This window comes from Channa argus, chromosome 5 (genome assembly GCF_033026475.1).
Source record: "Channa argus isolate prfri chromosome 5, Channa argus male v1.0, whole genome shotgun sequence".
NCBI classification, from domain to species: Eukaryota; Metazoa; Chordata; class Actinopteri; order Anabantiformes; family Channidae; genus Channa; species Channa argus.
The window spans coordinates 15,150,551-15,211,240 of NC_090201.1; the positions used below are offsets into that span (position 1 = coordinate 15,150,551).

At 38.6% G+C, this 60,690-nt stretch overlaps 4 protein-coding genes across 10 annotated transcripts; 2 read left to right on the forward strand and 2 right to left on the reverse strand.

The window, feature by feature from the left end:
- Positions 1–1,255: 1,255 nt before the first annotated feature.
- On the forward strand, positions 1,256–11,535 carry tmcc1b (transmembrane and coiled-coil domain family 1b). Of its 6 annotated transcripts, none has more exons than XR_010914452.1 (9): positions 1,256–1,350; positions 4,334–4,502; positions 5,928–5,968; positions 6,771–7,542; positions 8,418–8,837; positions 9,460–9,944; positions 10,038–10,173; positions 10,246–10,714; positions 11,151–11,535. XR_010914452.1 is itself a non-coding variant. In XM_067505039.1 (9 exons), the coding sequence occupies exons 5-9, from the start codon at positions 6,940–6,942 to the stop codon at positions 10,558–10,560; spliced, it is 1,959 nt and encodes a 652-aa protein (XP_067361140.1). In that variant the 5' UTR covers positions 1,290–1,350; positions 2,773–2,889; positions 4,334–4,502; positions 5,928–5,968; positions 6,771–6,939; the 3' UTR covers positions 10,561–11,535. The 6 variants fall into 6 exon arrangements, 5 of the variants coding, with proteins under 5 accessions (XP_067361139.1, XP_067361142.1, XP_067361143.1 ...); XM_067505039.1 differs by adding an exon at positions 2,773–2,889 and having other exon boundaries at positions 1,290–1,350; positions 10,246–11,535; XM_067505038.1 differs by having other exon boundaries at positions 10,246–11,535.
- Positions 11,536–11,676: 141 nt separating this feature from the next.
- h1m (linker histone H1M) lies at positions 11,677–16,549 on the reverse strand. Its single transcript, XM_067505044.1, has 5 exons — positions 14,064–16,549; positions 13,690–13,946; positions 13,504–13,609; positions 13,377–13,423; positions 11,677–13,219 (listed from the first exon to the last, which is right to left on the reverse strand). The coding sequence occupies exons 1-5, from the start codon at positions 14,155–14,157 to the stop codon at positions 13,013–13,015; spliced, it is 711 nt and encodes a 236-aa protein (XP_067361145.1). The 5' UTR covers positions 14,158–16,549; the 3' UTR covers positions 11,677–13,012.
- A 3,242-nt stretch (positions 16,550–19,791) lies between these two features.
- Positions 19,792–26,573, forward strand: LOC137128281 (uncharacterized). 2 transcript variants are annotated; one of them, XM_067506148.1, is made up of 16 exons: positions 19,792–20,643; positions 20,833–20,859; positions 21,005–21,301; positions 21,420–21,701; positions 21,906–22,199; positions 23,072–23,362; positions 23,772–23,822; positions 24,031–24,129; positions 24,216–24,266; positions 24,775–24,885; positions 25,413–25,431; positions 25,622–25,641; positions 25,760–25,800; positions 25,910–25,976; positions 26,252–26,292; positions 26,391–26,573. In XM_067506148.1, exons 1-16 carry the CDS (start codon positions 20,610–20,612, stop codon positions 26,481–26,483), a joined length of 1,818 nt encoding a protein of 605 aa, XP_067362249.1. In that variant the 5' UTR covers positions 19,792–20,609; the 3' UTR covers positions 26,484–26,573. The 2 variants fall into 2 exon arrangements, with proteins under 2 accessions (XP_067362249.1, XP_067362250.1); XM_067506149.1 differs by lacking the exons at positions 19,792–20,643; positions 20,833–20,859 and having other exon boundaries at positions 21,188–21,301; positions 21,465–21,701; positions 26,391–26,572.
- A 1,422-nt stretch (positions 26,574–27,995) lies between these two features.
- On the reverse strand, positions 27,996–57,447 carry LOC137128185 (voltage-dependent calcium channel subunit alpha-2/delta-3-like). The gene is made up of 39 exons (XM_067505986.1): positions 57,227–57,447; positions 56,029–56,110; positions 54,007–54,234; positions 52,458–52,574; positions 50,513–50,572; positions 46,678–46,840; positions 45,974–46,105; positions 44,925–44,985; positions 44,653–44,803; positions 44,383–44,457; positions 44,182–44,271; positions 42,060–42,173; positions 40,955–41,033; positions 40,077–40,210; positions 39,716–39,733; positions 38,051–38,122; positions 37,878–37,958; positions 37,705–37,779; positions 36,771–36,854; positions 36,452–36,523; positions 36,298–36,359; positions 36,134–36,201; positions 35,969–36,014; positions 35,758–35,855; positions 35,521–35,614; positions 34,258–34,353; positions 34,014–34,135; positions 33,277–33,354; positions 32,987–33,048; positions 32,856–32,900; positions 32,695–32,757; positions 31,547–31,617; positions 31,367–31,442; positions 31,215–31,255; positions 31,065–31,120; positions 30,796–30,913; positions 30,529–30,642; positions 30,223–30,304; positions 27,996–29,582 (listed from the first exon to the last, which is right to left on the reverse strand). Exons 1-39 carry the CDS (start codon positions 57,349–57,351, stop codon positions 29,490–29,492), a joined length of 3,498 nt encoding a protein of 1,165 aa, XP_067362087.1. The 5' UTR covers positions 57,352–57,447; the 3' UTR covers positions 27,996–29,489.
- Positions 57,448–60,690: the final 3,243 nt, after the last annotated feature.

A 60,690-nucleotide genomic window follows, 5' to 3' on the forward strand; every position in this document is an offset into this window, starting at 1 on the left:
GAATCAATATTTTCTTTTCAGTTCTTTGGATTTGTATGTATTCTAGTGAAGGTTTTTCACACTTTCTGTTTCCACTACCTCTGTGTCTGTTTATTTTTCCACTACCCCAACATGCCTTATAGAATTTCCCAAGCCTAATGTGGTTTTCTCAACGTGCTTTTGTCTTACCAACTGTCTATAAATTAAAAGATAAAAACATTCCATCATAGAAGGCCATGAAAACCAGGAGATATTTTTATCTGAGCACTGAAGCAGTGATGTCTTGAAATATTTGCTAAAAAAACAAAAAAATCCACCTTTTAACTTTTTGTAAAAGCCATTAATTGATTGATCATTTTCCTCAATATGTTTGATAGCCTCTTTCATAGTTGTTGCCCTTAAAACAGTGCTATTTAAATACACTGAACTGGCAAATTATTACACCAAGCTTAAGGCAATGTCTAACACGACAGGGCTGTGATAATACCTCCCTTGTGAAGGTGATAATGTTCGGTACTGATATGGTTTGTGTGATGTACTAGGCAACCATGACTAATTTGGATTTTGTAGATTTGTAGTGTGGTTGAGTTTTATTGTGTTCTGACAGGTGAAGCTAGTGTATGGTAATCACATTTATATAAATAAATGATACTGTGCTAAAACCAGATTTTACATAGTACGCTGCATTCCACACTTCCCTCATTTAATACACTTCAAGATCTTCAAGATAATTACATCATATAAAATTAAAGGCGGTAAACAAAATTAAAAGCGGTAGTATAATGATTCTTTGTTTACCGCCTTTAATTTTATATGATGTAATTATTGGCTACAAATTTTACATTTTCGTTTCATTTACATAGGCTTTATATGTCTTCCTTATATCTCATGCTATAAAAATAGTTAACCTGTAGATTATTTTGCATAGCAAATTATGTTTAATTGTAAATTTTCTTAATCTGTGTATTTATTTTGTTCTGTTTTTTGCCGAAACAAATTCTTTGTATGCTTACAGACTCAGGCCAAATAATAAATATATGTAAAATGCAGTACAGTTCAGCATGGAATACAGCCTCTAGTCTTTATAAAATATCAAGTGTCTGTAGTATGTCAGTTTATGGTTAAATTACATCTTGTAAATCGCTAGAAAGTTCGCAGACAGTATGTAGAGCACATGACCTCAGTGTCCTAAAATGGAGTTACAGCCTTTATCTATAGTAATAAAAGTGTAACGGTGATTTTGGTGCGCTGCACTTTGGCTCTCTGCTGCTCAGCTGTTCTGACGTCGAGCACGCTATTTGACGTCACCGTGGGAGTGTTCCACCATCCGGAGAAATGAACGGTCATCAACACAATCCTCTCAGCGCCCATGTAAGTTCACGAAGGCAAAACACAGGTTTTACGAAACGGTCTATGAATGAAATGTGTTTCTATATGTTGTTATCTGACCCTTACAAGATTCAGGATTAATTACCGCGTTTATTCTATTGTCGCTGCCGCTTGGCGGTGTACCCTGTGTGCCTGTAGAAGAAGCGATGTTGTTAGCTTAGCCAGCCTGCTAAACTGACAGGCTGAGTGCCCAGGCGGCCAGTGAGCGCCTGTTTTGTCACCCAGGGCAGTCTGGGTGGGCGACAGTAAATGTATTTACGTTTGCTTTGGGGGGGGGGTGATTACGAGAAGCGATTACATTTCTGTACTAAAGAGGTGTTTTTAAATGTTTAACTTTGAGGACAACACCAATGCCTGATTTTGTGACATTTTCACAGCAAACAGATCAGAATGTAGTAAATTAATTTGACTGTCGTTTTATTCATCTGCCTGAACAATTATGATTTTCAGTTTAAACACTGATAATACCAAACTCACTGGAAACTTCTAGCTAATGCAAACTTACACTGAAACAACTGTAGCACTATGCCACCATGAAATACAAGACACCAAGGTGTGATTAAGAAAGCCTATAATAGGTGTATGTGACAGATGGCCACCCAATACCGCCAATCCAAACTAACCCTGTGTGTTTGTGCATTTCCAATCAGGGGGGACAGTATTACTCCAGTTATGGAAAATAATAGAAATAGACTTTTAATGGTTGATTAAAAGTTGTTTCAAGTAGAGCGGGTTAACAAAAAACACTGGTGCAATGTTTATGACTCACTATTTCTTAAATAGTGTTAATAGTTATAAGTTGAAATTCAATTCAAGGTTTGTGAAATTTAAGATATGTACACGTAGGGATTAATTATGTTGTAATAGTTTCAATCAATAATAAGGACATAACCACATATGCAATTAAAGATTTTCCAATGATGTTTATATGGTTGTATTCCAGTTTTTATTCCAGTTTACAGCCATCTTCTTGATGGCACTGTAATACTTGTCACACGTGTATCACGATACATTCGGATACCATCCACACCACCATGCTTTTCAGGGCAAAATGTTGGGCTGCCCAGTGACTTTCCTTTAAAAAGACCAAAGCAGCAGCTTTAGCAGCGATGGGAGATTATTTCAGATGCAGGTGTAGTCTCATTTCTTTAGCCTAGCTGCATGCCTAATTTGTGAAGCCTAGAGAGGGGAAAGTTTTAGTGTAACGATACAGAAAAGGTCTCACCAGCTTGGTGTTATCAGGTTTTCAGGGGAGCTCCCTTTATCTTGAGGGTGGGTTCGCTGTAGGTTTGCGCTTATTATGAAAAATGCAGACGTTAGACATGGTCAACGTCTTGCGAGTGTGTAGTCCCAATTATACGGTATTAAAATAACATAACACTGTGACCTCGCCCCTTACTACAGTTCCGGTGTATCTGGTGAAGTAAAACGAACGCCCTGCGGTGCACCACGTTAGCTTGGCTGCTAGCTGCTAGAGGAGAAGACAGGCCATGAAAACCAGGGAAATGATATTTTCAGACTGTATGTATCCTTACGGTTCCCAACACCCTTGAAGAAATTTATAAACCACATATGTGTTTTTATTAGATTGAAGTTATTCTTGTGAGTTTGAAAGACTTGGCTTAAGGACGTTGGCAAGTGAGCTGCTAATTTCATCCTCTTCTTACATCGAGCTAATGGTAATTCGCTGGTTTCTGAGTCTTTGCAATAATTTGATAACATTACACACGGGCTAATATATATATGTAGATTATTTACTTAAATACGCTTTCACGTTTTTTTCATTCCATTTTGAAGCATAGTGGTTAACTACTACACGTACATCAGTAACTTACATGTAATGATACCGAACGCACCTGTAACCCATGAGTAATCTAAGTTAATTAACTAACCGTAGCTGTAACTTTATACTGATGGTAAGCTCCCCAACACCAGTATGTGTTAATGTTTATTACCGGTAGGATCGTAATCTTATTAGAAGGAAACTGTTTCCTCCCCAGATGTTATTAGTGAAGGAGTGGCGATGATCTCATCGGATCAGTAATACACGTATGACTTAAGAGAACAGGTTTTCTGCAGTCACTGCGCTTAATGTACCATTCAACATTTTATTGTCATGCTGGATTATTTTATCTAAGATGAGACTTTAAGAGCCGCAAATGGATTGAGTCCTGCAGATATCCTGCAGATATTCCGAAGCGGTTAGGTTGCAATATTAATTAACATTACACAATTAATTAAGATAAAAGGCTTTGGAAAGTCTGTTGCTTGATTAATTTGACAGCAGGAGAGAAATGTTGTTATATAAATACACTCAAATTGTGGTGAAACCTTAAGCCTAATTATAAACACTGATTTGGTTCTACACAACCAGTAGATATAAAAAAGCTGTTTTTACTAATATAACACCAATCTGTTTTGATTGGTTTTTGTGTTCACAAGACTGAAAGTCCAATATCGAGACTCCTTTTAGCTCATTACTAACTCTTAATGGGTTTTAGTTTCCAAGATGATTCACTGTGTTCACTACTAACATTTTGGCTAACTTTGTTGACTGTTTACTTCTTAAATTGACTGCCTTCTAACAGACACAGGGTTGATGATAGGAATTTGTAAGATCTTGTAGAATAATGTATCTTTCATCAAAATGACAGCTCTACCTCCTGCACCAAAGTTGCCCACTTTAATATCTTTAATATCTAAAGTGCTAATATAACATTTTTGCAGAACAGCTGTTTTATTTTAGATAAAAATTATGAAAACTCAGTTTGTTAAATCCATCTGTGATTTGTTAGTATAAAACATGTCTTTTTTGCGGAACAGCTGTTTTATTTTAGATAAAAATTATGAAAACTCAGTTTGTTAAATCCATCTTTGATTTGTTAGTATAAAACATGTCAGCATTTCCTTCTTGTTGTTGTCTTAGGTTTTTTATGTTGTATTGCTTCTTTGGTTTACTTTGCAGCATCGGATTTTTCTAAATGTCCTTGGACACAGCTGACTAAAGTTGATAGCCTTTCTACTCAATTTCATGTGGAATATTTAACAAGAGAGGCTGGTGGTGGAAATTAGCTTGGAAGTGTTTTTCTTTGTTAATAAATCTTCAAATCATCTGCCGATGACCACATCTAAAGGTATGTTGCTTTCTTTTTACGTCAATTTTTCTATGCAATTTTTGTACAATCACAACCAAATGAGAGCTGCCTTTGACTGATATGCAAAGATGTGGACATGCTAGAATAATGCATCTAGGCCATTTTTGTAACAGTATGTCATACAACACACAAGACAAATAAAAGCTTACATACTCCTATTTATGCTCAGCATTTAGTGGATAGCATGACCTTGGAGCACTGCTTCTATATTGAGTGATAGGCAAATATTGGCTGACCTACTTCCAAAAGAACACTTTGCCCTAAGCGAGGAGATGTCAGGTGCCATTATATTTTTTTGTAGATGAAGGGTATAGTTTCATGTTTGTGTGGAACATTTGTCCCTTTGTCTTGTCTTGATGTTTGAGCTTAAAAGCCTACTGCCATGCACTGCACTCAATGACTGAGTGTCCATGTGTCTCTAAGCAGCAGTGATTCAGGAGATGTGGCTACTATAAGAATTTTAGATTAAGTGAGGGATGCTTCATGCCATTAACATATTGATTCTTTCATTTATTTTTAACTGAGTAAAATGAGTGATTGCAGTAAGTGAACAATCAATAAGTACAGTTAAAATATGATTGTTCAAACATGTTGAAAGACACTTTTCATGACTACACTATTCCTACCACCTACCTTAAAGTGCAGATCTAAAAGCAGCACCAGCACTGAGTCACTATATCACTAATAGTGAATTTCATAGTGTTTTTGGTGCCCTGTCATATTACTGGCTTGTTAAGTGATGCTTAGTTGCTTATCTGACTTAGGAATCATTGTTGGGAATCGTGCTTGGCAGTGTTTTGGTTTGTATAAAGAGGAATCGCAGGGCTTGTGAAATATAATATATTGGCATGATAAATGAAGCAATGTGTCGTTTACAAATTGCATGATGCACGAATACTGTAGAAATTCATACATTTGGTCGTGAGAAATAAAATAGTGTACACATTTGTCCGGTCATTGGTTCTAGAAGAAAAGCAGGGCAGGAGAAGTTTCTCAGGTCAGCGTTCCCCTACCCCGCTTGTATAAGTTACAGATGAGTTGAGCTGTCAACACTGCTTAGAGCAGTGTTCATACATGTTTTAAGGGTTATTTTCTGTGTACAACTAGTTTTATTACTCTTGTCTGGTGTTGATGCCATGTAACTGTTGTCATATAATATGAATGCCATGTTTGCTGCTATGTGTAATAATTTCCTAGGCTCTTTATGCATTAGCCTTTTGCTGGCTCTTATTATTTAGGTTTCTCATAGTTTGTCATGGCTGGGGCGTTGGAAGCTTTAAAGTCTCTCATCTGGTGTAGCTTAGTTAAAGGTGCACTTACTGTATTTCTGTGTTGTACTACAGTATGCCTGTTTCTGAGCCTTTTTAATTATTTATTGTATAATTGTATTTCTGCTTCTTTTAGCCAGTCCTGAGTGGTGAGTCAGAAGAGGAGCTGGGCTGATGGTAAGTTCTCTGTCACACTCACCACCTCTCTTGTTTTGTTTCATTACATGTTGGTAAACCTAAAAGGTTTTATATAAGCTGTCCACTGACGGTCAGAAATTTGGAATGGTCCTTTACGTTACAGGATTTAACCGTGTTATAAAGTGAGATGCAAAGAGTAGTCAGTTGTGCATTGCTGAACATCTTAGCTCAGAATTACATGACAGTCAATCTCCATTTAGAATTTTATTTACATTTTTCATACAATTACTGTTTTTGTTGTTATCATCTAAGCACTCTTTTGTTAATTACTAACTTCTATAATGAATGCTTTCTGAAATGCAATTATTTAACAGTAATCAGAGCTTTTGTTCACTTAAACTTGAATACCCAGTAATAAATAATGGAAAGTGATTTCACATTTAGCCAAAAGCATTAACCTTCAACATGGATAGATCCATGTTTGACATTTCAGAAACTATTCTCAAAAGCTTTGTTTATTTTGTAGACCTTGTGTTTTTTGCATTACCAGGCTGCCACTGGCAGAAATGCCACCTACTGTTTAGCTGAATCTACTGTTTTCCTTTAGTAGGAATACAATATTTAGCCTTTTAATCATTAATTGTTTGCAAAAAAGATTACTTTTTTTGATAGAATTAACAAATCAATTATTGAGATGAAAATGAAAAATGTGGTCATGTCTGTATCAGCCTGGTTTATGTTGCTTAGTACGCTGCTAGTATGCTGCTTATTATGTTTTCCACACACTGCTGCATGTTGTAATTTTTTATTTTCATTTTATTTTCCTTTCGTGGTGGACAAGCATGACATTGAGCCAAGTCACAGATGCATGCCCACTTTAAAGGTCCAACTGAGTGCCTTCCCCCCTCCTTTCTGGCTTTCAACCAGCCTCTCGGGGGGGGGTGTTGACAGGGCATAGTTAGTCTCCTGCACCCCCAAGTAGAACCTCTGTGTGAAACTGGAGGTCTCTGATGGATCAGAGTAGTAGCGAACAGAGTCCAGAGGAGCCGGACACAGGAGGCCGAGCTGAGCTGGAGGTCGGCAGGAGGGCATCAGAGTCAGAACATGGCTTGTCCAAAATCACCCATAATGCCCTTGAGAACATGGGAGCGTTAGGCCATGGCCTGAAGCAGTTCTTCCAGCCACAGCGCCGACGCTCCTCCGTTTCCCCACATGACTCCGCCTCGTCCTACACAGGTGCCCCTCCCTCCGAACCCACTGATGTAGGGTCAGAAGTAGGGGACGCTCCCGGCTCCTTGGCCCTCCCTTTGGATTCTGACATCCCTGCTGCTTCCGCCCCTCCTGCAGCTTTGAGCCGTGTACTGCAGCAGATTCGAGGTGCTCCACCAATAATGAAGCGAGGCACCAGCCTGCAGAGTCGCCGCAGTAAGGCGGGAGGCACTGGGGATCCTCCTCAGAAAGGTAGTCCCCAGATTCACCGACGCAGCACCCATGAGGCTCTGCTGCAAGCTGGACGCCCACGCTCCTCCTCGACCACAGATACACCCAGCAGCCCAGCCCTAGCTGACATGCTGCTGACCTCTGGGTACCAATCTACTGAGGAGCCTGACAAGGTGAGTGTGTCAGTCCTGTCAGGGCGTCCACGGTGAAGAATACACCATGAAAAAGTACGTACTTCACAGAGTAAGAAGCCCTGTCTTGACAAAGAGAATCATTAGATCATAACGTTTATACCTCTCAAATAATAATACATAGTCCCAATACACACACCTGGAATTAGACTTTGCAGCAACCGTAGTGTTCCTGGTTTACATCAGATAAATTCCTATAAATTTGCTCACACATCACTGAAAAGAAAGAAGCTTCTTATAACTTAATTCCTGCATATTTCACCTTTAGTTTTGCTCAATATAATTTATAAAAAAAAAATTCTATTTGCATATATTTTTACATTGTTTTTGAGTAACAATCAACTCATTTTGACATGTTTGTCTGTTTAGGAAAAGTTTTGGACAAGACAAGACAAAACATTTTTTTTATCTATACAATCTTCATAAAACATTACATTACATACAATTACATTTAGTTACATTTACCTTTACATTACATTTACAGTTACATTTAGTTACATTTTGCTGCACTGTCATTTATAAGTCAATTGAGAAAAAGTAACCACCAAATTCAAAATGAGCTAATATTTTCCATGAAATGGTAAAATATCTCAGTTTCAATATATCTTGTTTATGTTATATTTTGAATAAAATATGGGTTGATGAGATTTGCAAATCATTGCATTCTGTTTTTATTTATGTTTTACACATCATCCCAACCTTTTTTGAACTAGGGTTGTAGATGTAAAGTCACTTACATAACCCAATGCTTGCACAACATTGCATAATTATATAATGCAAAAAATGAGAGAGAGACAAAGCTTTCTTACTTTGAACTTAAGCAATTATTTACATATTCTATATTACTCTTTCCAAAGCTTGATCGTTATGATGGTCTGGGCCCCGCTGTGTCACCCAATGCCCTCCCCTATGGTGCAGACGGATATGATGTAGTTGACAGTACCCCTGACCCACAGAGAACTAAGCAGGCCATTGCTCAACTACAGCAAAAGATCCTCAAACTCACAGAACAAATCAAGATTGAACAAACTGCACGTGACGACAATGTGGCTGAATACCTAAAACTTGCTAATAACGCAGACAAACAGCAGAGTGCACGCATCAAACAGGTGTTTGAGAAGAAAAACCAAAAGTCTGCTCAGACTATCCAGCAACTGCAGAGGAAGTTGGAGCATTACCACCGGAAGCTTCGTGAGGTAGAGCACAACGGCATCCCTCGGCAGCCCAAAGATGTTTTACGAGATATGCACCAGGGGTTGAAAGATGTAGGAGCCAAGGTTGGTTATTTGTTGCCAAAGTCCACTCTGTTAGCTTTGTTAAAAGGATCTGTTATTTTATTGGCAAAATATCTCATGTCTAATATCAGTTTTTCCAATGATATTTCTTAAATAGTAGATTTAGATAATGTGAAGGAAGAAAAAAACAGTAAAGACTTATCATTTTCCTAACACAGATGTAAATAGTAAAATTGGTACAGTACCGGAAAGGGAACAGAATGAAAATGTCTAGTTGTACCTGTATTGCCCTCACTTAAAAGCATCAGCTTGAATTATTTCCAGGGACAGTTTTCCGAGAATTTTCCCAAAACAGTCAAAGTGAGAAGCCTTTTTTTAGGGCCTGAAGCATTCAAAAATTTGGGGTTGGTCAATTTTATTTGTTAATATTGATTTTGGATAAAGAGGCTTTTGAAAAGAGAATATTTGAGCTGTAGCTAATGATAATGAGCTGAATAATAAAATGAGCTGTATAGGCCTATTGTTTACTAGCATTGGTGCAGTAAAGCATGATGTCTGCCTATAATCAGCCTATTGCATTTACAGATAATCATAGCCTTAGTTTTTCACATTGTAATGGCAACTTGACACACCCCAAGGACTGACCTGATCTTGCTCATTACAGGTGACAGGTGGCTTCTCCAGCTTCTCTCAGGCCACTCACTCTGCAGCTGGAGCTGTTGTGTCCAAGCCGAGAGAAATCGCTTCCCTCTTGCGCAACAAGTTTGGCAGCGCAGATAACATAGCAGCCCTGAAAGATTCTATGGATGAAACCCAGGGAGATGATGGTGTTGGCCCTGGAGGAACAAGGACCCTAGGGACAGGGCAGCTGCAGTCCAGCCCAAAGTACGGCAGTGATGATGACTGTTCTAGTGCTACTTCAGGCTCTGCAGGAGCCAACAGCACCACTGGAGCCCCAGGAGGCCCCCCTAGCTCCAAGGGCAATACCCTTGATCAGACACAGGCTTCAGGCTTTGACGCCGTAATACATGAGATCCACGAGCTCCGGGAAAACCAAAGTCGGCTTGAGGAGTCCTTTGAAAACCTAAAAGCCCACTATCAACGGGATTACACAATGATCATGGAGGCACTGCAAGAAGAACGATATAGGTATTCTTCATATCCAATGCGCTATAGTAAAGTATGTCTGTACAAGCAGAAAGAAATGGTTTCTGATGTACTGGTGTTCTTACTATTTTGTAGGTGTGAGCGTTTAGAAGAACAACTCAATGACTTGACGGAACTGCACCAAAATGAAATTCTAAACTTGAAACAGGAACTAGCCAGCATGGAGGAGAAGATTGCTTACCAGTCTTATGAAAGAGCGAGGGACATTCAGGTAAACCATGCAGAAAATACACAATGTTTGTTTTGTGATCATTTCACTGATAGTTTTGTCTCTCGCCTGTAGGAGGCGCTGGAAGCATGCCAGACACGCATCTCCAAGATGGAGCTGCAACAGCAGCAACAGCAGGTGGTACAGCTGGAGGGTTTGGAGAATGCCACAGCACGGACTCTACTTGGGAAACTGATAAATGTGCTGTTAGCTGTCATGGCGGTCCTTTTGGTCTTTGTGTCTACTGTGGCTAACTGTGTGGTCCCATTAATGAAAACACGCAGCCGCACGCTTTCTACGCTGCTCCTTGTAATTGTCCTGGCCTTCCTTTGGAGGCACTGGGATGCTATTTCAGAGTACCTACATCACTTTCTCCTGCACCCCAGATGACCAGCTTGGAGGGGCTTAGTTAAATTATGAAGGGACATAGGGTTTAATGTGTAAAGGGAGGACATTAACCCATATGGGGAGTTTAATCTTAATCGTCCGACCTTTTTGTCTTCTTCAGCAGCTTCTCCAAACACTTAGGAGAATTGCATCAGAGGTTTGTCACTTTATCACTTTCTGAAACGTGTTTTGAGAAGAATAAAACAGATTAAGGGGGAAAAAAAGGTTTTTTAGGGTTGACTCACTGTTTTTGGTGCAATTGTTGCACAAGCACAAATTGTAAAGCTTAGAGGGGCATAGTTGGAGGAGGGGCTAAAAGAACTGCACACTTGATTTGTTTCTTCTGAGAGAATTTGTTTACATGTGGAGAACTTGGCATTGTTTCCCTACAGAGAAATTGTAATTTGTGTTTTTATTACTTTTGAGCTGACTTAAGTGGTATTTTTTTGAAGTCATTGCTATTTTTATTACAACTGATTAATGGCTTTTTATTTTAATTTCAACTGTTCTCTTTTTGTGAGGTCTCTCTCTTAACCTTGCCATTCTGGGTATTCATTCTGCTCTTTCTTGCCCCTTTATATTTCAAATTTCAGCTTCTGTGACCAACTCTTCCTCTTCCTGCTCACTACACTGAAGAATGGGGTACTTGCACGTTGTCTACTGGAATCAGACTTATGACTGGTAGTGGGTTCTCCACTTGTTTCTGTTACATGTGTGAAGTCAAACACTGGTTTATCACTACAACCAGGATATAGGAACATTTATTGGGAATTGTGACCCTTTGCTCTGGGCCAACTGGATCCTGCTATCCTGGTGGTTTTTCCACTGCGAATAATCTATGAACTGAATAAACATACTTGAAGAGCAGCTAAAATGCTCAGAGACTCAGTGCTTCCGTACTGTTTCTATTAGTGACATTGAAATAGTAATGCATTTTAGTTTTTGTTTTTTAATAAATTCGCTGTTTTTGAAATGTGACATTTAAGTCTAAATTGTATTTTTGTCTCTGTCAAGAGCTTAAGGGCATTAGGGTGAAGCATAAATAGCAGTTATTTGTAGCAACTGTTACATTGGCCTTCAGATGTCACTTTTTGTGCTTGTTGGAAAAGTGTAAAAAAGTCACTATAATGTGACAAAAAAAGTCACTGAGTTGCCAGTTTAGTCGATGGTCCTACAGCTTGCCTACACAGTTAAATCAAGTAACAGTCCTGTGCTATATATTACCAGTCAAAATGTTACTTTGTAGAAAATGCTTTAGACATGTTCTCTAGCTTCTCTCAAGCCACTCTGCCACTATGCAGCTGTGTTGTCCAGGCCCTAACAAATATCCTCACTCATTTACAAGTTTGGCAGTGCTGAATTACTTAACCCAGGAAAACATCTGTTATCCCTGTGGGAAAAGGAAACCTTGAGACAGGTACATCACAGACCAGTTTGGCACCTGCTTTTCATCCTGATTTTGCAGGAGCCACTGGAGAACCCTCTACCTTCAGGTATGCAACCATTGGCATCCACATGCTCAGGCTTTGATGCTTTACTCTATCAGATTCCAAATCTGTGGCAAAAACACGGTCACCCTAGTAATAATGGGTTACAGTATTAACTGGGCCAAGTAGGCAACTTCAAACAATATTTGTATTAATGTGACACTAAATATATGTACAGTAGTTGAGGAATAAATGTAACAGCTCATGAGAGAGGGCCTTAATATGGGTCCCACCTGATTACAAATCTTCACACCCAGAGGATTGCAATAAAGACCTGATATTTTGAAGAGATACAGAAGTCCAGTTTACAGCTAACAAAATAAAATACAGTGGCCAGCAATTTAAAAAAAAAGCCAAGCTGCAAATGCTTACTTCCTTAGCTGAAAGATTAAAACCCCTGATAGCTTTGTCTGACCTTTAGAAGCTGTGGGATTGTCAGGCTCTTTAACAGATGGAGCAGCATCAGCCAGTGGTACAATTGGTAAGTTTTGCAGAATTGCAAGTAGAGCCTATGCCGTGGCAATCACTATACTTCTGGCTGCCTTTGGAATCCCCCACCATTTCCATGGTGGCCATTTCAGTCCCCATAATAACTGATTATGGCCTCCACTGCTTATTGTAGCCATCCCATCCTGGCTCTGGGGTAGTGTTTGAGTACCATCATCACACCCCTTTCTGCACTGCACAGCTAGAATAGTGAGAACACAAGTTTGACTTCAGTATCACCTTCAAGGTCCAAGATAGTTTATGCCCTGAGCACAAGCTTCAATTGCTGCTAGTTTTAGCATCTTAGATTGGACTTATGAACTGAAAAGCAGACCTCCCAACTACAGTGGTGGTGGTTGTGTAGTCATCAAGTTCTATCTGAGCAGTCATTTTTCTTCTTTTGAAAAGCACCAAAGCAGAGTAAAAACAATGTTTAAAAAAAAAGATTTTATTAAGACAAAAGTTAACATAAAATTGCAAATTTATGCAGTCTTCTTCCCTTGCTTCCCAGTTGCTTTAGAAGCAGCTTTAGCGGTTTTTGTTGCCTTTGCCGGTTTAGTCTTGGTTGAACCCGAAGCTTCCTCAACATCTTTCTCTGCATCAGTTTTAGATTTTGTTTTTTTTCCTGGGGCACGCTTTGAAATAGCAGCTCCTTCACCTTTCTTTGGCTTTTTAGGAGGCTTTGAGTCCTAGACACAGGAAAGCAAGGGTCAGACAAGGCTCTAGCAAAAACTAACCTTTAACCCACCCTACAAATTTTGATATGTAGAAAAGTATTAAGACATTCATCATTAGTTCTATTTAATACTTGTTAGAGGCATTGCCATTTTCAGAGTATGGTCTCACCTCCTGGGACTCAGTCTGTTCCTTGGGGTCTCTCTTCTTAGTGACACCTTTCAAGGAGTTACATTATTAAAATAGGAACCTATAAGATAAAAATTACTCATTTGTCATTTTACCAATTCATTCTTACCTGCTTTTTTGGGCTTCTTTGCTTCATCCTTAACTGGTTTTGAACCTTTTTGCGCATTAGGATCCATGTTTTCAGTTTTTAGCATTTGCCTGTTTTTGGGGGAAAGCTTAATACAAAGTGGACAAAAGACGCGATTAAGGACGTTTTCAGACCCATTTCACTGAAATAGCAGATTTCATACCTTACCCTAAATTTTCCGTTTAGGCCTGCAGCTTCACTTGATTTAGCAGGCCGCACCAAGGTGCCGTTTTCGAGTCCTCGTTTTATAGCTCTGGAAACCAAGTACTTCAACCTAATTACATCCACTGTAGGGTATTTTTGTTTTATATAATTCTGTATGGCGTGAGATGAAACCCCATTGCGCGAGTCCAGCTCTTTAAGCGCCTCTTTCATCATAATGGCTGTGGAAGGATGAGATGCAAGTTTTCGCAGCGAAGCAGCATCTAGAGAGAAAATAAAATGTAATATCTACTTGTTTCCGCCACAACAAGGTTAGAAATGGGGATCGATTTAAATAAACGACTTAACGGGGCTTAACCTAATGCCGTGTCCGCACACACCTGTCTTTTTCTCAGCTGTGTCTGCCACCGGAGCATCGTTGGAGGGCAGAGCAGGTGGGTCAGCTGGGTCCGCTGCGGGCTTTTTAGGAGGCATTGCGGCAATGTAATTATTAAAAAGTCGGGAAATCGAAGAATTCGCTAGTTGCTTCTTTGTCAGTAAGTCCGTATTTATGCAGTAGCTGCCGGAGAAACGAGAGCAGGTGAATCACATCACAGCAGGTGCAGTCTATTACCGGTTGTAAATTAAAGCCACATGCAGCTACTGCCACCAGCTACTGAGTTTTTTTGTTTTTCATTGACTGTGTCCTGTCACCTGTACAAAATGGTTATTTAGAAACATGTTTATTTCATTAGTTTGTAGAGAATGTAAGATTATTTATATTGTTACAAACATTAAAAAGCCCTTAATGAAAATGATTCAGGCTGAAGATCTAAAACTCTCAAGCCCTTATTGTCAGTGTTTTACCCTTATCAAAAGCAGCTATTTTGCTGTTTACCCAGCCTTAAATATAGAAAGACACAATCTACAGCCTACCGATAGCTATCTTAAAACCACGCTGGGAAAAGGAGAAGAGGAAACTAAAAAAACCTTGGTTGAACAGAAAGCAATAGATCTAGAAATGCCTCTGGTGAACATCAGTCCAAGATACCAAGGCCAACAATACAATATGGATACTTCCTGATGCAACAGTAAACATTACATTGCTACAAAAAAGAATAAGGACAAGGAGTTTAACTTGCATCCACATGGTGTAAGAGATTATATTGATATTTATTACCGTTACATTGAGATCTACACAGATCCATCAAAGAAGGAGTGGGATTGTTTGTTCCAGAGTTTCATATTAGGGTATATGGAAAAGAATCGAAGGTTTACACAGCAGAACTTATTGCAGTAGTCTTAAACTACATTGGAAAGAGGAAACAAGACCACTCATTGCAGTCATTTGTACCATTTGTACTCATTTGTACAAGCCAGTTTACACAGCAGATACAGTAAAACAGATATTTTAATAAAACTACAACAAGCACTATATAGAATACAAATGGTGCGATTAACAATAGGAGGAAGAAAGGAGAAGATGCTGGTTTTATAGGCTTCAAAGGGAGGTTGGAGAGATGAGAAGTGCAGGAAGAAACAGTAGTTATGAAACAATAATATCAAGATTAAGATTTGGACAGACATAGCTTAAAAGTGCACTATTCACAATACTAGTCTTCTTTTCCTTTTGGCTGTTCCCTTTCAGGGGTCGCCACAGCGAATCATGTGCTTCCATCTAACCCTGTCCTCTGTATCCTCTTCACTCACACCAACTAATTCATGTCCTCCCTCACTACATCCATAAATCTCCTCTTTGGTCTTCCTCTAGACCTCCTGCCTGGCAGCTCCAACCTCAGCATCCTTCTACCGATATATTCACAATGTCTTCTCTGAACATGTCCAAACCACCTCAATCTGGCCTCTCTGACTTTATCTCCGAAACATCTAACATGAGCTGTCCCTCTGATGTACTCATTCCTGATCCTGTCCATCCTCGTCACTCCCAAAGAGAACCTCAACTGCCTTTCCACTCTTCATCCTCTTCAACGTCCTCCTCACTTCACTCTTACTAATCTTTGCTACTTCCTGCTCCACACCAGTCACCTCTTCTACTCTTCGTTCCCTTTCATTTTCCTCATTCATCAACTCTTCAAAGTTCTCCTTCCATCTTCCCATCACACTCCTGGCACCTGTCAATACATTTCCATCCTTATCTTTAATCACAGTAACCTGCTGCACATCCTTCCCATCTCTATCTCTTTGTCTGGCCAACCTGTGCAAATCCACATCTCCCTCCTTAGTGTCCAACCTAGCATACAAGTCCTCATATGCTCTTTGTTTGGCCTTTGCCACCTCTACCTTCACCTTACGCTGTATCTCCCTGTTCTCCTGTCTACTCTCTTCAGTCCTCTCAGTGTCCCACTTCTTCTTAGCTAACCTCTTACCCTGTATACACTCCTGAACTTCCTCGCTCCACCACCAAGTCTCCTTGTCCACTTTCCTCTTTCCAGATGACACCAAGTACCCTCCTACCTGTCTCCCTGATCAAATTAGCTGTAGTGGTCCAGTCATCTGGAAGCACCTCCAAACCACCCAGAGTCTGTCTCAGCTCCTTCCTGAAAACTACGCAACATTCTTCCTTTTTCAACTTCCACCACTTCGTCCTCTGCTCTGCTTTAGTCCTCTTCATCTTCCTCACCACCAGCATCATTTTACACACCACCATCCTGTGTTGTCTGGTTACACTCTCCCCTACCAATGCTTTACAGTCACTGATCTCTTTCAGATTACAACGTCTACACAAGATGTAGTCCACCTGAGTGCTTCTACCTCCGCTCTTATACGTCACCCTATGTTCCTTCCTCTTCTGGAGGAAAGTGTTCACTACAGCCATTTCCAAAGTCTACCACCATCTGACCTTCTGCGTTCCTGTCCTGAAGACCAAACCTGCCCATCACAGTCTAATCACCTCTGTTCCCTTCACCTACATGCCCATTGAAATCTGGACCAATGATCACTCTCTCACCTGTGGGGATGCTCTGCATCACTTCATCTAACTCACTCCAGAATTTCTCCTTCTCTTCTAACTCACATCCTACCTGTGGGGCATAACCACTTAAAACATTGAACATCACCCCTTCAATTTCCAGCTTCAGACTCATCAACCTGTCTGATACTCTTTTCACCTCTAGAACATTCCTCACCAACTCCTCTTTCAGGATAACTTCTACTCCATTTCTCTTCCTATCTGACCCATGGTAGAACAACTTGAACCCTGCTCCTAAGCTTCTAGCCTTGCTACCTTTCCATCTGGTCTCCTGGACACAGTATGTCCACCTTCCTTCTCTGCATCATGTCAATCAACTCCCTAGCCTTCCCTGTCATAGTACCAACATTCAAAGTCCCTACTGTCAGTCCTACATTCTTAGCTTTCCTCTTCTCTCTCTGCCTACGAACACACCTTCCTCCTCTCCTTCTTCGTCTTCGACCAACAGTAGTCCAATTTCCACCGGTACCCTGTAGGTCAACAGCACCGGTGGCGGTCGTTGTTAACCTGGGCCCCGACTGATCCGGTATGGAAGTCATTGTCATGATTCGCATGTTTGATTTGGCATGTGTTTTACGTCGGATATCCTTCCTGCCACAACCCTCTGCATTTATCCAGACTTGGGACTGGCACAAGAAGACACTGGCTTGTGCCCCCTTGCGGTTGCATTACTTTTCACAATACTAGTAAATGTGAATATTGTGGGCAAGAAGAAACAGTAGAACATGTCATGATACACTATCAGGAATACGAAACAGAAGGTACCTACTTGAAAACCTCAGGAAAATAAAAGTAAATAACGACTTAACAGATATTTGAGGGAAATATTTAGCAAATGAGTGTTATAGGCATCTATTTTAATTTCTTAGATTAACTAATTGGATTGAGAGTATATGAGGTCCTTCCTTTTTTGTAATAATAGAAATCCTGATCCACGCTCCAGTTGTTGCCAGTAATGCACCAGTTTGGTTCCAACCAAAATAAAACATCAAGAAGAAGAAGAACTCTGACATATTGTTTTCTGTAGCCCATGCTCGGGGACTTTCCTGCCTGCTTGGTAATTTGTACAGACTTTCCAGCCTTTTCAACCTGCTACCTATGCTCTAAATCCTTTGTCTTTTAATTCTGGGCCTGGCCTACTACTACATTCACTAAGTCATTTTCTGATTGGGCTAGTGGATTAAGCACATCAATCAGAAATTAAGATCTCATTTTAAACCCAGCTCTATCTCCCATACTTAACCTGTTTCTCTTTTACCTAGTGAGACCGAGTGCCACCTACCTGTCCGGAGTTTATGAGTGATGAAATACCTTTTTCTTGTTTCCAGCCCATTTCAGCAATGACTTTTTTCCCACTACATTTAGAACTATATTAAAATCTTTGAATCCAACTCATCTAGTGTCTGTGTTTATCTGTGGGTTTACCAAACAAATCTCACATTTCCTGTTTCTGGCTAAAATTCTAGTAAATATCATCAAAGACCATTGTAAATTTACCTGCTCCATTGCTATTCACTGGTAGACACAATGCTGTTCTCGTTAGTAGCATTTGCTGCTGAGGGGCTCCTCTAAGCTTTTGGTTTAATGATAATTTAAAGCAAACACATTTTTTATCTTCTTAGCCACTGTGTAATATTGAAAGGAAGGTAAAACTTGATGCTCTTAATCACAGCAGTAAATGGACAATGGATATACACAGCTTAGCCACATGGTGGTGCAAATACTGCTCAGAAGAGTGACAGAATTTGAAGAGGTATACTTACTGTAGCTCAGTTGGTAAAGGCAGTCGTCCACGGACAGGTTCAATCCCTGGCCCCGGCTATATGTCGAAGTGTTTCTGGGCAAGACACTGAACCCCTAACAGCGCATTCCCCTGCCCAGCTGTGCAGTGCTGGTCCAGGCTCGGTAGAAATTGGGGAGGATTGCGCAATGAAGGGCATCCAGCGTAAAAACTGTGCCAAACAACATGCGGACCATGATCCGCTGTGGGGACCCTGAACTCACGGGATAAGCCGAAAGGATAAAAACAAACAAAAAACAAACAAACAAACAAACAAAAAAACTTGTGCACCATTGCAGGTACAGTCATTAAAATTTTGATTTTGAAGATTTGCATAATGCAGATAAAGACTTAATACATGATCACTTTTTTCTGCTGTGAAAAGGGTCATTAACAGCCCCTCTGAGGAACCAGCTGTATCAGACCAGAGAGATACCAATAGATGAAATATAAAGAGAGTAGTTTCTTGAATCTTACTCACTTCTGTTTTATGAAATGCCGAGGCAGAAGTTTTTAATCAGTGAGGGTGGTAGTGGTAGATGCAAACTAAATATATTACATGTACTCAGGTATTTATTAAACAATGTGTATTTGAGTTTGTGTGATTCACTTCTGATACTCGCTGTGGTTTCCTTGAAAATGTATTCTGCAAAGCGAAACTTTATTGTAGGTAACAGTCAAAGTAGTGAGTTAGACAAGTGTACACAAGTGTAGAAAGAAGGTTTAGGCTTTCTCCATATGGCTCAACACTTGCTGTTAGTTTTTCTCATGTGTAAGTTACACCTCCTGTCAGGTTCTTTCATTAATGATGTAGAACTTTTCTCTAAAATAGTTAAAAGTTTTTTATTTGCTAAAAAATGCTAATTTGTCTTGTTATCTCTGACAGGTTCCTTTCATGAGATCAAAGCACAAGGTTAGTAGTTTAACACAGATGAGGTATGTTGCTCTTTTACAGTATATTTTTCTGTTAATATCCTCTACAACAAACTATAATTCCTCACTATGACTCCTATGGATTAAACTAATAATCATTTAATCTGACATAATTTTACCTTTTAATTTAATTGGACCTTTTAATAAATATTTTCACTATTTTCACAAAATGTCTCCCTATATGGGCTAATTTTAGTTATTTAATCGAATATGTCCTTAACATTTCCAGTTCTTCTTCCACCTAACGGTGACGCCTGAATATTTCTTGGTCTGAAAAATAATAGGCATGATTACACTATTGTACTATATATTACACACTTGTGACATTACACAAAAATTTTATTATTTTATGTTCAATGTTGACAATGACACAAGTAACACGAATATAAATGAATATTTGCTCGCATCATACATACATAAATAATTGTCTCAAATCTTCTTTAATTGTAGCTGATGATGAAAGAAAACCGAGAGAGTATACTGACATTTAGTCTAGTCAGGGCTATTTCAAATTCTGTTTTCCTAGCACCAGTGGCCCGCAGCCTTCTGCATCACAAGCCAATGCTCAACCACTGATCCACCAAGCCCCTGGAGATAGGAATATCAATACTGGACCTATCAACCCCATACACCACTTCCCACTAACTATTCATACAGATAACTTTTGCCAGCACTTTAATCTCACTCTGTGAGAATGAAACATCATTGACAGAAACACTGGCCAAAATAACTCATGGAGCTCCAAGAGGATATTATGGATGCAACACAGGTCTAGATAAAATTATTGCTTGTTTAAAAAGTTGCAATGGATTATTTCTTTAAATTCAGCTCCTCATTTTTTTCATCTTCTGAAAAAAAAAAACCACAGCATGTTCAATGTCACAATACAGATGATGCTGGTATTTTAGAAAGAACAAATAAAACAAACAATAAAAAAGTCAATCACGATAATAAAAAGAGTTTGTTTTCTGAACTAGTAAGGTGTGTGTGTGTGTGTGTGTGTGTGTGTGTGTGTGTGTGTGTGTGTGTGTGTCTGTGTGTGTGTGTGTATGTGCGTGTGTGTGTGTGTGTTGGTGGGTGTGGGTGGGTGTATGTGTGTGTGATTCACTTTCGATGGCTGCTGTGGTTTCCTTCTCGGACATTTTTTGCAAAATACCCCTTTGCTGTAGGTAACAGTCGAAGTAGCCAGGCAGAGTAGTGCAGTCTTTAAAGAAAGTTAGAAAATTCCCATTATTCAGGTTCATCATGGATCAACATCTGTTGTTAGTCATTCTCATGTGTAAGTTAACCTCTTATCGGTTCTCTTATTGTTAAAGTACAGTGTCACACACCAAAATGTGCATTTTGTTTCTTTGCTGAATGTATGACATTACGTAAATACTTGTATATCTGGAATTTTAATCTTCAGCTACTGATGTTGATGATTATTGCTTCTCTTTCCTTTTTTATCATAATGATTTTCCAACAGATTCATTTTCTGAAATAAAAGCGCAAGGTCAGTCTCTGAGTTTAATATTCTTAAAAATAGAAATTAGCTAATCATTTATTTATTCTTGTACATTGTTTATCTTCCTTACAACAAATCATAAAATTAACTAATAAACATTTAATGTGAAATATTTCTACCTTTTAATTTTCAGCCTTTCTTCCACCTAAACTGACGGTGAATCCACTGGTGATCAGGGAAAGAGACTCAGTCACACTAAACTGTCAGACTCCATCATCTGTTTCTGTGGATCACTGTCAGTTCTTCACTTTGAGAGGACAAACACTCAGAGACTCCTCCTGTCTTCAGACACTTACAGGGACTGAACTGCTGGTGGCGGACCATCAGCGTTTACCTGCTAAAGTCGAAGTTACATGTTTTTACACTGTTAAGCTTGGAGAAGTAAATTCTCCATCTCCACACAGTGAAACATTGTCGATCTCAATAAACTGTGAGTAAATGTACTGCCATTGAGTTATTATTGTTGTTTCTAGATATATTTTTACAAAATGTACCTCTATATATGCTAATTTTAGTTATTTTATCAAATATGTCCTTAACATTTCCAGCTCTTCTTCAACCTAAACTGACATTGAATTCTATGATGATCACAGAGACAGACTCAGTCACACTAAACTGTCAGACTCCATCAACTGTTCCTGTGACTCAGTGCTATTTCTACTTTGTGAGAGGAAAACCTTCCCAAAGATTCTCTTGTTTGAAGACGCTGACAGGGTCTGAACTGCTGATGCTCTCACAGCAAAATGTACCTGCTGAAGTTGAAGTGACATGTTTCTACCTTTCAACATATCAATCTCCAGAGAGTCACATGTTGTCAATCACCATACAACGTAAGTAAATAATACTGCCATGGACTAATATTAAAAACAAACAAACAATCAATCAAACAAACAAGCAAACAAACAAACAAAATGTTAATGTGCATCATATGTGATCATTTTTAGTAGTGGCATATTGAATACATGCATTCTCTGGGAATATTCATCATCAGAATTTTTCTTATTATTTAATCCATCATATCTTTACTTTTTTAGCTCCTCGACCTAAACTGACCATGACAACATCGTTGATTACAGAGGATGAGTCTGTCACACTGAACTGTCAGACTCCATCATCCGTTTCTGTGCTTGACTGTTTTTTCTACTCTGTGAGGGAACAATCTTCCAGAAGGATCTCCTGTGTCAAGACGCTGACGGGAGCCGAGCTGCTGAAGATGACGCATCAAAATTCACCTGCTGAGGTTGAAATTAAATGTTATTACACTGTGAAGCTCAAAGGAGGACAATATCAATCTCCAGATAGTAAGATATCCTCCATCACCATAAGATGTAAGTAACGATTATTGTCTCAATTATTGTCATATGAGTCAGTGTCACTTGTGTCTGAAGACAATTTTTTGTAGCAATTTACAGCTTGATAATAACATGGTAATAGTGGGGCTAATATCTTACTAATAATAAGGTTATAGGGGTGTGATATTATTAAAAATAAGAAGCCAATGGGGGCTAATGTTTCTGTGACAATGATGTAACAGGTTTATTATATTAATAAAATGATATGAGAATAAAATTAATATAGTAACCAGGTAATAAAAGCCACACATTTATCTAGGAAATTAAAGCTAACAACTGTGGCTAAAGATGGTGTCACTCCTAGGGATCTGTCTTGTCTCACATCTTTACCTCTACAGTTATTATCATGGAAATAAACAGAAAAAGGGAGTTATGCATTTTACAATGGGGTACTGGACAGGAACTACTAGTTTTTTGTACCTGTTTTTAGCCTCAAATTGCTGGATTATTACTTTAATAATCACCACAATATTAATTTTATTATTATACGATTTTCACCGGGTCAAGCAGAAGACATTTTGTTTACTGTATGTGGTACACGTCTTTAACTACTCAACCACCTGAGTCTGCTATTCATCTCTGCTTTAAAGGCCTGAGGCTAACATACACTAACACAATCATCTTATCTCTGAAGCAAACTGAGTCAAGGTGTAGACAACAGGTTTTGAGAAGAAAGAAGAAGGTGTCTTCAAAACTGTCCATTGTGAGACTGACAGTGTTATAGAAATAAAATATAATAATAAATCAGTGGGGTATTATTTTATTGTTTTTATGGAGTTACTCATTAGCTGTAAGCAAACATGCAGGTATTTATGTAAAACATCGTGTGTTTACTTCTAACATTTCAGCTCGCCAACCTCAACTGATAATCAACACATCATTGATCACGGAGACAGACTCTGTCACACTGAAATGTCAGACTCCATCATCTGTCTCTGTATATCAGTGTCATTTCCACATTGTAAATGGAGGAAACTTTAGCGACGTCTGTCTTCAGACACTGACAGGGACTGAGCTGCTGAACATGGCACATCAGAGTCCACCTGCTGAGGTTAAAGTGACATGTGTTTACACTGTGAAGCTCAGAGAGTTAAATTTTCCATCTCCTTACAGTGAAGCACACACCCTCACCATACACCGTAAGTGAATTCTATTCCAATAGACTTATATGTATGGTGTGCCACCATGTAATGATTAAGGTGTGAATATATTTTTGCAATGAAAACTAAGTGGAAAGAAATTATTGATTTAAAATGATTTAAAATTACAATTAAATACAACCTAAGATAGAATATGATACAATTCTATTTGTTAAACTGGCTTCAGATGCCTGAATATTTCCTGGTCTGAATAATATATTAAATAATAGGTTTGGTTAGACATTTGTACTACATATTACACAAGCAAACTTTAATTGTAGGAGCTGTAAACTATTGTCTAACTTCTGTTCTTGGGAAAGTAGCTGTATATGCAGCACAAAGAACAATGTATATTTAGCCACACACACATAGTTGATTGACTTGTATCTTCTTTTATTATATCATATAGAAATACAACCTAGCACAACGGAGAGCATGCTGACATTTACCATGGCCAAAGGTAGGACCTTGTGTATTGTGTGTGCGGTTTTAAATAGGTTATTATTATTATTTCTATTTTATTTAGGTGAGACTGCTGGTATGCTAATACTGGTTCATTTTCACTGGAACTTGGTATCATGTGACAGAATTCTCTTCTTTTTCTAGTGGGTCATGTTGATATGTATTGATATGTGTTGATATGATATGTGTTTTTCTGCCTTCAACAGTAACAGACACAGCTACTCAGATGTCCAGTACAACATCAATATGCACTTTGACCTCTGCTGACAAATCCATGAATCCAACATCAAGTGACAGCAATACAGGTAAACGTATTTTTAATTAATCCAAAATGCTTATATGTGTTGCTGTGAATAACTATAATATTTGGGTATATTCATTTATTTATCAGGTGTGACTGTTCATGAGTTTAGCACAAAAGCTACGTTGCTTCTTAAGAACAGTGAGTAAAAGTTTGTATTAAATATATTATAAATATAAGCTGGATAATATATGTTTTAGCAGCTTTCCTTAACCACCCATTTATTTTCTAAGCACCTTATCCTCAGAGCTAACTACGGTGCTATGCTTCTCCTACCAATTTGTCACAGCCTTCCAACAGAAATTAAGGTTTTGGTGTGAGACATAATGTTCTTTTTAAAACATTCATTGTGCTGGTTTTATGTATGTCATGTCTATTTCTCAGCAGTTTTGCATAATTAAAATTCTTTACATATCCATTAGTAACTCAGTGATTTATCACACTTACATCACACACAACCTACTTTACACAGCACATTTATATCAGCAGGAAAACATATTTTACTTTAAGTTCTTATTTATATTTGGTTAGCCATACAGTGGATCGTGTATTAGAGATACTATAAGTACAGTGTTACAGTAAATGTCTTGTTTACACTGCAGGAAGTGAGATTGAACTTATTTGTGGCTTGTTTTGTTGTTCCTTAAAGAAACACACATATGGAAGTTGCTTGTAGTTGCGACTGGGATTGGAGTAACTGTGGGTGTTGTCATACTTGGACTGGGACTTCTCTGCACAAAAAGAAGAGGCGATAACAACAGTATTGATTTATTCCTACATTTGCTGATTTATTGTGATTGTGTCCAACAGATGTAGTTTTTATACAGTATGTGTGCATTCACTTAAAGCATATTATTGCCGTTTAGAATTTCATTAAAACCATGCCTGAGTACATCAGAGGGACAGCTCATGTTAGATGTTTTCGAGATAAAGTCAGAGAGGTCAGATGGAGGTGGTCTGGACATGTTCAGAGGAGACACTGTAAACATATTCTTAGAAGGATGCTGAGGTTGGAGCTGCCAGGCAGGAGGTCTAGAGGAAGACCAAAGAGGAGATTTATGGATGTAGTGAGAGAGGACATGAAGTTAGTTACTGTGAGAGAAGAGGAGGCAGAGGACAGGGTTAGATGGAGGCAGATGAGTGGTCACTCCAAAAAACCACTGCCATCAAAAGTTTGTTTAAATACTAAAAGCCACAAAAAAAAAACCTTAGATGACGTGTTACTAATCATTACAATTTGATTTTCTGAGTGGTTTGGCTATTAAATCTTATTTTTTTCATTTTCAGGAAAAATGTCCTACAAGAGGTTGGTAATAATTATCTTTTCCAACAAAGGATCATAGAAAAGGTGTTTTTGTTTAACACAGTCTGAGTCTTTCCTGTTCCATTCAGGAATTTACAGCCAGGCATATATTTAAATAGATATTGGTTTAAAGCACATTCTACATTCTTGGATTACAAGGACTGAAACTGTCTTTTCCTTTATTTCTTTATAGATCACAAACCAGTGCTGCTGGTAATGTATATACATTTATTCAGGAAGCATTTTAGCATTATTAGCCATACATATTTAGTTATGCATTTATATTTCCGTCATCCAGTGCACTCAGCTGTATTTTACTATTCTGTTGCAGATGATTACATATACATGAGAAATATTGACCATGAAGAATCGGTAAATAAAAACCTGTTGAGGAGACACAACATTCAAATAATATAAAATATGTGTAGTCATCCAAGAATTACTTCATCTTTCCTCATCTTTTCCCCTCTTAACAAACTAGTTACCTGAAGGTAATAATGATGGCTACAGCGTGATGCAATCAGTACCTGCTGCTCACTGTCATACTGGTGAGCTGCTTTTCTTGTAAGGTGTTTGTGTCGTTTAAAAAGGTTCACAATGGGTGAATCCTGCTGTATGACTAATTGTTATCTTATGTTAAAATGTATGTTAGAATTCCTTACCTCCTATTTATTAAGCAAAGCATTCATTCACATTGTTGCTTGCTCATTACACCAATAAATACTAATAACAACAATAAACTTGATTTTAGTGTGCAGTATGTTAAGTAGCACTTGAGTTACAGTATCTTGTCTGATTCTGTGTGGTTTTCTCTTACTTGCAGATTCTGAGAAACTGAAGGATCAAAAGCATCAAAATGAGGATGTGAGTGAGACATGGGGCAAAGTATTAAATATGTTTCCTATATTGGTTCATATCCACTTTAGATAAAATTAAATCTTACAGTTTTATTTTTTTCCTAGTCTGAAACCTACCATGTGTACGTTACCATCCCTGAAGAGCCAGCAGAATCAGTCCTGAAGAATACGATGTACAGCTTCCTGCAAGCACACTGAAACACAAACTTACTTATCTGTATCGAAAAAATAGGAAGTCTGTGAATAAGATTATATTGACCAGTGCAGTGCTATTGTAATATGTTAACATTAAAATTTTGTTCTTGCAAATGTTTTGTCTAACCTGATTTTTAAACACAACAACAAAGTACATAACTTTTGTACTTGCATACAAGGTATTTGCCCTTAGTTTTTCCATTTCATGTCACTACACATGAAATTCAGAGGAAAATCTGGTGCTCTTCACTCCACTGTATGTTTTATTTTTTATTTAGATTTTTGTTATTAAATATTGCTGTAAAGGTTGAAGGTTTCCAGTTGAAATCTCGTCCAGCTTTCTCTCTCCCCATGCTTGTGTGAGTTTCTTCCTACTATCCAAAAACATACAGTTAGGTGACTCTAAATTGCCCAAAGGTCTAAATGTATTTGTGAATGGTTTTCTGCCTGTGTATGTTTCTCTGTACAGGGCGTAGAGTACTCTGCCTTCTGTCTCCTAAGGACAGCAGGAATAGACTGATAACATACAGGGTTTCGTGATCAGATTCATTTCTGACGTCGATGTAAAAGGTCAGTGTCATAGTTTTAAATAGCCTTATGTATGTAGTGAGAGAGGACATGAAGTTAGTTACTGTGAGAGAAGAGGAGGCAGTGTCATAGTTTCAAATAGCCTATACTACTGTTTGTATTATAAGCTGACATTAAAGTAAAAATTTTAGTATATTCAGGTTGTACAGCATAATTGATCTTCTTTGTTTTTTTTCTTCAAATTTTCTTTCTATTTTATACTGCTACTGTCAAGGGCTTAGACTGGTATAACAAGCTACAGTTTCAGCACAGACAAGTAGCTCTCAACATAAGGATGGGTCTTCAGAGAAGCATTTTGTCAAAGTGTGTAAATACAGTATAATCTCTTCAAACACAAACATATATCATAAAGATACCAAGTACAGTCATTTTGAATTATATTCTAGTCAGAGATATGGTCTATAATTTATGACTAATGGAGAGGTGCTGTCAAATCAAATTGAATACAATGAATTTATACCCTATAAAATATGTGTTTCTGCCTTTTTGTTAATGATTATTATTTTTTTTCTTAATTTTGTCCTTTCGGCTTATACCATGAGTTCAGGGTCACTACAGCGGATCATGGTCCGCATGTTGATTTGGCACAGTTTTACGCAGATGCCCTTACTGACGCAACCCTCCCCAATTTCTACCGAGCTTGGACCGGCACTGCACAGCTGGGGATGGGAAAGGGCTGTTAGGGGTTCAGTGTCTTGCCCAGATAAACTTTGAGATATAGCCGGGACCGCTGATCGAACCACTGACCCAGTGGTCTGTGGATGATTGCCTTTACCAACTGAGCCACAGCCGGCCCTATCTTTTTGTTAATGATATCAGAAGCAAAACTGAGACTTCCTTATGGCTTCTCAAAGCAGAAACATGAATGTGGAACCAGGAACAAAAGAATAGCCGGTGAGAACTTTGTCATTTTTTTTTTTTTTATCAAGGGAAACATCTATGATATATGTACAGGAAGATATTGAAAAATAAAGCTCTAACCCAAGACAATACACATTAAAACTGATTCAGTTTAAGATTGTTTAATGTGTACTCAAAAGATAGAAGAGCAAAAACATCTACTAATTTTAGTTAACTACTTAATTTTACTTTGAATCAGCAATGCCAAACAAATTAGGCACATCAAGTTATTAATTCATCATTATAGTGATTGGAGTTGCAGCAGCAAAGCAGTTAGAGCTGTCAGCTGATGCTTTTTACATCATGTTTTCAATTGAATTGATTGATTTTATGAATGCAGTCTTATATTTTTATTCATACAAATGTTATATGTGACATACAGTGTGAGGTAAAACTTAAAAATGTATGTATAATAATCATTTTACTGTTTTTTTTCTCACCAGCAGATAAGGCATAAGGCAGTGAAAAGGTCATTTCAAAATGAAAATGTAAGTGAGGTATGAAGGACACTATCAGGTCTAGTCATCGTAGATTATAGAGTTGTTTTTTTTTCTCTTCCCAGTCTGACACATACCATTTATACTTTATCATTTCTGAAGAAGCAGAGCTTCTAGTGAAGAGCTAGTGTTACTACTATAAGGTAATTTTTAATAGACCAAATTGTCCGTATGTCCTCATAAAGTTAATGTGATACACACAAGAGAAAATTACATATGTAAATGAAGGAAAATATTTCTTTGTATTTATTCATCAGCTTTCTCAAACATGTGTTTGAACCTGTGGCACCTCTGACAATGTATCGCCGATATATATCAACATTCTTAAACACACTAGTAAATCTTCATCATGCATCTTTAAGTTGTTTTAAATGGCTTCTGCTTTAAAACAAGAAGAAACTGACAGATTAAAGCAAGTTCATAGTTTCTGTTGTGTCTTTTTTAGACATTATCCATATTATTTTCAACATTAAAAAGACCTTAGTTACAAAATAAACTCAAAATATAGGAAGAAGAAAACTATGATGACACGGCACATTTTCTCCATTTACTGCCAAAAACAGACCGTTCTGCATTCTGTTTTTACATACGACAAAAGTGCATTATACACTTCACAAACTGATACATTATTCTTCATATTTTCTCTCACAACAAAGAAACAAAAATATTTCATATCTTACTGTCATCCTTTAAACAAAGGACTTGCTTTCTATACAGTACGTATAGCAATTTATTTTTTACTACAGACATAATTCTTTCTATCACTTAATTTCAGAACATATTCAGGACATTTAGTTAAACTTTCAGTGATGTTGGCTGCAATTCTCTGATCAAAGTCTACAAGCACTCACTTTATTCTTGTTAAGTTGCACCACATCATTTATATTTTCTGCATTAATGGATGTGCGTCTCAGTGCTACAGAGTGCTGAGTTTTGCAGAGGTATGAGCAAATTAATTTCTGATTGGCCATGTGTTTCTATGTGTTTATAAGCATCATCTGGTGTCCAGTTCTGCTGTTAATGGTCACCTGCTGATGGCTGTTGCTATCAGAGGGAGCAGAGTGGCTGATAGAAGACCAGAGAGGCGTGTTGCTGAACCACACTCCATCGCATTTTCCTGCAGAAGACACAATTGTTAGTAAGACATAAGGAGCAGTACACGGGTATGGTATTATTCATTAGCAGTGTACTCAGTTTCATTTGCGAAAGACATTAATAGTGCTTATGCAGTTTTTGTCATCGGCTTAGACACTTGTGTCCACCCTGAAGTCACATTTTCAAAACAGTTTCCACACAGGGTCAAACAGAAGCTCACAAAATACCACATTTTGTTTTCAAAATGCTCTTACACTCACGAAACATTAAAAACATGCAACAAAAGCAAATTTTCCCATAGAACAACACAGCGTTCAATAGTTGTGAGTCACTACACAGTTGAAAACAACATCCAAAATATATCCATAAATATCCCAATATCCCATGTTGATTTTATTAGACCTGCACTTTTTAAATTGACCTCTTGAATTAGTTTCTGTACAATGCAGGACCTACAGTGAGACTGGACCAATTTAGACACACAGTATGGTTAATGCGAGTGGCTAACTTGGACTTCAGTGTCTTGCCAAAAGGCACTTGGATCAGTTTTCTGTCACTGATCCTGTGTGTCCTAGTCAAAATGTCCTCACAACAATGGTAAAATACGTTCACAAAATCACATAAAGACATTGACACACACATGCAGAGACATCTTCTCATACCTCAGGGTGGAAAGGATGACAAGATTCAGGCTTCTTTCTGTCCTTCTGAAACTTCAGTCTGTCACATTTTAGCGACTCGTTGTGTTCAAAGGTGTCAAGGGTAAAAAATACATTGACAGAAAATGGTTCTAAGTTCAGAGGTTCAGCATCCTACATTTAGCCTCATGTGAAACAGAACGTGAGTTGTGCAACTCAGAAATGAACCCTAATACAATTTTTCTGACAGTCATTAACTCAAAAGTATTTTTGTGATTTCACTAGCCTCGTGCATAAATAAACTGTGTCGCTGTTTTATCTAAAAGGATATACATGATCTCAATGGGATCCATGGTTACTGGTGGGGCACTGTTGCAGTCACACTTATTGTCCACAACAACCATGAAGAGGTTGCTGCTGGGAATCTGCTGAATGACAAAAGATCTGCAGACCAATGACAGACAGAGATGAGCATTAAAATGTTATAGATAAACGCACTACACATTTTCCGAGTAAATAGGATGGAGACTGTCAGCTAATGGGGTTATTATTGAATAATTCATTGAGTAATTAATTTAAGGTAGCTATGAGAAGTACCTGATGCAGCCCCCACATTCAATGTTGCCTGTTGTTTCCTTGATGGTGCGTTCAGAGACAAAAGCTGGGTATTCTGTATCACATGGAACCATCATGGTTTTACCCCGGGGCCTCTGAGCTAAATGCGTGACAAAGGAAGTTTAACTGAACCACAGAAGCTTGACAAAACTAGAGATTAACAAAGAGTTTTCAGCTCCCACGCTCACAGTCTCTCTTAAAATGAGGCCGCACATTCAAAAGTATGCATAACGATTATGAACAGAAGTTACCTTTGACTGAAAATTCAACATTCCACCAACTGTAGAGGTTAAACTCTAACAGAAAACTGAAGAGAAAAACATAATCATACTTTACATTAATTTCTGTTATATAGTTTCTGTTAATGTACTGTGTTAATGTCCTTTATAAATGATTCTTACATGACAAGTTCAGTCAGAAGCCACTTGACCAGAGAGAAAGGCTAAAGGAAAAAAGAAAGAAAGTATTTAATGTTCCTGTGTGTTCGTAACTGTTTAAATATCATTTTGTCATTACGATAACATTACTGCCACATTTTGGCTCAAATGCTTACATGTGTTAAGGTGCGTGCACTGTCGCTGCTCCCAGCATACTCTCTGCAGAGGGCCTGGTAGTCATACAGCGTAATCCTAAAACACAAGAGGCAGCAGTGACAGAAGAAAAAACAACATGCCTTTAGAGTCAGGTTGACTAGATCAGTGGTTTTAGAAAGCTTTATATTGCCGCTCAGAACCTTTTGAAGGACCCCATTTGAAGAAGTTTGTTCATCACAGCACCCTCCACCTCTCCAAAGAAGAGTCCTGTCTGAGAGAGAAGACACACATTTTAGGACATACTGCAGACTGCGGTGTACAAAATAATGGAAACATTACAGCATTGCACCTTCAAGTGTTTAAGTTATTCATTAAGCAATAACTGATCTGTTTTTACTACATGAATTAAGAACCACTCTTTTTAGTTCAGCTTGTGGTTTCTATCAACTCCTGAGGACACATATGTTCACCACACAGTGACTACAGCTGTCTGCCTGGTGCACACTGACTGTTTAACAGAGCAGCTAAAAACAGCTGCCTGCTCTAGCCAAAAATGATGCTATCAGACCAGTGAGACAAAACCAGAAGTATATAACCGTGCACCAGACAACATTGACCTGTAAAATGCGGTAAACCACTCTGAAGCTTAGTGAAACTCCAGGTTCTGCAGCATCTTGTACTTATTTGAAGTTGGTCATGCATTAATACTTTTTGTAAGCCAGGATGTAATGATTTTTTTTTCTCATGATCTCTTTGTCTTCAAACACAAAAATAGACTGTGTCACTGTGGTTCCATTTTTCAACTTTTGTTTATAAAACTACAAACATTAATGAAACAAGTACTCAGATATTTTACTTAACAGCACCATGACCAAAGTTTAGAAATACTCAAGTAAAAGTCCTGTATTCAAAGTATTAATAAAGTAAAAGTACAATAGTGTAAGCTCAGAATTGTAAACGTAATCACTATGCAGAATGGCTCACTTCACATAAGTGAATATGATATTATTGAATTATAAATGCTAATGCATTAATATGCTCATCACTGGTGATGACTGATATTTTTAGCCCCTGTTTTTAAGGCTGTTTTGAAGATCATATGTTTCCTTACTTTACCTGCTTCTGGATATCAGTGAAATCATATGATCATACTGCAATTTGTATTATAATGGTGACTCTTAAAAGTAACTAGTAGCAATAATTATCAAATACATGTAGGGGGTGTTAAAGGTATTAAAATGTAGAGAAATCAAAACATAAAGTAACAAAAAGGGAAATACTTAAGTGAAGTAGAAATGGTTTAAAATTGTACATAAGTACTTCAGTAAGTACATAAGTAACACAGTACCTGAGTTTGCTCCTCTGTGACAAGAATGAAGCCATTGTTGTCAATGAGGTAACAGTTAATGTCCTGTAAGAAGGGTCAATAAATAGATTGTGTAAACAAAACCACCAACAAAACAACCTGACAAACTAGATCAGAATCCAAAATTAAGTGAGTGTTCTCACCTCACTTTCACAGCTAATACTACATTTTCCATCCAGAGCCGTACACTAAGCAAAAAACATAAGCAGTTTAGTTTCACACCGCATCAGGATTGATCATCATCTGTATTTTTAGAACACGCCACAGTAGTCACCTGTCTGCAAGCAGTCCAGAACTTCCTCTGAAAAAACTCCAGTTTCATCTGGATGCCTACAGCTTAACCCAAGTGCAAGCAAAACTGAACATTAATCTAATGCTGTTGATGATAACTCGTGCTACACTTTTCTAAACTGAGTTACAAAAGACTTTATTTCAAACTGTGAACATGATGAAACAATTTGTCACAAATAAAAAGTAGATAACAACTTTACTATTTGAGGCTTTGATAATTAAAAGGGTTTTCAATTAATTGAGGTTTTAGAAAGTTGGTTCAGAGGTTGTTACCTGCAACAATTGGGGACTTTCTGTCATCAAGGAGCTGAATTGCAGTGCTGGCCAAAACCACACTCTTATTTTCTAAAGCTAGAGAAGGAGAGCAGATAACAAAAAAACAAACAAACAAAAAAAAAAAACAAATCAGTTGTTGTCATTACACTTTCTGTTCACTAGATGCTGCCCTTGACTCAGCAGCATCAGTCAGCTTGGCTAATAAGAAACGCAGTACCAATTCATTACTTTACTGTAATGGAGTCCAGTCAGAGCCTTTTCTACAGCCAGATGGCTTCGATAATTCTGAAATGGGTGTTGTGATAGGACATTATAGTTTATGATGGCAAAGCCTGAGTGGATGCAGACATCATTAACAGAAAAAGGTGGTAAATGTCCTGAAGAGTGAAGTTGAATTCTCCATTGTCTGGATAGTTGGAAGAACATGGGCCACATTAACTGCAGAAAAGCTATGAGGGAGCTGAGCTGTGCTGCTTGTCCTATCGATGGAAACCACAAAACCACAGTCTAGACAAAGACCGATTTAGTAGATCTAAAAATGCTAAAAGGCAGTTTCAAAAAATACTTACTACTATACTATACTATAAAATGCTGTTGAAAGAAACTATATTGATACTTTCTGTATTTTAAGTTGCCAATAATTTATTAGCAACAGGCAGATAAATTCATGTTTTGTGCAGCTTTGTACACACTCACCAGTGAGCTGATATTTTATGCAGTTTTGTTCTGTATACCTGTGCTGAAGGGGATGGAGTAGACAAATGTGCCGGGGACCTGCTCTGCTGCTCTCTTGTACCACAGAGGGAAGTGATCAGCATTAAACACACCCTCCTTGTCCTCCGCTGTCAGGAAGTCTCTAAGGAAGCACAATGAATGAAAGTGAGGTGAAGAGCAAAGGATTAGATTCATCAAGCACTGCCACTGCCTCGCTTCATGGTGTAGGGAATGATGAGAGAAATGTTAAGCAGCGGGACTCACTGATTGGAGAGCTGATCAGCGGGTACAAACAGGTTGGTTCTCGACAGACCAGTGCGTGTTCCAAGGAAGGCAATCTCCACACCTTTGTCTGAGTTCCTGTTGGTTTACCACAAAACAATGCCACAAAAACAAATTTGTACCTAGTACTTTTATATTTACATTAAAAAGCATTTACATACATATTTACAATGCAAATTAGTTGTTGTGTCTCAGCTTAGCCAAACTAATTTATTTCTTAATTTGTATTATGTACTATACACATGTAACATATTCTCAGGTGTCTTAACAATATTTCCTCATTGAATAAAGTTGTTAATTAACATTCACTACCTAAATGCTCGACTGCAAACAGCCCCAGGCCTGTTAAAGCCAACTGAATGGCATCATCTGCAAAGAGCAGAGAAGCAATTCTCAAGTCCCCAAACGTGACCCTCTCACGTGTGTGTTGAGATCCAGTTCATGGAAATCACAAACAGAATCAGTGACTAGGGACACTCCTGGTGAAAGCAAACACTAAGTGGAAAAGTATCCATCTGCTGAGTAGTTGGACACAACACCTGCTGCTGTTATATAAGGAGGAGACAGCACCTGTTATTGGTCCTGTTCCTCCTACTCCTGCAGTATCCTGAGGAGTCATAAGCACATATGCTCTGCAGACTCAATAACTCTGCTGCTGTTTAAACTAAATGGGGTATACATGGTGGTAGGGTGCTGATTGATACTGCACTGTATATTGTACATTACTTTATACTGTAAATGTCTATAGCTCTCATGTGCAAAATTTTACAATGTTCAGGAAAAAAGTAACATGCGGGTTCAGATGCTTAACTTAAATAAAAAGAATAGATTCCCAAGCTACAGTGTTGTAGTACAAAAATATCCCCTTTCAAAAGAAGAGTGAATTTTATTGCATAAAATCTGTATTTTCAGTTTATATTCTGGGCATTTTTCATGATACAAATAAGCACAATCTTAGTATTTCTTATTAGATATACTTTATGCATTTGTCTTTTGGTAAATACTAGGCCATTAATACTAACTATTTTAAATTGCCTGTCAAAATCTAATTTTGCTGGTGTCTATCCTCCCGCAGTATGACAACACCTCAACATATACAACTGTAGAATGTTATTTCGCATAATATTTATAAGTGCAGATGTCTTACAAGTGTTTTCTGACAGCTCAATATAAAGCCAAAAACAAATCAATAACCTTTCATTACCAGCTAGCTATTAACTTAAAGGGATATCATGTGGTGCTTACTCTGACTTGTTGAGGGCCAGTCCAGTCCAGTAGGCCTCCAGTGGAGCAGTGACCACAGCATCAAATAAAACTTCCTGAATCAGCTCTCTATCACCTGCAGAATATAACGACCTGATCAACAAATACACATACCCCAACTTTTTATCCAAAATAACAATCTACCATTAGCTAGCTCATTAGCTTGCCCCACAGATACTACAGATTCCATTTTGTTCAACTCATTCAAGTTTATCTTACATTTGAGGTGAAGTCTGTTGCCTGTCATGAAGAGTTTGATGGCTTGAATCTGCGTCAGATGACGGTGCTCGTGCTCCTCCTCTGTGTTGCAGTAGGTCCTGTGGTTCAAACAGAGCTACACTATTACATCACAGGGCCCCGCATCTCAGACAAACACTGAGGGATGACCTATATAATGCATGAATGCCCATTTCTGTAACCCCGGATTTACCATTCATCTGCCAGGGCGACATCTGGCTGTTCCAGATCACGGAGCCCTGAAAAACACAAGTCAGTAACGCTTCAGCAATGCCAGCCTGGGTAGACTGACACAAAAAGCTCTCCAAAACAAGCAGGTCAGACTAACACGTATCTTAACAGAGCTGGAGTAACATACCAGCTTCAACTGAAACATTTCCTCTGAAGAAGTACTTGCCATGACCTCTGGAAAGAGATACTCCAACACTAGAGACAAAGACAGAATCAGTCAAGATTATACTGAAACCAAGACATAAACTGACTGAAAGTCTTTTCAGGAATGTAATAAAATGTTTTTTCTACCTAAATGGAGTTCCTTTGATGTCAGTGTAGAAATAGTCGTTGTGCATCTTCAGGACTCGCCTCTAAAACAATGGAATAAAGGAGTCCAGCTGAGATTTACTGTTTTAGTCCAGAGACAACATCTAATGCTAAACATCTTTATCTGCGGCCTCACCCCTCTGTCCACTGTCCTCGTCACCTCCATAGAGAAAGTCCCTGTCCTCCTGTTTACCATAGCATTGCGAAGCTGAAAGATAATGAACAAACAGATCCACACAGAGCAGAGAAGTCATGGCTGGGTCACAAATCTAGCAGCCTGTCAACGGTTAAGATTTCACAGTGAAACAGAAATAATACCATCATAATTCCTAGGATTCATGTACTATAATAGAAATCCTTACAATTTTTGGATTCAGCAATGGATACTGAGACATCAAGTCATTACATCGTACATAGTTTAGAATATTTCTCTTCATATGTTTTCTAAAACGTACAATGTCATCTTTGTCTTCCCATTCCACCTCAGAGAGATCCACACTGCTGTAGTTGGGCTTCCTCCTTTTCTGACCCTCCTGGTACTGCACAGAGAAACAAGACATACACAATTTAATGATCTCTTTGCAGATGCAGTTTTATTTAATAATTTTTATGTCATCAAATCTAGCCTGGCCCAGATGTAAAATCTGTGCATTTAAAAATGATCCAGTGTAGTGTGTCTTTTGTAATTCCCTTTTAAAATGAACTTGTTGTTTGCTTTTATTCATCAAGCCATGTTATTAAGGCTTGCTGTGTAATTATTTAACAAATCATCTGTGAAATTAACAATGTCAGGTAAATTAAAAATAATTACCGTGATTGATAGGAAATCCAGGCTCAAAGAAATATACATCAATACAATACACTGTACATGTCAAAAGCTGCTACTGTATGTAGTCCGATGCATGAGAAACGACAATGACTACAACAACAGCACAGTTTTAGCCACAAAGAGACACTCACAATAAACCAACACAGACCGGCACACACACAGTTGTGAGAGGAATAGCACTAACACTGACACACACAGATCCACTAGCACAACCATAGCTCCTGAGGAACCAGTGGTCCCAGAGCGAGCGGTTGTGGTCTCTGCCAGCGGGTGTTAAGTTACCTCTGGGAAATCTCAGGGCAGCCGGCCCTATGAGTGGCCTTTATCCCTGCATGCATACATCAAAGGAAAAGGTGGGGATTACAGACTATACGAGCCCATGTAGCGTCCTAACCAGATTAACACATTTGTTGCTGTGCATCCTCATCAAAGGAGGTTTTTAATTTTGTTTATGCTCACAACTGCATGGACAAAACAAAAAAAAAAGGAAAATCAAGGTAAAGTCAAGGAATGCTATGAGACTGTTCAGGTGTGAAAGTAATGTTAGGAAACTGAGTTACCAAAGGTCTGAGGTCAGGATGTGTCAGGATGTAGCCATTGTTTGTGATGGCAAATGCATAGCCATGGATCCCTAACTAGAGACACAAAATGAGATACGAAATGAGCAAGATAGTGCACATTAATACATAATAAAATTTATTTAAAGCAAAAGCACAAGGACAGCTGATCGTACCATATGTTTGGGGATGAGCTTCATCAGCTCCTGCAGAGGGATGTCTGTTCCTACGACCCCCAACAGAATACCCTGGTTCTTCTGCATAAAAATATTTAACCCGTACAGACTATCAACTTTAGTTGTAAACTGCATGCATACACATTTAAGTTCTGATGTAGTCACTTACTTACTGTTTCATTCTTTGTGCTGAACACGGGCATGGCTACTGTGGTCATCAGACTTGGGCCCCCTTTTTCGTTCATCTGAAAATAAAACAACCTTGTTACTGATAAATGCTGTAATATATGCTGAGTACAAATGAGAGTTTATATTGTGGGTTTCAAACATCAGTGAAAAGCAAACACAATACATAAAATTACATATAACATACTGTTTTTACTGGATTATTTTAAAGTTGTGTCTCATTTAAGTAGAGGTTATTTAATAATTAATATACTGTTGGGGAGTTCAACTGGAATTACATACATACATGCATACATGCATACTACATTGTATTATATGAATATCTATAAGTCTAATCTTTCAAGTAATGTGGTGGATTGAAAAGAATAGTATTTGCCTTTGAAAGTACATTATAAAGTACATTATACCATAGCACTAAAGTGAAATGTTCAAATAAAGTTACATGACTAAATGTCCAATTCACATAAAATTCATATAAGGTAAAAAAACGTGGAGATGTGTGGGAAGATATTCTGGTGTAGAAATAATAACACCAAAGCTGGCTACAGAAATGCACATAGAAAGCTTTTTTTGGTCTAGCAACACTGCCGTGACACATTCTGTAGGTACAGCATTCATATATTGCACAAAATGTTTAGATGTAATCCTGTAGAATTACATGGAATGTCTAACGTTTTTTTCATCAGACCTGAACCATGTGAGGCTCATGCTGGACTCAAAGGAGCACATGAGGTCAGGATGAAGGCTAACATATAATTAAGCACATGAATGCTGTTAAAGTAGGTCTGCTATTCCCTCACCTCGTGTGTCAACACAGCTGAGTGTGCCCGCGTCAATGTTTATGCGTGTGGTTGATGTTCATTTGTATATGCGCATGCATATTAAGGAAACGAGATGTGAACTACAGAGTGTACGAGCTTCCTTGACAAAATGAAGAATGGAGGGTCCTTAAATTCATCACAACACACAATAGAAGAGAAAACCGGACTGCTTTATTCTAATCACACTCTATTCACACACACACAAACACACACACACACACACACACACACACACACACACACACACACACACACACACACACACACACACACACACAAACAAACACACAAACAAACACACATACACGAATATACACACACAGGTAAACCCACAGAAGCCTAACCACCTCCATCTCTCTCTCTGTCTCTCTCTCTTCTTTGGTCTTCCCTCCAATGTCAGTTTTATTATGGGCTTTAGGAGATAAAATGCAATGATCCACAGAATGATGAATGGTGTGTCTCAGGCTGAGATACAAGAGCACACACTCCAGAGGACACGCTCCCAACCCTCCTGTGTTCGTGTGTATGTGTATGTATACACGTGTTTTATTGTGTGTATGCTTATTGTCTCCAAACTGGAAACAAGTACAATAAATGCTTCTGTACTGCTTCTGTTCCTCAGAGGGAGGACACCAGAAACTTCACAGGAAAAATGGGACAAAAGCCACTATTTAACCTCTGAAGTCACTTTTACTTGATTCAAATCCTAGCTGAAACCTTTTAATTTCTGCCCATGATCTCCTTTCTTCAAAAATCCTCTAAACAAACACCGGCCAATTATTTTCAAGAAACAAATACATTTTGCTGATGTGATCATATGTAGGTATTTACCTTATAAGCCTGGGAAAGCTGAAATGAAAGAAGAGATTGAATAAGATTGAATCGTCTAGTGAATTGAACTCTGAACAATCTGCATTGACTTTGTGGAGACAGATGTACATTGGGAGGAAGATCCATGCAGATTAATGAGGCTCATAATGTGGAGTCATTCCAGCAGCATGAAGAGTAATGATGAGAGGGCAGACACACACATGTGCACACTCACAGTACAGACAAAGGATGGACAAAATAACACAAAAGGCCTTAAGCTCTAAAGTTATGCAAGATGTACGTTAAGTATCACAAATAACGGTTTGGAGCATCACAGCAACTTATTACACAGTTTTAGACTAAAGCACTGTGACATACTTACAGCACTGTCCAGATAAGCTTCTGTCCAGACTGTGTCATGCTCATGATCAATAACTTTTGGGCGGCTCATGACGTGAAGATATCTCATCACGTTCTCCTGAACATCGGCTAACGTTGAGATCTGACTGAAATATCCTGCAAAAAACAGTATACACATATACACAGTAGGCCAAAATTTTACAGTTTTTCGACCATTCAAAGCTAAAGACTAAAATCTTTCATCTAATGTCCAGTGGTGGAAGGAAGAAGTTTCAGATCAGCAGTGTTAAGACATTCCATATCTTAACACTCTAAACCATATATAAACCTCTATTGTCTGTAAATTTGCGCATACTTAATGTTATATATGCATTTTCTAAGGTTAACTTAATTGGATGTAGTTTTTTTAATATAGGTATTTTCTCCCACTGCTTAGTGATTCAACTTAGAGAGACAAAGCAGGCGTTTGACTTGGTGTCAGCTCCTGCTGTTAATGACAATGTTTCATATTGGACATGTAAGGTTATTTCACATTGGGGGCCTGTATGGGGAAGGAGGTTTGGGACTTGTCTCTACACAATCCCTCTGTGATCTGTTTTCCTGCCTGTGACTTTCTCTTCCAGAGGGCACTCATCTGGAGCGCTGACACGTGGGAGCTATCAGCAGCGAGCAGCCAAGGGGGGGACATGCTGACAGGAAGAAGGATTAGAGCAGATTGAACTCTGACCCCCCCAAAGTAGCAGTCAGGAGCCAGCACAAACTGTACACATGCATGCAGGCACGCACAGAAACATAGATAACATGACAACCTTTCACATTAGTGCACAGAAACCCCACATCAGCCATATTTGATACTGATACTAAGCTGTCTGGGAAAATGCTTATCAAGAAGTCTCAAACCTTTGTTGGCACAAGCCATCCATTTGAGGTTATCAGCAAATGCAGACTCTCGTCCAATCAGGTAAGGAAATATCCGCACCTGTGCATAGGACATGGATGTTGATAGTTCCAATGATAGAAAAAAAAGAAAAAAGAGATGTGTCACCATAACTCTTTATCTGCCCAGCCTGAATCTATCTGAGGTTGAGAACAAGAGGAAACGCTTGCCATTTAGCAGGTTATCCACCTATTTCTTTTAAATTTTTTTTCATGTCCTTGTCAATTTTCAAAGTATATAGATTCTTTTATTTTCACAGTTTGCAATTTTGCTATTAAATTCAATTAATTTTCTTTTGTTGGGGGCTGGTCGCGAGGGCATGTTCCAGTGTCCTTTTAAAGAACGCTGTGTGACACTTTGCCAAACCTGCATGGCTCATTGGCTCCAGATGCTTTGCTAAGCACAAAGCATTGAACGGCTGTATATAGCAGCCCTGAGGGTGTATGGGATGGGGGGGTGGGGGTGAAGGGGTGTTCTGCCAAATACTGCCCTGTACCCTGCCAAATAGTGCCAACACACATATGCTTGAAAGGACTGAACAAAAGCCCCTGAGCTGTTGTTTTTATTGCTTGGTGAATAGCACAGCAGTCCATTTCATTTAAATTGCTTTTAGGTCTTACAAAGGGAGCCTAACAAAAGATTTTAATCCCAGTGTTGGGTCCAGGAAGAACAGTAGATACGGAAGGAGGACTAGAGGCTTTGAGACTGAGCTGCTTGTACAGTACACGTTATGCCCTTGAAAGCTGTTAATTTCTCATGTTTTATTCCTCGTGGGGGGGAAATATTGCTCTGTAATGTGTCAACACATTGAAAAACATCATATTGACGTGACGTTTACATTAGAGCGTTATGAGCAGTAATGAAGTAAGGAACCTATTCCTCAAAATGTGAAGACAGGAGCTCCAGCTGGCGCATATTATTAAAATTTACAGTACATCTATTCCTGGAAGTGAGAAAAGTGCAGTGAAAGCAGAAATAAAATGTAAAACATTGAAAATTGGGCATCATTTGGAACAGGAGAGAGACAGAGGTAAAGAAAGAGAAAAAATGTAGGGAGAAAAAAATCACCTTTCTCTCTGGCCAGTTGTGCTTCTCAAACACGTCATCATACCTTTCGGTTGCACCATCGGTCACAAGCATTATGGCCTGGCTGCACACACTGCCACGACCAGTTTGGTTAAACTGCAGCAAAACATTTAGACACACATTAAGACACGCAATCACATCTACTTTATTTGAGCAAAAAGAGCCAACTCTGTCTCTTTCCACTGTGTTTGATGATGATGTCTGATATGTGACCCACAAAGCCAATAAGAGTCAGTCAAAAACAGATAAAAGATAGTGTGATACACCTTATTCTGATGCCAGAAGATGCATAGTAGTAATTAAGTGGTTTATTGACCTGCAACAGAGTGAATGTGAAGGGAAAGTGTCTTGAGAGCATGCTGCAGATCTCAGACTGTTCAGGCCAAGTATCAGAAGGCCTTCTGAATGCTCTCAAAGAGCTGATTTAGCACAAATCAATTTTGGTAATATTAGTCCCAGTCAAATAAAACATATTTTACAGTATAATCTTGTCATTTGCGTCACATGATTATTTTATCTCAAACTACAGCTGACAGACACAGCATAATTTGCTGCTGTCTGAATGCAGCCAGGTCTGCAGTTGAAACTCAAAGTATAGTCTGTACAGGCTGTTCTTTAATAAAGATGACTATAGGAAATAGGTAAAACACTAAATACTGATATACTGTTTAATCCACATGAGACACAGAGACAATGTGCAGCAAGTACTCAACTTTAATTTCTGACATTGCCTCTGTGTTAACTGTTTTATTATTAAGCAATATCTTTTTCAAAGTCATTAATCTCTTGAATATGATGAAGTAATAGATCATCTTTCAAGTTTTGAAATTTTGACTTGCCTTTCGGGGAAGCACAGACAGAACAAACTCTCTCTGTAGACGCGTTGCAGGGTATTTCATGACAGGGAGTCAGCCTTTAATTTTTACTTTTATTGTTAAAGTTGCTGATTTCACCGTCGTATAATTTGACTTATAATGTCGGACGTATAATTTATATTATACCTTTTTGGTTCACTATTGTAAGTAAAAGAAGAAATAATTATTACATTTTAATGTAAATGCTACATAAAGGATAATATAATCTGTAAAAGTGATAATTAAGGAACACTTTTCATGAAAAAACCCCAAGTGCTTGAGAGCTAAATCAGTTACAGTACAGACTTAATATCATCCAACATTGAATATGTAATAATGGCAAAATACAATATTCTTTCTGGGATTCTCCTGTCAGAAGGTTGACACTGATTTTTAATTTTTTTTATCATAACACTGTTCTCACTGGGAATCAATGTAAAAATGCTCCAGGGCTCTTTGAGTGAAGTCAATTTCTTTCTGATTTGGTCTTTGATGGGTTGTAGTCTGACTTCATGCGCTGGGCAGTTTTGTACTGTGTATTTCAGCAGTGGGCTACTAGCTACCTGATTACCATATTCATTGCAGAGCTTTAATTAATCTGACAAATGCAGAGGTAAAAGCTGCACTCCCTCAGCTTCAGCGCCGCAGCCAAAGCATGCCTGAAAACAGGGAGATAAAATGAGTGTGGCGTGGCTCCTGGCCTTATCTGCTTTGTGTTCCAATCAGCCAAGTTATTAATCATTGACATTAATTAGAGCCATTAATCATGCTTCAGAATGGATGTGTCTGTGTTTGGAGGACGGAACAGGAATAGCACTGGAGTGCTTCAGCTGGCGACACACCTCCCAAACGCTGAAATGTGTTTGACTGGAGTGTGCTACTTTTCATGAATAGCTGAGACTCCAGAGAGTCGTACTTGAACACTGTCTGTCAGTAAAAACAAATGTGCAATATTTTCCTAATGTTCTGGTCAAGTGGAGCTCTTGAATTAAACAAGAATAAAGTTTTCTTCAGATAGCTGAGCACATGCACAAATTCATTTACTGTATGTCAAATGAATCAATAAATAAGTGAATGATTTTGAGAAAAGTAATGAATACTCAACAGCACTGTCATATAATCAGTAAAGAGTAAATAATTATTTAGTTGATCTGTGATACATTATTCAAGTGGAAGAGAGACCGGGATGATTTATGTTTGAACAGTGTTCCAATAAACTGACAGTTACAGCTTAGTCCCCTGGAACTTACATCATTCAGGATCGTGAATGCTTCGGTCAGAGCTTCACCCAACAGCCCAATCCCTTTGGCAAACAGCTTGTCCAGATGTTCGCGGAAATGCTGACAGATTATGACAAAATTGGAAACAAAAGGTTTTAAACATTAGTCACAGAGATTCAAACTTGATTAAATTCAGACACGATCATTATGTCAGTTTGTATCGGGACTCACGTCTTTGTTGGTTCTGTCCGCCCGGACCAGAGTGCCATTCAAACAAGGCTCCACATAGTGAATCTCCTGATTGTACTGAAAAAATATAAATTAAGAGAAGTAAACAGTAATTGTTCTTAATTGTTCAGGGAAGTCTGAAATACTCAACAGACACGTCTACAAACTTCACTTCACTTCACTGAGCTAAAAGATAACAGGGAGGAGACAGCACTGAGACACAAACAAATGAACAGATATACATACAGAAACAAATTTAAAAATTTAACTTACTGCAATTATGTTAAAGAAGTCATCATCTCCCAGTGTGTCTAATATGGAGGAGACAGTCTGTCTGGCAATGGTCAGTCTCAGGCCTTTCATGCTTCCACTAACATCGACTAATATAACTACGTCCTTTGGAGACGTTGCTGCCTGGATGTACCTGTGTTATGTCATTAAATTACACATGTTGAAACAATGGCTGTTTGAATAATGGGAAGATAAAAATCACGGTATACTGTATGAAGTACTACTACTTTAGTCTCACATATGTGGAGACTTACCACTTCCGATTTCTGCAGTCAAAGCCAATGACACCATGTTCATCTGGATGCCACTTCACTCCTGTAGAATGGATAAGGAGGTGAATGAACAAACCCAAGGACACTGAGACACTGTGTGACTATATGTAACAGTCAAATGTCATGTAGTTATTACTCAGTGGAGCTCCTAATATCTTATTTGGTTCCATCACAGGTAGTCACCAGTATGCCTTTACATTGGAGTGACTAAACACAGCATTTCATGCAAAGATACATAACCTACATTCTTAAATATATGATATTCCTAAAGGACATATCTAGTCATAGTCTATGTTTTAATGGAAAACTGAAGCTAATGACATCTTTCTGTAACCCAAATGTTTTCAGTTGGAAGAAAAGTGCTTATCACAGATCTGAGTGCACAGCAGCCTTTCGTGTTATTTATTTTGAAGAAAAACATATCAAAATATAACATAGAATTTTTTTTGTAGATAACTAGCAAAACATTATTATTAAAAATGTAAAGTTTATCTATATATTTACATGTTTTACATTAAAGTTTTCCATCCTTCATATCACACGACCAGAAGAAAAATCCGGGTTCAGTTGTGTATGTTTCATAAAACCATTAGTACATTAGTAAAACAGTGTCATCAAGCACTGATTAAAGACATCCCTATAATCCCTACAGTATCATCAGTAGTGCATCATCTCTGTGCCTTGGCTGCATTCTTCAGAGAGCCAGTTTCACATTATTATGAGTCTGATACCTTTGGTTAGATGCAGCAGCATGCAGTGTTCCTTGGTATGGCTCTAGATGCACACTGAGAAAAGCTGATTAATTAAAGACTGTATATATACATCCTCTCTGATGGTCTGTAAAATTACTACATTAGCCAAATGACCCTTCTAGTAATTCTAAATCTAAATTTGTTCAGATCCCTTTTCCCCCTCGCTGATGGCTCTCATGGGACAGCCCTTTCTTTTCCCACACACCAAACCCCCACTGACACACACACACAAACACAGATATATGAAGACAGGCAGACTGACAGAATGACAGCACTCACCAGGATACTGCCTGAAGAAACCCTTGGCGCTCCCAAAATACTGCCAGATGAGTGTTGGGTCCCTCTTGAAATTATCTACAAATACTTTATTCAAAGCCTCAGACCAGTAAACCCCATTCACTATGTCAGTATCTGAAAGGACATTAGAAGAGAGGCATATGAGTGAGAGATAGACAGAGAGCGACAGGGAGAGAGAGAAATGAATTAAATGGTCATAATAGTAACCATCCTGGGCAAAATTACCAAATGCATGGTTGACCTTTGTCCCTTATTGACCTCCATGAAGGAGCTACAATGCCTGCGACTAAATCAACCCCTTCCCTCCTCCTCCTGGATGAGCCTCCCTTTGTGCTGTGAACAGAGAGTTATGGGGAGTCTATTACAGCCTAACAAAGGCCACCCAGGACATACACATGGAGAGGTGGTTCACTCTGTTATCCAACAAGATGTGATTGAACAGCTACCGTATGAGCAACTTCTCCGACATCCTCCATCTTTCTGATGCCTTTTAGGGGCCTGTAGTTGCTTTCCTTTGTGTCTGGACTGCTATTGATCCCTAACTCCATGTTTACCTCCCTTGACACCAATATAGCTATAACTACAATCTTTCACTTTTACCACTTACCTTCCTCCATCTTTTCTTGCTGTTCATCAGCTGAGATAAATAAGACTCACACAAGGCTGTCTTCTGTCTGTTCCCTTACCTTTGTTGTACATGTTAGTGGGCACCTGCACCACACTGAGGCTCAGGTTGACTGACAAGTTATTGAAATGATCGTTGGGCTCCAGTATGAACTCTCCACCCAGCTCCACGCGATTGCCTTCCTCATCCACTTCATTGATCAGCACAGCATTGAAGTACTCGTACTGCGGAAAGCATGAAATGGAATGTGTTAAAAGGCACTGCAGGAGTGGGAAACATTAGTGGACGCCTGCAGAGACAGCAAGAAAGCAGATATAATGTGCATTATTGTTGTTTTTAACCTCGAGTACAAAACAACAATTACAATATTCACTTTAACAATCTGCATAAAAATACTCATATCTTGTGAGTACTGTCCATCTTTAGATATCCAGTCCTTATATGGTTTCAGTGCATGTGATGAGGGATAAAAATGTACAGTCACAGTTTAAATCCAGTCAAAATTCAATCCAAGCCATTTGAACACATCCAAGTGTGTAGCTTCCAAAGTTACTGTGTGCAAGGAGATACAATGAGAGAATCCAATCCCCTGTCTCCTAAACTGGATGCACATTAGAAACTATATGCGGCTAATGTACATATGGGTATGTGAATAATGTTTTAAGGCAGACTTGAAAAAATGTGTACCCTATCGTTTAAAGAATTCGAAAATCAAGGTTTTCTGCAACAGCTGATTATTTATCAGATGCACAGTAAAGATTATTATCGTCAGACAAATATAAAACGAGGACATAGGGAATTTATTACAGAGAGAATCAAGTAGAGCAAAAGAATAAAAAATAAATTTATATATAAAAGAAGAAATGGGATCAAAATTGAAATGGAGAAAACAGGGATGAATTACTTTGCTCTACCACTTGCATTACTAAATTTGAAAAATAATTACAAGTATTCATCTTTGGTTTAGCTAGTCCTGTTTTTTAAGGTCCCATTGTGTGAAAATATCCATACAAGGCAGCAGATGTAGGTCCTTGATGTCTAAAAGGCCCTGGAGTTCATGAGTGCCATGTGAAACCCAACAGTTTGTCTGTCCTGTCCTTCACTGCCTGCTGCTGCAGAAGAAAGACTACCTCATCCTCTCTTAGTGGCCTCTCTGTGGCCTCTGGTTCTTATTGTCTGCACTGAAGAGCGAAAGAGAGGGGAGTGGTGGGGAAAAATGGAAGGAGAGATGGGTGACGGACTCTCTAGCATCACACTTGGGGGGAGTCCGCACGAGCATCACCATCAAGCAGTCCCTGACAGCTCATACCACGCCTGAGCAGCTCTCTGACGAGCTGCGGCGGGGTGGCGGTGGGAGAGAGCTGCAGAGGGGGAGTGGTGGGTGAGAGAAACGTGCACCCTCAGCAGAACTGATAGTGCTGTAGAGAGGCACGTTAACCACCATGGTTATTACTGTAGAGCAGGCCGTGGGACACTGCAGCTCTCCGAGACGCCCCACTGATTCTTACACCACTGCAGTCAGCTGTAGGCCCTACTGCAGAGATCTGCCTTCCATTACAGAGTGCTGGGCCTTAGGCTCCAACATCTTGAGATGGTGGCTCTCACTAAGTGTTATCCTGTGATCCTGAGATCTAACAGGCCCTTCACTCAGCAGATTCTTGGAAACTAATATGTTCTGTTCCTCACTTTCTGATGCTTTGTTTTATGTAGTGTTTCAGAAATTTTGTTAAATGAATTGTTTGTTGAAGTAAATAAATAATCAATTCAAGAATTTTCAGGAAAAACATATGTGACATGTAGATTATTACTTAAAATAATATAACTCAGAATCTCAACTTTCTACCAGTTTTTTTGGATCAATTGAAAATTTGAAATGATCATATAGCACAGGAATTTTAAATATAAAAACCTTAAAAAACCTTTACATGAAGCCAATAATTTTAAAATGGATTTTTTACATTTTTACCAATAATAAAAAATCCATTTAATCCAAACTGTATTTCTTTCAAATGCCAAATTAAATGATCGGCTAATAGATATTTAACAACTATCTGATTACTTCTATCGTTCTCAATTTTCAAAATCAGTTCTAGGTTTTTTCGAGGTGCACACAATTTCAGGAAAAACTCTGTTAAAATACGCAAAGTGAAAATACAGTAAAACCATGAGCCAATTTTGTGTTGTTCATGATCACAGCTGAACCGCGGTCAACACTCAGGTCAATGCAAAACAACTGACTGTCCTGACAAGAAGCAGCAGAGATAAGAGCAGCCGACTTATCTCACTGTGGTCAGTGAAATGGTGCGTGAAAAATGTGTGTCAGAGGAGGCGAGGTTGCCTAAATGATGCCACAAGGAGTAATATCATGACATCACATCATTCTCCCAGGTGGATATTGAAATGTCCTTATTATTTTTACAGCCTTTAAGATGAAATGACTGTGTGATAGGCCTGTGCTGTATACCAATGACTATCGATATCTTCAATAAGCTGTTAAACAGCTTTAATTTATCAAGCCAACATTTTACTTTTTTCATATAATTTCCAAAACACATTAATGACTTTTTTTTAAATGCGCTGTAGGCAGACATTTGTTTAGAGCAGAACACAAAAATGAAAACTAGTGCAACTATTATAAAACTATCAAAAATATGAAATATTTATTCAAATATTTTAGGAAACGTTTGTGAAAAATAAGCAGTTTTAGATTTGTACCATTTTAGAGTTAGACATTGAAGTCCCAAAGAAATGTTATTTTGAGAAGAAAAATCTAATTTTTTTTCAAAACATCAAACAAATATTATTTAGTGTAGACAAGTGTATTAAGTACAAGAAATCAATAAATTCTTTAGCAAAGTGTGTTTTTGTGAGCAAACTGCACACAGCCGTACTGAAGGTAAAAAGTAGTTTCAAGGATTATGGTCAAGGAAAAAAATGCTCAATTTTTCCAGCATTATATGTTAAAAATTGTCCATATTTTCGTCTGAAGAAAACGACTGTCTTGTTTTGGCTTTGTGAACAGCAGAGAAACGGGCAGAGAACAAGGTGACGGAAATGTATTCATATAATGTAAATGCTTCTATTAACTGTAAAGTGCTGCCGTTATTTTAGTGTTTGGTTGCTCCAATGGGTTTCCAATCTAGAGCCATGAAAGTGAAACAATGCACCGCGCAAAAGAGTTTCATTTATCTTTGTCCACTGGACAGAGAGAAAGAGGGAGAGAGAGAGAGAGAGAGAGAGAGAGAGAGAGAGAGAGAGAGAGAAACAAACGACAGAAATACTGCATTCCCTCTGCAGAGACCGAGGAAGCTCGGTGCGCCCAGGAAATCTGCAATGAGAGCCGCTAAATGACGTCCTGTACAGAGCACCTGAGCACATCCTGTGAAATATAAATGAAATTAGAACTAGTGTAGAGCAACTTCTGGCTCCCATTTTTCTTTTCGTTTTAGCCCATTTGACTGAGTCCAACACAGTATCCTCTGAGAAATGATTCCACACGCAGGACGCGACTGTGCTGCAGGTCTGATGCTTTTTTAATTCTGTGCCATCGGCTGCAGTTGTACAGTTAGTGTTGGGAAAAGTGAGAGTGCAGCCCCGCTTCTGAGCCATGATCCCAACATTTAAAAACACTTACTGTGAATTATGGCCGTGTGACGCTGCAGCACAGGTTATCAAAGAAGCATTATGTATCAAACCGCTGACGGGACATCCGTGTGAAGGACGGTGCCAACGCAGTTAAAGACTTTTAGGGCCTATTACCCTTCTCTCACCTTGCAGCCACTCCTTCCCATCCCAACTAAACTAAAAATGATTCATCCTGGTCTAACACAATGAAACGTCGCATTTTTAATAATTATGTCTCCCTTTTCTTTTCTTTTGCCCGGGACAAACCTCACCTGCAGCTCGGGATTCTCCTCGTGCTGATGGTGCGCTTCTTCTGCTGCCTCCACCAGCCGCTGAGAGGAAGAACAAGGCTGATTATTCAAAGCGGAGCTATTAATTACACACAATATGATGTGCTTAAAAGCATGTCAAATATCATATTCATTTTTAATACATGGGCTATAAATCATATTTAATACTTCCATAAACTTCCCCAAAGGCCTCCAGGGGGAAGTTTGCACATGTTTTGTCTCTTTGCCTATGGTTTTCCCACATATTAACGAATGGGATTTAATTGAAGGGGAAACATTGTTCTTTAGAGAAATCATTTGATTAAATCGACGTCATGACCTGCTTTTGCCTTAAGTTTACCCGGGACACGTTATCGAAAAATTATTTTCCTTCTTGCAGTCCTTATGATTAAGCTTAAAAATATGCATAAAATGTAGGCAGCTACTGTGAAGTGCGGCTGTGGAATGATTGATGGAGGCATGCTGAAGCAGAATTTCATGTCGTGCACCAAGGCAGCGATAGCTTCAGTAATAACACTACAGATTGTGCTTGGCTCTGTGTTTCCGGGGGAAATGTCACCTAAACTCAGTCATTCTGGACTTCGGAGCCTTAGGAGTCATGCAGGTAATTAACATCTGTCCCATGTGTCAGAATAACTGCGATATAAACACAACTGAGGCTTTTCTGCCGACTGCTGAGCTCTCATGGCCAAGCTCAGCTGACCTACGGCGGGATTCCACGTCCTCAGCAGTTATAATAAAAAAAAACAAAAAACAAAAAACAATGTTCTGATGGGGTGGAGACTCTTGACATCCAACGCTCAGAGACCTCACCTTAACATGCTTTTCAATTAGAAGCAAATAAATGAAGACAGGATTTCTCACACTGTGACACACACGATGTGGACTTTTTTTTACAGACTGTTTTCAACAATTATTTCATTTAATGATGCAGCTCACAGAATTAAACCACGTTATAAAATTAAACACTTTTCTGTAATTTATAGGTCGGCTTGTTATGAATTGTGGCACACATGGGATCAGGCTGGGGGAGATAAACGTTATCATTTCCCAGCAGTCCCTGCAAGGTGCAGCATTAAAACGGGTAAACGCTCCTCTGCGCTGAGGTGCTGGTGCTGTGGGTCTGAGAAAATCTGCAGATTGTAACACAAACCCACAACCCTTTAACACTGACAGTGAAGACAAATTTGATCTTTGAACACCGAACACTGGTTTTCTACTTCTGACTGATGTCCTTAATTTGGGGACTATTTTAAAGTTAGGGGGAGGAACTGATGCTAATGTTTAACTTAAGCAAAATATTTCCCATACTTACATATTTTATTACATTCTCTCCATATACACGTCTCTCAAAATAACAGAAAACAGAACCTTTTTCACAATAACAACTTAAACAATTCACACATTAGTAGTGTGTTAGGAATTTGACTAATACATCAAATTACTGCATCTTGTTTGGCAAATTTGAACCAAGAGCTACGAAATGTTTCAGTTGTTACCACTGTCACTGTGAGCAAAACAGGCACAGCTGCTACCTCTGTGGGTGCTAAGGGGCTTTAGCTCTGCTATTTTTGTCACCCAAGCACACAACAAAATAAAGTTGAATTCGATCAGATGATGTGAGTCTAATATGATCTGATGTCAGACTGTCAATCCATTAAACCAAACACACAATGCCTGAGTCACATAACGAGGCGTGTGGCAGACTAAAAGGGCACTGCTTCTTCTGGACAGCTATGTCAAATATATCAAAGCACAAATTAAATTACCTGCTATTTTATTCCTTTATTCAATTTGATGAGGTGGAAAGCAAAATGCAAAGCCAGTCTCAGAAGCACAAAAGAAAAATAATTTAAAAACTTTCCCTCTTCTCTTACACTGTCCACTCATAAACAAATGAAAATGAATCTAAACAATTTTTACCTACCCTGGTGGCTTCTGCTTTCCTCCGAAACATTTCTTCCATCTTCACAGCAAGGTTTTTGACCAGTTTCACACCATCAATTTCTTCCACTCTGACTGACTTTTCGAATTCTTTATATTTCTGAAAATAACCAGAAACACAAAGTTTGTCATTAACTTAGAGAAAAGCTGCAAGTCTTGTGACACCGGTGGTAGGAAAACATACTGAGGCTTATAACCATCATGCTCACATGGTTGATTAACCTATTATTAACTGATTTACTAGGTGCCTTAAAATTTCCACTTTACACTTTATGAGAAAAAAGAAAAATGTTTAGAAAATAATTGTTTTTCTCTGGGTGCAACATTTTAGAGCGCTAGCGTTTTATTACATTTCAAGTGGACTGGGAGCTAAACAGCTTCTGAGGCTTCACATGTTGGCTGACAAGATGCATGCAGCCAGTCTCAGATGAAGGGCTGATAAAATCAGCTGCATTACACAATGATTGATAGTCTTTGTCCTGTCCCAGTCATTGGCTGCACATGCTGCTTCCTTCAGTCTGATTGGCTGGAGATGCCCATGTTGGGTGGCCGAGGGCGGGGCTGGATCTGAAGGCTATGCATGGTAAGAGGGTAATTGAAATGGAGTCAAAGCACAGGAGAAAGATAATAACCTGTCAGGCTTGGCTGATTCTGGGTAATGAACTACGCCTCACATAATGCTGATTCTGCTGGATGCACAGGACCTCCAGTGATACAGAACAAAGCCCGCCACAGCTTGGAGGAATATAACATTACATAATCTCACACCTGCCTGGCACACATGCACACACACATAAAAACCAAAAGCTTGATCCTCTAACACTGTACTGTCAACCACATTACACACACTTCCAAAACACTTATCTAAAAATAAACATGAGCCACAAAAGGCTCGTAGCATGCTTTAAACGTTCAGTGGGAAACATGCACACAAGAACACACACACACACCAGTACATGAGGAGACAAATAACCATCTGAAAGGAAGAGTGTAAGCTTCCAGTGGAGCAGAACAGTTCATTTCACGCCTGTCCTCCTCGCCTCACCACCTCAAGTCCCCAGTTCCCCCACTGCCTCCTCGCTCTCACTCCTCCAGTCACGAAGTGGAGGTCAAGCCCCATCCATCAAAAACTCTAATCATGATTATTGATTAAAGTAATGACCAGTGAAGGAGGAAGGCCCGAAGAGCATCAGGGTTTCCCCGTTTTGCAGAAATCGTACTGGAATCTGTTAATTCACAATAAAAGCAGCCAATGATCAGCCTTAATGACCGGCCCCTAACGACCCGTCAGTTCCCTCACAGCTCACTGCTTTGTGCTGACTGGCTTTCTCCAGACATGCTTCCATGAACAGGAACATGAGCAAAGTGCTTACATACACACAAATAAAGGAACTGATCTGTAGGGCATATTGCAAAATGTTTTAGTACAAAGATAAAGTAATTAGTTGGTAACAAAAGGAAAGAAACGGCGCAAAGTGATTCAGATTTCTCCACACATTTGAACATAAATCTTAAATTATAGGAACCATCACCTCAGGGCAGGAAGCTCCTAGGTTTGGACCTAGGAGCCGCTTTCTAAATGCAGTTTGAACACTTTCCCCATGTTTGCGTGGATTTCCTCTGGGTGCTCCTGTTTCCCCCCACGCTCCAGGACATGCGGCGGAGCTTTTAGGATTAATCCTGCTATTGCCCTTCAACGAGGTACCGGCCTCAGAACTAGAGTTGGTCCCAGGACGCGGTGCAGTGATTGCCCACAGCTCCTAAAACAGTGAGGATGGGTCAAATGCAAAGAATTAATACGCATGAGGCGATTTATGTACAAATCGGCTCTACAGGAGGGAAGTAAAGAGTTAGATAGTGGGATCACAGTGTAGCAGTGGTCTTTAGACGATTTATACTATGACTAAAATAGCTGGCATGTGCACTGAATGACCAGAAAAAGAAGAAAGCACTGTTCACTCTAATGCAGTTCTGTAGTAATAAACATGTCCAACTCTTAAACTCAGATGCAATTCAGTTCATTTTTGAGGCTGTGGTTTGTGGTGGTCTTGCAATTAAACACAATATTCAAAGGTGTCTTTAATAGTTTCATCCTACAGTTTACTTTATCTGAATGAGGATGAGGATGAATTTTGTAAACACCTTTTAGAAAACTTGATTGAAAATTTGATGCCACAGCTACTCAAAATGTCACGAAACAGAGTCAACATACAAACAGTTAAAAAAAAAAACTAAAACTGGACACTATAACTAATGTTTTTATTGCTGAGTTTTTAGTTTTCTGATGACTCATGCTATAAAATCCACAATTTAAGCTCAGAGGTTTTTTCATTCTGAGGATTAAAGATAAGAAAAGGCAAAGGATGCTTTCAAACTGGTGAATATACTGAAAGATTCCTGAGACATTTAAATCTATAAAGATTTTCAAAAGTAAGTTGGTCGTTACATGTGCTAGTATCATAGTTTTTGTATGCCGTATGTGTATACATCTTCATCAACCGAGAGCTTCTTGTTTTGCCGGCTCATGTGTTTGTTGCTGATAGTAATGATGGGTTTGAATTTTTCATCTGTTGAAGTAATTATGTACATGTGTAAAAGTATCACATAAAGTAAATATTTTCCCTGTATTTTTTATTGCCTGTATAGTTTGTGTTCATATTTCTATTGCTGTGCCTGTCTCCTGAGTTTTTCTCTTCATTTTCTCTCTTTTTGCAACGCAGTTTTCTACGCAGAAAGCAGGGGTAATGGCATCATTAGGCTTAAATGCTTTTTAAAATGCTAAAGGGCCTGAATACAATATGCGTAAAACAAGTAAATTTTACACATCTATGTATAAATTCAACATGCGCAAAAGAGATGTAAACCAAATTATTAACATTGTGGTTGATCACATATTCATTGAAACATAATTTCTTGATGCACATGCACTTGTGCTGCACCCTGGACACATGTACTGCAGTGCCGCACTGACGCAGAGAAACTCCATCTCCAGCTGTTTTCTGCACAGTATCTGGTCTAGTTGTATTTCACTGAAGTGGACAGTTCGCTATTCGTCTACCTGACTCTGACCACCTTTTTAAACCTGTGAACACCTCTGCCATCAAGTGGTCAGAAAGTTAAATCCACTGCACAGTATCATTGGTTCTCTGTGGTCTTTACTTGTTCATAACCCCCCCACTTTAAAACCCAACCACACACTTGTTCAATTTGTCTCCTTGTCGGATTCATATCCAGAGGTTTAAACTCTTGACTCCAGAGAGTTAAATGGAGAGATGAGACGAGAGAAGAATCTGAGCCGTGGTTAATGAGCTGTATCAAGTACAAACATGTGTGCTTGTGCGCACACACATACACATACACACAGTCCTGCCAAGCACACCTGAGTCTCATAGAAAATGACGCATCAGCATTCAGCTGAAACACCAAAATGTCTCTGCAGCCACTGGCAAGGGAATACAGCATTACAGCATGTAATGAGATTAACTATCTGTCCATCAGACAAAGGTAAAACACATATGTGTTCATACAAGATTGGGAAAAAAGAATAATAATACCTTTTGCAGTAGTTGGGATCCAGAGTATTTTGCTGAAATGGATTTAATTTCTCCACCAAACGCTGAGGCCCAGAGCTTTACACTAAAAAAAAAAAGATTTAAAAAGATTTAAAAAGGACAATAAAATGTGTATTGATGCATTAAACTTTAGAAAAAAAAGAAAGGTGAATAATAAATTAAACAACAACAACAAGATGCCCATATTTCAACATGGTTTCACATCTGATGTAATTGTAAATCTGTTATGCCACCTTCTCTCCACTCAAAATCATGCTTTCATGGCCCAGTGGTCCTGACCTTCACTCTCCTGACAGACAATTGCTTGTAATTTTCATGATCTATACTGTAGTTGTTAGAGCCTCTGTTACTGAAGTGTGTGGCAGTGAAGTACGGCACCCAAAACGTAATACAGAAGTTAGCACTCAATCGTGCAGTAATTGTGCATGACTTTTCATAAGAGTGGATGGATTTAAGGATTCAAACTGCTAGGTAAAAATAAATTTAACATGTTTGAAAACTAATAAGTTTGTAATGTTTGTTAAAAAAATAACATTTTGTAAATGTGTATCGCAAATGCAGGTTTTCACGGGTTATGCAAGATTTCCCAAAATTGACCAATGTGAATGTGTTTTCTTCTGGTTTGCAAACGCTTTAAATAGGGAATTTACATAGTAGATTTTTCTTTGAAGTCCTCACAGCTATTTTAAAGGTCCTCTGAGAAAATTTCTCTGAGGATAGAATTTGATTGAATCAGTAAAATATGATTCACACATTTAGTAGTGTGTCATTAGTTAACTTTTGTAAGTAGACAGTGGTGATTTTTTATTACACCCATTTACAAACTGCTGCAAAATTGTGATTTCAACTGTGACAATTTAGAGTTATGACAAACATATATATGATTAATACAAAAATTACCTGTTTATCAGTTTTAATTATAATGCATTTAGAAAAAAAATGATGATGTGATAAGGATGGGAAAATACAAAACTGGGGTTAAGTTCCACTGCAAGGACACAAGAGAGATCTCCTCAGAAAATGCATTGTCTCTTTATGTCCCGTTGATCTGTTTAAATCTAAAATAGATATGAACACTTGAAAATCCTTCATATCTGACTGACACAATTCCTGCCAGTACGATATCAACATTTAAGTTATATCCATATGATGCTAAGTTGCAGAGCAGTTTCTCACTCACACTGAGAGAGGGATTCCTTGCTGGGACCCCACTACCTCCACCTCATTGAATCCGACGAAAATCCAGAGCAAAAGGAAGCAGGTGCTGCACGTGTGCGAGAACAGTGTCCTCCAGTTCTCCTGCATCTTCAGCTCTGTTTAAAAATACATACACAGTAAAATCCCGTGCCAGCGCCGTGCTGGACTTCTGGACCCCGGTGCACCTTCTCTAGTGACGCTACTATCAGCACATACAAACCCTACTGTATTCAAACGTAGAGAGAGAGAGAGCGAGAGAGAGGGAGAGAGAGAGAGAGACAGAGAGAGAGAGAGAGAGAGAGAGAGAGAGCATCACCCTCAAGCCTCCTCTGTTCCTGCTGCCTTCCCCTGAAAAGGGAGGAAGCCCCTCACTAGGCTTTTTGCTGCAAGAATAAACAACCTTATTTGGATTAGACGGATATAGCGACCACAGACCTACAGAAACAATCTTTTTTAATCGAATTAGCTGAAACAGCAATAAACTGTTCTAAAGTTGTTGCATTTAACACTTACGTTGCATGATACTGTAAAACTGTCCATGGTTGATGTAAGCTACAGTATGGTCTCCTAGCCCCTGCGCACAATGTGCTGCCGTTCACAAACGTGCTACAGTATAAAACTGATTGAGATCATGGAGTGCATGCCGTGATTATTCTGTAGAGCATGAAGGTAAAAACGAGAAGCCTGAAAATGTGTTCAAGGGGAGGTTTCCGGCACCAAATGTCTCTGTGGACGATAACGAGACTGTAGATATTTCATGGAGGCTACTGCACTGCCAGCAGCACAGTGAGAGAACAGTTTGTGGCGCAAGTCGTTCAGGTTTGGAGTGATATGTACAGTCGTTGGCCACACCGAGCTCAGATCAGGAATACACCCAGCGGAGAGAGGTGAACATCACTGAATACATTTTGACGCAGTATCTCATTTAAACTTTGTGATTGGCTGAAGTTTGATAATTAACGAATTTGTCGAATGACGTCATTTTACTCACCAGCAACTTTTCCACGCGGATATTTTTTACGGGTTGATGCACTATACTCCCACCCTACCCCCTCCAACACACACACACACACACACACAAATACATCACACATACCATCTGCCATACCACCATCAGCACCGCAGGAACGGTGTTTCGACTTGAGGCTTTTATTAGTTTAGTAATTGCATCGTACATCACAGTTGTGGGGAGCCTGTACTGTCTGGGACGTGCCGATAAGGCGCCTGAATGTTGGATGACGGACAACATCATCCAGTTTCTTCTCTGACCACTCCTCCTTCTCCAAAGCACTGGCTCCCTGGATACTTTAATTAACTATCGATGGAAGAGAGAAACAGTTCTCTGCACAATACAGAAAAAAAACCTTTAAAAGTTCTTTGTGGTGTGTTATTCAGTGTCATGACCTCCACCACACAGTGCAGCAGGTCAAACACACACATCAGTAGACAAAAAGAAATGAATTTGGTGTTGTAACAGAGTACAATCATATGATAATAGTATGTTGTACTGTAATATTCCTTTTACTGCCATTGTAAATGGGTTGCATGGAATAAAATAAAGGACTATCTTATTTTAAGGGATGTGAAAACACTCTGCTTTGAATAATAAATAGTTTCTTTTCCACTAAACACATCAAGGCTAGGCTTTGCTATGTTGAAAATCCTCCCTTTCCCTGATTAAAAATAGAAATCTTAAATAAAGTTTAATGTTTGACCTCACTGCAAAGTCAGCTGTCAGTGTTAATCACACTAGGTCTTATGTCGCAAATCACGCTCACATGTACACATGCTAAATGCAGATTTTAGTTGCAATTGACTAAAGCTTTTTATGCTGTGTGCCGTTTTATTTATTTGATTTTACTCAAATCAAATCTGTCAAAATGTTTGTGCACATTGTGTTTTCTATTCAGAGCCAGACTGCTGTTGATCTCTGGGTCCAAAGAGCTCTAATCTCTTTTATATGTGATTGGACATAAACCTCTTAGATGGTTAAATATCCGTATATATATATGTCTGTTGTCATGCTGTATTGAGGTTTCACCTCACCATGTGCTCTCCCCACCTGGGGATAGTTCAGGTCAGATCTTCTTAACAGTGACCTTAAACTAATTCAGTATTATGAAAGATTACTTCACACCTCAGTGTTCAATATGTGTTTACAAATCCATTGTGATTGTTAAGAAGTAACAAAGCTAAGTTAATTATTTATATGCTAACTTTTAAATAATATATTATTAATGAATTATTTAATGTAGGTTAATATAGGAGACATAAACAGATCTGATAGATGTCACAAAACAGTCTAATATTGTATAGAACATGGGGATGATAGAATAACCAATGTAACTCACAATGCCATTATCAAGGTTAGTGAACTTAATGTGATATTCAGTCTTTTGCACAGACTATCAACAGTATTGCACATGCACTATTTCACACTCTAGTATAGCAAATGTGTGAATGAAGTGAATGCTCTATATTAACTTGGTCTATTTTACTGGTTTTGATTCTCATCATTTGCTTTGTCTTCTTTTCTCCCAAACCAAACTGGCATTACCTGAGGTGAGTAGGTTTGTTATGTTGCAGCCTGATACTTCAAATGTTTAAACACATTTTTTCTCATTAATCTTTACTCAGTACCTTAAAATGCTGAAGTGAAAACAGAATTTCAGAATTGTTCGCAAATGTATGAAAAGCACAAACCGAAATATCACATTGGTGTCAGGATCTTGTTGCACTTCCTGTCCCTGGACTTTTATTTTGTGGCCCCTTCTCCTTACTTCCTGTCCCTGGTTCTGTTCACCCAGCTTTACCCTCGTTGTCTCTCATTGTTTGCACCTGTCCCACCCTCTATTTAGGTTCAGTCTTCCCTTCACTCCCCTGCCAGATCCTTGTCATTGTTAATGTGGTCATTACTGTCATCAATGTTGCCATTGTTGTTACCCGCACCCACCCTATAGTAGACTCTGGACTTTTGGAAAGAAGGACCTGACTTTGTGTTTTTTGGACCTTCATGGCTTCATGGATCCTTTAATTCTGGACTCTTCTGATGTGTCGTTTTTGGTCTGAGGTTTGCCTTCTCTTTCTTTCTGTGATTTGCTCTAGCCTCTTAAATTTCCACTTGTTTGTCCTTGGTTGTTTCAGGTCTTAGGTATGCTTCTGTGTTTTTCTATTTGCCATTGCTTTGCATTCTCTCTGTTCATGTCTGCCTCCCCTGAGTTCCTACATTAGTCTGTGCTCCCATTTATAAGTTTTCTTTGTCATGCGTTCATTCGATTTTTGTGGGTTATGTTTCTCATCGGCGTAATTTATTTGGCGTTTACCTGTTTGTTAGTTTTCCCGGTTTATCGAATTATTATTATAGGCTTCAGATCCCTGTCCGAGGTTTTTGGTTCAGTTCATGATTCAGTTTAGTTATCCTCGTGTTTCATGTTTTATACCTGGCTT

Excerpts from the sequence above, each read along its gene's own strand:
- tmcc1b (XM_067505038.1), top strand. The coding sequence starts at position 6,940 with ATGGATCAGAGTAGTAGCGAACAGAGTCCAGAGGAGCCGGACACAGGA. Across the intron at positions 7,543-8,417 it reads CTACTGAGGAGCCTGACAAG|CTTGATCGTTATGATGGTCT; the intron begins GTGAGTGTGTCA and ends CTCTTTCCAAAG. Across the intron at positions 8,838-9,459 it reads TGAAAGATGTAGGAGCCAAG|GTGACAGGTGGCTTCTCCAG; the intron begins GTTGGTTATTTG and ends TGCTCATTACAG.
- h1m (XM_067505044.1), bottom strand. The coding sequence starts at position 14,157 with ATGCCTCCTAAAAAGCCCGCAGCGGACCCAGCTGACCCACCTGCTCTG. Across the intron at positions 13,424-13,503 it reads AAAGAAGCCCAAAAAAGCAG|GTGTCACTAAGAAGAGAGAC; the intron begins GTAAGAATGAAT and ends ACTCCTTGAAAG. Across the intron at positions 13,220-13,376 it reads AACAGACTGAGTCCCAGGAG|GACTCAAAGCCTCCTAAAAA; the intron begins GTGAGACCATAC and ends TCCTGTGTCTAG.
- LOC137128281 (XM_067506148.1), top strand. The coding sequence starts at position 20,610 with ATGGATCAACATCTGTTGTTAGTCATTCTCATGT. Across the intron at positions 20,860-21,004 it reads TTCTGAAATAAAAGCGCAAG|CCTTTCTTCCACCTAAACTG; the intron begins GTCAGTCTCTGA and ends TTTAATTTTCAG. Across the intron at positions 26,293-26,390 it reads AAAAGCATCAAAATGAGGAT|TCTGAAACCTACCATGTGTA; the intron begins GTGAGTGAGACA and ends TTTTTTTCCTAG.
- LOC137128185 (XM_067505986.1), bottom strand. The coding sequence starts at position 57,351 with ATGCAGGAGAACTGGAGGACACTGTTCTCGCACACGTGCAGCACCTGC. Across the intron at positions 46,106-46,677 it reads CACTAACATGTACAACAAAG|ATACTGACATAGTGAATGGG; the intron begins GTAAGGGAACAG and ends ATGTCCTTTCAG. Across the intron at positions 35,615-35,757 it reads CAACAGACTTCACCTCAAAT|GTGATAGAGAGCTGATTCAG; the intron begins GTAAGATAAACT and ends TATATTCTGCAG.